General features: G+C 42.9%; 1 protein-coding gene and 3 pseudogenes across 1 annotated transcript; 2 read left to right on the top strand and 2 right to left on the bottom strand.

Moving 5' to 3' along the window:
* Window positions 1-14688: 14688 nt before the first annotated feature.
* On the bottom strand, window positions 14689-40815 carry LOC128588821 (tripartite motif-containing protein 43-like). Its single transcript, XM_053595605.1, has 8 exons — window positions 40576-40815; window positions 40230-40383; window positions 25038-25172; window positions 21799-22210; window positions 21059-21158; window positions 18327-18483; window positions 16300-16416; window positions 14689-15285 (listed from the first exon to the last, which is right to left on the bottom strand). The coding sequence occupies exons 4-8, from the start codon at window positions 22204-22206 to the stop codon at window positions 14835-14837; spliced, it is 1233 nt and encodes a 410-aa protein (XP_053451580.1). The 5' UTR covers window positions 22207-22210; window positions 25038-25172; window positions 40230-40383; window positions 40576-40815; the 3' UTR covers window positions 14689-14834.
* LOC128588820 (forkhead box protein K2-like) lies at window positions 26324-29225 on the top strand (annotated as a pseudogene).
* LOC128588819 (serine/threonine-protein kinase RIO2-like) lies at window positions 38856-39873 on the bottom strand (annotated as a pseudogene).
* A 3218-nt stretch (window positions 40816-44033) lies between the features above and the next one.
* Window positions 44034-45594, top strand: LOC128588818 (cyclin-dependent kinase 16-like; annotated as a pseudogene).
* Window positions 45595-72089: the final 26495 nt, after the last annotated feature.

Here is a 72089-nt window from a genome sequence, read left to right as displayed (position 1 = left end):
AGCTGAGCTGCAGCTTCCTTCCAGGCCCAAGCCTCTGGATGGCCCTGGGCCTGCAAAGAGGCAGCTTGATGTCTGTACCTGCCAGGCTTCTGTTTCTGGTCAACTGGGCCCCTCTTTTGGGTCCCACATCCAGAGAGACCAGTTCTGCCACACGTGAGGAGGTTTAGGCAGAAGATTCCTTTCTGCTTCAAAACCAGGAATCTTTTTCTCTTCCTCCCCACTTACAACTCTGAGTTATTGAGTCTAAACATAAAATACGATCTGAATTCAAACACTCTTCCAAACATCAGCTGGAGTGCCCTTTTAAAACCTAAGTCAGAAAATACCATCGCTTTGTGCAGAAATCTGCAATGGTTTTCCATTTCACTCAGTGTGAAATCCAAAGGCTTTTTATACAACACCTAAAACAATCTCCCCATCCTTCCCCAGCCTCCTCTCCTCCCCCACCCTGTTCCTTCTCCTTCAGCCATAATAGCTAATGAGCAATTCTCCTGGCAACCCCAGCTCATTCTGATCCTGACCCTTGAACTGATTTGAACTGTTCTTTCTTCTGTACAAGGACTTCCCGCTCCCTTCCTCCTTTGCTCAGATGTCAGGTAACTTCCATGCTCTTTCCATACAAAACAGCATCTGCCTTCCCCTCTCTCGGTCTCACTGACCTTGCTTTCCTGGTGTGTAGGCACTTACAGCGTCTCCTTCCCCTGACGTGCGATGTGCCACGGGCTCGCTGGTGTCATCCTTCATGGTCTGTCCCAACCACTAGGCGTGAATACGTGAGAGTGGGAACAATGTTCTGGGTTCTGTGTCATGGGTGATTGGCAGAGGAGGGCATGGATGCTCAGATGGGATGCCTGGTGCAGCCACCTCGTAAGGAGGTGTGCTGTGGGGCAGGTGCTGGCTCCTGGGGAGGGTCTCCCAGGAACAGCTCAGTTTTGGGCCTCTGTCCTGATTGGCCCACAGGACACAGCTATGATAGCAACATCTAGCTGTTCGATACCTCCCACACAGCAGGCTAACATGCATCTGTGACCACCATGTCACCAAGCAGGCATCCTTCTAGCTTCTGACCTCCAATTCCTGTGAAAGGAAACTGGGCTAATTTCCTTCCAGGCTTAGGAAAAGAAGACCCAGAGACTTTCAGAAAGATCTCAGTGGTCAGCTTAGGATGCAGCTTGGAAAGGGCACACTCACAGGGTCCCTTTGCACACAGCTTTGTGCCTGGCCCCCAATCTCTCTCTGACCTTCCTGTGGGCCCTGGCAGTCCCTGTTTCATCCCTGAATGGGCTGAGGAGGCAGCTTTTGAGGGAAAGCTTTGGAAAATTTCCAGCTGTTTGTCATCGTTTACCTCAAGGTATTGTTTATGCCTCTACTCTGGGCTGCCTGCCTCTGCTGGATGACACAGCACAGCCACTGTGGGGTCATCGCCTCCTCCCGCCCCTCACCCTGCCCTTACAGGCAGGCTGATTCATGCCTTGAGAAGGCTAGGAAGGCAGCAGGAAGCAGTCGGTCCCTCCTCTGCATTTTGGGGAGAGCTGACAAATGACCCTGTCCTAGATGAAGACACTCCAGGGAAGGAGCTCATTCCTGCCAGCTGGACCCGCCTTATGGTATGCAAAGCCCTCTCTGGTGCGTCGTCTGTTTGTCTAAACACCACCTGGCGGGCAGAGCCAACTGCATAGTAAGTTATGACTGCTTTGTAGATGAGGAAACTGAGGATGAAGGCCAGTTAAGTAGCTAGTCCGATGCTTTTAGACTTCAGACCCAGATCCTAGAACTAGCACCTGCGTCTCCCGAGTACCTGTCAGTGCAGTTTCTGCCTCAACTGGCACGTTGTCATGCTGTCACATTGCTCACTCTTGATATGAAAGTTTTTATCGTGTGGCCAAGTAGCATCGAACCTCCTGGTTTAATGCCTCCCTGGGTTTTACCAAACCAAGGATCCAGGGCATTTAGCTGAAAAGGAAGACTTACGTGTGCCACTGTTTCAGGTCCCTGAGGGCCTGTCGTGAGAGAAGGGGCCTACATCAGTCTAGGGGTGGGTTCAGCTCAGCTCACGGACACACCCCTGTACTCATGGCCACCCGAGAGGGGGTCTGCTGTGCTTCTGCAGCCTGTGCCTGGGTGTCCTGGATGTGCCTTAAGGAAATAAACTGAAGTATGAGGGAGAGGGTGAGGCCTGGAAGGACACCTTGTTAACTTAACACGTGTGCTGCCCTCTGTCACTCTTAACGAGGAGGGACCTGTAGCTGGCCTGTGTCTTGGGTCTGTGTCCAGAAGTGCATCTTGTTGGGTTGGCTGGGAAGGAGAACTGGAGAGTGTGTTGGGGGGGAGTGAGCTGCTGTGCCCCAGAAAGAGGTGCAGATGCCGCCAGGGGAAGTTGGGAGAGGGGGTGGGAAGCAGAGAACGCACTGGACAGGGGCAGGTAGCTCCCAAGGAGGTTTTAGACCTGGGCTAGAGCAGGTCTAGAGGGGGAGCTCTGGGGAGAGGTGGTGGGGCACAGGGAAGAAGCTGAGGTGCAGGATGACATTTTGTGACAAGAAAAGGATGCACTTAAAACAAGCTTCTAGGAAGTTCTACTGAGTGACACGTGTATACACTTTCCTGTCTACTCAGGGCAATCTTCAGTAAAGGGCCACATCACCTTGGATACCATGGGAGGCTTCTCTGGGGAAGGTCTCACCATGCCAATGAATGGGGGTCAAGAGGGTTTAGGGTTAAAGAAGAGGCCCCAGAGGCAGGATACGTCCCCTGGGCTTCTCAAAGCATGATTCACAGCAGAGAAAACCTGGTTACATCATGGGTTCAAATTCTTGCTCTGCTACTTATTTGCTGATAAGGTCTTTAGTCACCATTGCCAAGTCTCACATCCCTACAGTATGAACAATGGTGTCCACATTTCAGGGTGTTGTGAGGCTTAAACCAGGCAACACAGGTTAGGCTCAAGTACCAAGCCTGATGTGCAGCCAGTGCTCGAAGCCAGCAGCGAGCAGGTGAGCAGCTAAATTGTTGAAGGAGGACCTATAAATTGCAATGGTTACAGCCTTTGGAGCAATGCTACTGGAGATCATGGAGCCAAATGGAAAGTGTTTGGCACCAATATTGGGTGACACATGGAGAAAAAAGCTAAATCACATAAAATCATCTTCAGAGGTGGATAGAGTATGGAGGAGAAAACAACGAAAAGCAGAAGCAGTTGATTGGAGTGATGGAATTGCAGAGGGCTCATTTCCACTTCATTTCTTATATTGTTACAGTATTTTTGTACAATAAAACACGGGAGGAAATGATGGTTTCAGGAGGTGAGAGTGCTGGCCTAGTGGGGACCATGTTAGAGTTTTCCAGCGCTTGGTCACAGCCAGCTCTTCTCTCCTTCCAGGCACGTGAGATGATCACATTTGGCTGTTTCTGGTTAACGGGTTGTGAGTGGAAATGAGTGTCCCCTCCCAAGCTGCAGCACTTAATTGCCAGTGCAAAGACATCTCGGCTTCTTCTCCCACTGGGTGGATTCTGGATGGTGCAGATGTGACCTGGTGGGACCTCCACCAGCCTCCACTGGTCCCTGAAAGGCCCTGAGCAGCAGAGCACCCTGCTGACCCCTGCTGGTCATGTGAGACTTGAGCAAGAAATTAATTTTGTAGTGTCCAGATGCTGATACTTGTTGCCTAAATTTTGCACAGTATAACCAGCCCAGCCCACGTGCAAACCTCTGCTTGCTGCAGCAATGTGTGCTGTGCTTTTCTTAGATGGATGGGGACAGGCAGCTGCTGAGTCACCCATCTCTCTCTCTTTTTTTTTTTTTATTGTTGGGGATTCATTGAGGGTACAATAAGCCAGTTACACTGATTACAATTGTTAGGTAAAGTCACCCATCTCTTGATGGAGGCAGAGGCAAGGCAGCTCAGGGATGCTCGACTCCACCGCCTGGTCCTCTCTTCTCCCTGGCACTGTCTCTCAGGGCGGCTCCTCCCTAGTCTTCTGGACCAAAGAAGTCTTGAAAACTATTCTCTAGCTTTAGCCCAAATGTTAAAGAAACCACCCTGTGCAGGGCACGGGCTTTGGGTAAAATGGCATGAAAGAGCAGGGACATGGCCCAGGCTAAGGGGTCCTCGCCTTGCCCAGAGGGTCAGGCGTCACAGCAGGGAGGGGAGGAAGTTAGGGTTGCCATGTGAATACTTGCTGTTGGCCCCGGTGTGGGCCCAGCCACCTCCTGCTGGCCCACAGGGCTCACTCTCCCTCCAACCTTGTCCTCCGTCCACCTTGTGTCCTGTACCTTCAGCCCTCGCTGGGCAGCTGAGCTGGGGCATGATCCCCTTCCTAGACCTGAGATGACCTGTGTTACAGAGAGAAGTTAGGATTTGGCCTAATGAAGTGCTCTCTGAAGCCAACTACTGGTAGAGAAGATGGAGGCTGCCGTCCAAAGTCCTGGGTGCTGAAGCCAAATATGCCTTGATTGGTCTATTTCTGAATCTCTCATCTTATACACTTGAGATTCTTTTTAAAGTATAATTTACTTCAGGTTATTTAAGTTATTATTTTACTTCAAGTTCAGAGGGATAAAAGAAAAAACAGATAGCACGTTTCTAAGAACACTAGAAAGACTACTGTATTACATCAGGAATGCTTGCCATAGTTTAGAATAAATAAAAACAAGCAAAAAAAATTCTTAAAATGACTTTTAAAAAATACTGTATTTTGCTGTGTATAATACACTCCTATGTATAATAATGTGCACCCATTGTTTTCATAATGTGCACACATGTTTTTGGCCCAAATTTTCAGGAAAATTTCCCTTGAGAAAGTGTTCAGCTTTCAGCTGGGAGAGACGTATCTGAGAAGTGCTAAGGCTCCCCTGGTAAACATGTAGGTCACACTGCCCTCTACTTGGCCCTTGGGAAGGCAAGTGGGTCCCTGAAACCTACACAGGGCTCCGTAGTCCCCTCTGTATGGCCTTTCTCACCAACCCTGCCACCACCCTCGTCCCCTGATCACAGCTCTCAGAGGAGGCCACTCTGCTGCTCCCACCAGATCCCAAATCTTCCTGGACTGGGACATTGTATACCTGACAGGCCCATGTGGGAGGATGAGGCAGCTCTGGGAGGTCCACCGGGCCCCCTGCTCCAAGCTGTACTACCCGTGTATAATGTGTATCTTTATTTTTCCCTCAAAAATCTGGGCCCAAAAGGTGCACATCTGGGCAAAAGCTCACATTATACCTGGAAATGCAGTGTTTGTAGTTTTGGAGAACTCAGTGAATCTGGCACTTCGTGCAACATTATAAATTGAGGTAAATGAGATACTGTGTTATTCTGCCGAGCACACAGCATTTTCACACTTGATGAAGAAGCCGAGACACAGAGGGATGCGAACTGTCACCAGGTCACAGCACTAACAGATGTGGAGGCTTACCTAGGAGCCAGGCTCCCCAGAGTGCAGTAGCCCTGACTGGGCTGGAAGCTGCGTGCGGGCGGGGCCCTGTCTGTGCATGGCTGGGGCAGTGCCAGTTATAGTGCCTGACACAGAGTGAACAACGACAGAGAGGGTGAGTGAGCAGAGGAGAGGAGGACGTGGTCTCTGACAGAGAGGGTGAGTGAGCGGAGGAGAGGAGGACGTGGTCTCTCGTGGGCCTGTGTGAAACACAGTGACTCCACGTCGGGCGCGGGGAGTCTATGTCAGGCTGCAGTCTCTCTGCTGCTGCCGCCCAAAGGCCCATTGTCCTCCTGACTCCATAAAGACAGACAGCCTTGGTCCCCTCACTGGACTGAGCTTAGTCCCCAGGAGCAAGCCTGATGCCTACTCCTAGTTTAAAAGGTGTGGGAGCAGGAAACTTGCACTATTCCTCTTTATGACATAAGCCTGTCACATGGGATGGGATGGAGTCTTTCTCCATCCCCTAGTGTCACAGGAGCTACTGAGCTGTGGCGAATGACGGCAAGGGCTCTGCTTCTGAGCCACTTCCCCAAAGTGTTCTACTCATGTGTACACAGCCCGAAAAGTCCTGGGTTTAAGTTTAGCCATCACAGGTGGGGTATAAACAAACAGAAAATGTAAGCAAGGGCTTAATGTTTTTTATATGGGTACAATAAACATAACAAAATTCACCATTTTAAGTACTGCAAAGTGTACAATTCAGTGTTGTGCAACCATCACCACTGTTGAATTTTGGAACATTTTCATCATCCCCTAATGAAGCCCTACAACCATTACGCAGTCACACCCATCCTTCTGCGGCAACCCCAGCTGCCGGAATCATTAATCTGCACTGTGCCCCTGTGGATTTACCTCTTCTGGAAATTCCAGGGAAACAGAGTCACGTGATACAAGCCCTTCAAGAATCACACTGATTTCTTCCACACAGTGTGTTTTCAAGTTCCACCCATGTTGCAGCAAGTATCCAAAGCTCTTTCCTTTTTGTGGCTGAATGATATTTCATTGTGTGGATATATCACATTCTGTTTATTAATTTGTCAGTTGGTGGACATTTGGGTTGGTTCTACTTTTTGATTGTTATGAACAAAACTGCTATAAATATTCATGCTCAAGTTTTTGTTCAGACACTTGTTTTCTGTTCTCTTGGGTCTACACCTATGCGTGGAATTTCTGGGTCTGTATGGTGACTGTATGTTTGACTTTTTAAGGAAGTGAGAGAGCATAAAGGTGGGTGTGGTTTTGGAGCCCTGGGGGCTATTTAGGGCTCTCAGAAAAAGAAACTTGCTCTCCATCTGACCCTTTCCTATTCATTCCTGCTGTCAAACTCTTTGTCTGTCTCCTGCCTACATGTCACAGGCCAGTTTCCACAACTGCTCTCTGTTACAGGCTCTCCCAGGGCCATATCCCTCTGTAAACACCCCCACACTGATCTCCCTACGGCCTGACCATAGCCGGCCATGGGTGACCAACAGCAGTATCCACATCACCTGGGAATTTTCATTTAGTCTGCAATGCAAGTTTATGATCCTACATCTGCTCAATCAGAATCATGGGGAAGATAGGGCTGGGCCATCTTTGTTCTCATAGGACTCCTGGGGATTTGCAATTGGGTAGTCTGGAAATGTCCTGCTCTTTGGGATCTGTCCACAGAGAAAGCACAGGGTGACTCGGACTTTGGCTCTTCCTTCATCCCAGAATGGGTGACCACACTGGGGTGGGGATGTGAGGGTGTGTGTGTGGTGTGTGCATACACAGTGGGGTGGGAGAGTCTGTTGAGAGTGGTGTGAGATGCTCCCGGGAAGCAGTGATGTGAGTCGCTGTCGCCCACAGGAGCCCTGATGCTGCAGAGCCCTAGTGAACCATGGAGTCTCTTTTCCTTCCTTCTGGAGCAGCAGTTCTCAACCTGTGGGTTGCAACCCCTTTGGGGGTTGAACAACCCTTTCACAGGGTTCGCCTAAGAACATCCTGCATATCAGATATTTACAGTATGATTCATAACAGTAGCAAAATTACAATTATGAAGTAGCAATGAAAATAATTTTATGGTTGGGTGTCACCACAACATGAGGCACTGTATTAAAGGATCGCGGCATTAGGAAGGTTGAGAGCCACTGTGCTGGAGTCTGTGATTGCTCCTCCTCCTTTGGAAGCCAAGTCCTACCTCCACCTTAGCTCTTGGGTTTTCTTTTGAAGTGAGACAGACCCCATGGCTTCCTTCCTGTATCACCTCCAGAGAGAAGCGTGCTGGCTGTTTGCTTTAAGGGGATCTTCTGAGCAAGCAGAAGGCAGTGACAAATGGCAGGGGTGAAGTGACAGTTTTGCAGATCTTGCTGAGTCCTCACAGTCCCGGTCCTAGGTCTGTGTTCCCGACTGGCTTCCCTGTTGGTCAGGAAAGGTCCTTCCTGGGAGGTCTTGCCTGCTTGGCGCCCCAAGGTCCCCTGAACAGCCATAAAGGACTCCACTCCTGAAAGACCTTTGCCTATTTCCTCCTTGTCCATCCTGCCCCTCAGGCTGTGTAGTAGGTGTGGCTCCAGGTGTGCGGGTGGCTGCATCCGCTAACTCCAGGCTCCAGACCTCAGCGTTCTGGACCCACTGCTAATCCGAACAAGCTCTGCCCCTGTGAAGCTGAGGCCAGACAGAGAGAGGAAAAGCTGGCAGATAAGACTTTCTAAACTCTCTCAACCTGGGACAGGAGGGAGAGAGACTGAAATTAAATCTCAGGCCATTCAGTCTCGGTCTGTGATCTCTTCTTGTCTTATCTGTCATTGAAAACATCTGCTAGACAGCAGCCGAGTGAGCATCCCGGGCATTCCTCCCTGAGATTCTCACTACACGGCTCTCCTCAGAGTGACCTGCCAGGAGAGTCTGGCTATTCCAACGGCCAGGCGGTGCCCTGCCACCTCCAGCGAGGGAAGAGTGATGGGACTCCCATTTATTTGCTTCTGCTATTCCCATCACTGTGCCTGGTTATTTCCTATTCCCCCCAAGTATGCAGCGGGGGTGGCAAAGATTTTTCCCACTCTCCTTCTCTCTGTTGCCTTCCCTATTTGCACGCAGTTGTGCCATGCTCCACTCGGCCCACACACTTGCCCACACTCAACAAGTATCCACCAGTTCCATGGTTGTAGATTCATGGGTAAAGAAGGCGTGGTCCTTGCTCTCATGGAGTGTCCAATGTGATGGGTTAAAGTGAGGTCCAGAAATGCTTAGATGTTATCTGGTCTGATCGCAGTAAGAGCATGATGGTCCTGCTGGAAATGCGACAGGGTCTTGACCAAATCTGCTCCGTGGGGGAAGCTCCTGGAGGAAGGGACTTTCACGCTGAGGCTTGTAGTAGGAGCAAAGAGCAGGAAGAGCAGACACACATGGCAGTGTGTGCCACTGCCCTGAAGTGACAAGGATTCCTGTAAAGGAGGGACTGAGTGGGGGGCCTAGGGTGGGCATGGCACAGTGGAGAGCGGGGGGCCAAAGGCCCTCAGCATGGAGGCCTGGAGAAGGATTTCCACCTTATTCCAAGAAAAATGGGTGGCCTGAGAGCAGGTCTGAGGAGGGAGTGGCTTGGTCAGGTTTGTGTTTTAAAATAGCATGGGGAGGGCGGCGCCTGTGGCTCAGCAAGTGGGGCACTGCCCCATATACCGAGGGTGGCAGGTTCAAACCCAGCCCCAGGCAAACTGCAACAAAAAATAGCCAGGCATTGTGGTGGGCACCTGTAGTCCCAGCTACTTGGGAGGCTGAGGCAAGAGAATTTCCACTTTGCGCTCTGTCCTCCTAGGCTCAGCCGGAAGTGTGGCCTTGACTCTGGGAGCTGGCCTGGGGCCAGTGCTCAGCAGGCAGAGTGGCCTGCGACCCCCGAGTGTGCAGGGAAGCCAGGCTGATGTGGGAATTGCACCTCTCCTGTCCTGTATTTAGTATCCTGTGATGCCTTTTGCCTAATGTCTGAAAGCTATTCTTTCTTATCGTATTTCTGGTTTTTACTTGTTTAAGATGGAAGAACAAAGTTGGTCCTTGTTACTCCATCTTCGCCCACAACAAGTCTGTGGGGAGACTGTCGAACTTTGGATTCAATTTTTTACTTCACACAGCTATTCATTGTATCTGCTTTTATCTTTATCCAGCTTAGGTAGTGCTTAGAGTTCAATGAATGGATCCATTGTCCTGTCAGATGTTCATTTTATCAACATTGGCTTTTGTTAGATGCGTGTTGCTCAATCAATTGTGTAAGCCTGGTGTTTTTGGTGTGAGGGCCTCCAAGAGGGTTTCTACAGGTGAGGCTATCTAGGCCTGTAGCACTGTGAGGAGTGGCCCCCACTGAGGGTGGCCTCCTCACCACAGCCCTATGGCATGGAGGGCCAGGTAGAAAGAGAAGCCCCGGAGGACGTCACTAAATGCAAAACCAAAGCAGGAAAGGAGGCAGTTCAAGGGTATGGTCCAGTCATGATCCTCCTTGCCTGGCAACTCCCAGGAGTAGAGAGTCTTTTAATAACCCCTGACCTGGAATCCTCTTCCCCAGTTACTGATTCAATGTTTAAGGGTCCTCCAGCCAAAACTGCCAGGCACCCTCATGCCTAATAGCACTGTCCATATCTGGTGACTCCTGGTGATGACCAATATAAGAAGGAAGTTTAAGGCACTGGATTATTCCCCATGTATCCCAGTATCTGAAGCCACATGCCACCAGGCAACATCCCTTTGAAGACAACGCATGCAGCCTTCGGACTCCCACAGTGCCAGCCACCTGCCCTCCCCCATGTCACTGCCAGGTGTTTCTTTTCCCTATGGGGTAGGCACAGGAACCCTTGGCCTTGGCCCCGAGCCCAGCACAGTGCTGGGCTACAGGGGGTGGCTAGGGCTTCAGGAAACTCTGTTCACTATGAATCCTGGATAAGATACTGTAGTCAAAGCCCCTGAGTTCAGCACAGGAGGAAATTTTCAAGATAGGTAACAGGAAAGTGGGGAGGTAGAAGGTAATTCCTTCAGTCTTCCCATTGGAGTTTGCCAAATTTTTGGCTAATAAGACTATAGTTGTGAAGCCCTGTGCCCTTCAAGGACATCACAGCTACGGGGCTCACAGCACAAGTCCTTCTGGAACTAGCAGCATCACCCTGTCCCCAGACCCTGGTATGTCAGGGAATCTGCCCTTTCCCCATCCTTCTGCTCTGGGATAAGTTAAAGGAGGCACCTGCCTGGTGATCACCAACCTTGCTCCCACCCCAGCAATCCTCCACACATCCTCTGCTCAGTCAGCCAACATCTGGTTCCTGGCTGGGTGCAGCAGCTCCCACTTGTAATCCTAGCACTCCGGGAGACTGAGGCAAGAGAATGTCTGAACTCAGGACTTCAAGGCCAGCCTGAGCATGAGTAAGACCCCATTTCCAGTACAAAAAGGAAAATTAGCCAGGTATTGTAGTGGGTACATGTAATCCCAGCTACTTGGGAGGCTGAGGTAGGAAGATCACTTGAGCCCAGAGCTTGGGGTTGCTGTGAGCTGGGATGATGTAGGCTGATGCCACTGCACTCTAGTGTGGCAACAGTGTGTAACTGTCTCAAAAAAAAAAAAAGATCTTGTTTGTAGCATCAGCAGAACCAGGAGCAGAGAGGGAACACCAGTGTGCCAGGGCCATACTTTGGTTTATGTGTTTTATTGTGGTTATATTCGTTGAATGTAGGGTTGCTAATTTTTATTTCATATTTAATAAATACAAAATAATTATGAAATATGTATATTTAATTTATTAAAAAACAGGTTGTCAGACACTGTGGTTCTTATCTCTCAGGTCTAGCGTGTGACTCTTCCCTTGCCCATGGCCCTCTTGCCCAGGACCTCAGCTTTCAGGCGGCTCACCCTGTACCACACATTTGCTTACCTACATCACTCACCATCTGCACTGCTGACCCTCAATATTAGACTGTACAGTTGTGCAGTGTTGCATGTTTTAAAATTTATAGAAACATCGTACTCCATTTATTCTACTGTTTCTTTTTTTGTTGCGTCATGATTTTGTTTTTCAATTTATCCAATTTGTAGCAGGTAGCTGTAGTTTGGTAATTGTCACTACACACTGTTCTCTTTAATAGGATTGTACTATGATTTGTTCATCAATTTCAGCACTGGGGGAATTGATAGTGATCTGTGTTTTTCCTTTTTATCCTTGTTATTCCTCCCATGATTGTTAATTTTGTTGTTAGAATAAATTTGTACCTGGCGCACATAGTCTAGTTTAGAGGATTAATTGGGAGTCTAATTGCTTACACAATGAGCATTACTAGAGATTAGACCAGGCGTCCTAAAACTGTGGCCCACGGGCCACATGAAGCACTGTGAATTGTATTTGTTCCCGTTTTGTTTTTTACTTCAAAAAAAGATACTTGCAGTGTGCATAGGAATTTGTTCATAGTTTTTTTTTTTTAAATTGTACTCAGTATTCAGGACCTCCAACAGTCTGAGGGACAGTGAATTGGCCCCCTGTTTAAAAAGTTTGAGGACGCCTGGATTAGGCTCTAAGAGATTTCTACAAAACGTTAATTTCTACAAACGATTTCTACAAAATGACATATTCTGGGTTTCTCCACGTGTGGCCAAACCTTTGTATTTTTTCAATATTTATCTAAAGGAAGTAATTTTTTATTTCATAGTTTTTATTTATCTGATTGCAGGTGGGTTGGAGCATCTTTTTACATGTATTTCAGACATTTTTCCTGTGAACTCATTACTGTAGACTCTTGTACTTAGGAGAGGAGACTGTATATCTTTGTACTGTCAGTCTGCGGCTATATGTTCTGGATATTTATACTTTGTTACACATTTTTTGTGTTATAATATTTTCCCCAGCATTTCTCTTCCATTTTTGTGTCTTAAAGACTTTCTTATTTTTCCAAGTCATATTAAATTAATCATCATTTGCATTATTTATTATGTAAGTTTTGTTTCTTTATTTAGAAATGTCTTTCTAACATTAGGCTAAAAGGATAGACACCTATTCACGTTTTTAAAGTTCTAAATTTGTCCTTCACATTGAACTAACTTGATTCATGTAAAGGTGATTTTTGAGGCTATCAGGTCAGTATCTCAGCATATTTGCTGTGATCCACTTGCAGTACCTGACCGGTCAGTCATAAGCCAGCACTCATGCATCAGGTGAACCTGAGCCTTTCTCTGTGGTTTCTGGGATCTTCATTCTCCATCCCCACACCAAGGGACCATGGCTTAATTGGTACAGCACTTGGAGACTATAGCATCTGCCACTGATATTTCAGAATACATATTTGATATTTTCACTCATAAAAGAATACTGCTGTAGCATTGCTGCTACTCAAATCATGTACAACATTTATATTCATAAAGAAAGCCATTGGAGTCTTGTCATCATTCAATGGTATTTTTCAGAGAGGTAAGAAAATGCAACCAACAGGCAAAGGATGGTGGCTGACACCTGTAATCCCTCCCTGTGGGAGGCCAAGGCAGGAGAATTGCTTGAGTCCAGAAATTCTAGACAAGCCTAGGCAAACATAGTTAGACCGTCATCTCTACCGAAAGTATGATAGAAGGAAGGAAGGAGAGAAAGAAGGAAGGAAGGAAGGCAGGCACAATTCTAACTATGACAAAAATGAATATTTGATTGCAATGTCTTTTCCAACTAATATTTAAGAAAATAGACTTAACTCATGAATTCATTGTTCTGCTTATACCAGGACTGTTTTGGATACTGTGTTTTTCCTATATTTTCTAAACTAAAGAAAGGAGATTTTCCCTTTATTATATGAAGCAAATAACTCAAAATATAAAAGACCATATGGATGTTCCATGAACATGTGTTTGTTCCACGAACATAATCTTTCACTGAAAATGATGGACTTATTTTCTGATTCCCCAAAATTCTCCTTCAGAAAATTTCATCTCTCCTATTATTCATATATATGTATGTCCTCAAAATATATATATATATATATATTTTTTAGACAGACTTTACTTCGTTGCCCTCTGTAGAGTGCTTGGCATCACAGCTCACAGCAACCTCTGGCTCCTGGGCTGAGGTGATTCTCTTGCCTCAGCCTCCCAGTAACTGGGACTACTGGCACCTGCCACAATGCCTGGCTATTTTTTGTGGCAGTTTGGCTGGGCCAGGTTTGAATCCGCCACCCTCAGCTATAGGGGGCCGGTGCCCTACTCACTGAGCCACAGGCGCCACCCCTCCTGTTATATTTTTTCGCTGAGAAATACACGATCACTTGTATAGAATCAAATCGACTCAATGGATACCTAGGTCCTCAGGTGGAAGAAATGTACTGAGATTTGCCTCTGTAAATCAGCCAAATCAGTGTTTCTCAAAACATTATCATTCATTACAATCCTCTGGAAGATTTGCTAAACCATGGATGGCTGTCCTCACCCATTGAGTGTCTCATTCAGGTGGTCTTGGGAGGAGCCTCAAATTTCCATTTCCAACAAGTTCCAGGTGATACTGATGCTGCTGGAGCTGGCAGCAAACCACTAGCCACAATCATTTATTCAATCCAGGTTGTCCTTAGCATTTTCTAACCAACCAGTTACACTGTGTTTTAGCACTGCATGTGCTTTATAGAAATTTTTAATTTACTTTTGGTTTTGATTAATATTCTTGATCAGTATCTACAAACTTTGGGAACCACGTTTTGTTCAAAATAACCTTTTTCTTGTAATGATGTAATTCCCTGAGGAATTGTATTCTATGTGACCACTAGCAGAGATGATGGAGCAGCACACTGTGAACTCACACTGTTGGAGGCAGCTTGCTTACACCTTTATTCACCTACACCTATTCACTCATCAAATATTTGTAAGTACTCACTATGTCCTGCACAGTATGTTACCTGCTGAGAATGGGGTCTGAATACGAGACACATTCTGTAAGTCTTCTAATTTACACTTTTGTAAAAGAACCAGCTCTTCTGTGTTTATATACAGAAAGACTGTCCTCCCTCTGACAGTCAGTTGAAGTTTCACTGTGAAATATTTTCTCTTAAGGTGAACTGATCTATAGAATTTATTAGCTTCATAAGAAGGAGTTAATAACATGCTGATAGGAGCAGCGTGGCCAACCAGGTCTGTCCAGAATGTACTAACTGCGCTCATTAAGGTGGAATCACACACCCAAAGATTTTCAGAACCGCAGGGAGCTCACAAAGCATGTGAGCAAGCTGAGTGCAGTGCACGTTTAGGTACCAGACCACAAGAGATAATTTCAATGTAAAGAAAGTGGGACAACAGAATTTTGCATTTTATACTATTTTATTGAATAACAATAAAATGAGATTCCATGACAATACAAAACCTTCAAGACAATAAAGTGGGTTGATTTTCTTCAGCTGAGAAGGGCTCCCCAGCACATGGAGGTCCCAGACCTGCAGTCAGGTTCCTGCCTCATCCCTGCTCATTTGTGTCCAGTGATAATGAAAGGCCTGACAGGGAAACCCAAGGAGCCAGCGCGACACTTCCATATGAGGGAACTCTTGGCAACGTTCAGAAAACTCACACTTCCACCCTGCAAATCAAGGTACACATCAACCCGGCCCACAGGTTTCTCTACAAACTGCGGAATCGCTGGGGAGGTTGTCCAGAGAGTGTACTGATTATCCTGCCTCACACATGCAAGAAGAAACATGTCCCCAGATACAAGCATTGTGCCAAGTCTGCGTATCGGGTAATCTCTAGAGACCCCTAGAGCCCAGTCCCGAGAGTCGTCCATATCCAGCTCCCAGTAATACTTCCCAGAGGTGAAGGCCTGGTCTCCCCATGCGGCAAAATAGTTAGATTTCTCAGGATTCAAAGACTGATCTTGACTGTGAGATCTAAATGTGAAGTCTCTCAAATCGTCAAACAGCCTTCATTGTGGAAAGAAATCTCCACTGTGGAAAGAAGACAATAGTTCAGTCAACATCTATTTTACAAATAAATTATCTCTGAGGTATGAATGTCTACCTGGATGGTCAGAGGAATAAATAGGTCAAGACAACCAAGAAGGCAGTTCTGGCAGAACTGTATCAATTCACAAGCTGCCCATAATAATAAAGCAGAAAGGACCTAATCATAGTGGGGAGATTTCTCCAACTTCAGAGACTGTAGAGGAGGCCAGGCCTACCGCTCCCTGGTTACATTTCATGGCACATGGAAATTCTGGAGCTATAATTCCACAGCAATAAACTTCCCTACATTTCCCTTCCTGTTTTCTGGAGAGGGGAAAGAAGAATCTGAGACCTAGAGAAATGGGTCCCATGTTACTGTAGGCTAGCTCCTGAGCACTTAAGCTAAACATGCTTGTGAGAACGTGACTTCCTACTAGGAATTTTGTGTCTTTCACTCCTAGTTTCATGTTACGACTAATCTGCCACTCTGCCTTAGGTGTAGCACGCCTGCCTTAGCCTTAGATGTGCCGCTGGGCTCTAGGTCCTGCCTCCTTAACCACTGGCTTTCTTTCTGTTTATAAAATATGGCCTGCATTTACTTAATTTATTCATTTATTTATGATAATTTCAATTGAAATTCCCATTGTATGAAGTCCAATGTTTCAAAATTTTACAGGAAATATATTTTAAAATGAAACATCAGCATCACTAATTGCATTTAATAAGAACTCAGAGGTACTGAACACATTCACAGTTCTGCATGACTCCATGCATTGACAAGCTCCCTAAGAATGATTCCAATTCTAACGCAGACCTTTTGCTTGATTTTTTTTCTCATTCTAGTTTTGCACCAGCTTCCTTTTACTGTAGTGCAATAAACACATGTCTATCCTGTTCACGGCATTTCTTTCTCTCCTAAAGGAAAGACCAATGAAGAAGGAAACACTGGCTATAGGAAACATGATCAGAGTGGACTTGGGCATTCCCAGTCACACCGCAGGCTGACACTCACCCTGGTAGCAGCTGTATCTGTCCATCAGTCCAGTGATGTCTCTAACGCTGAGCTCTGGACACACAGGCTGGGGCATGTGCAGCTGCACAGACTCACTCCTGGAAGAAGAAGGATTCAGATGATAATTTGGCTGCCAAACACTTCATCATGATGCTTAAGAGAGACATAAGTATACGACAGAAAAGACTTTCTCAAAGACTGCTTCCGAATCATGCTTACCTCCACAAACTCCTTACAGGATTCTACCATTCATGGGGTACCTTTCTCACTTTTCTCTTTGCGTAAATACTTTTATCTCATGAGTCTCAGAGACACTTGCTTTTAACTACAATCCTGGGGAAATCTAGGCCACACACCTGAAGATTTCTCTGAGTTTGATGCCTTCTGGCCACTTGTGAATTCAGCCCTTCAACATACCCCTCTGAGCCACCAGGCAGAGATCAAGACTAACTTGTGGTAAAGGGAGTACCGGACATGGTATTCAGAACAGCACACGAATGCTTGGTCACATAAACAACGTAATAGCTATAATCTAATATGTAATGGCTTCAATCGCTAGAAACAGCTTGATCTCTGTCCTAACCAGGTACCCCAGTTCACATTGAAGGTCCAACTTACCTCATCAGTAGGTCTCAGATATTGGATGTTGTGCCTATCCAGGCTTAGGGTTTGGGAAAGTAAAGAAAATTACTCATCACAAACATTCCCTAAGTCTTCTTATCAACCACGTCCCTTTTTCCTCTGAAAGGATAAGCCAAGTACAACCCAGTAACAGACTGAACTCTTGATGGTTCATAACCCTGAGGGTGACATGAAGAGAGAGAAGTGCATGGATAGGAACCACAGTCAGCAACCTCCTGCCACCATCCAATGTCTGCCAAGTGTTCTCGGTAGGGGTTATCCCCCAAGGCCAATGAATTAGGACAATTCAAATCTAGGACATCCACAGAGAATGAGGAAATCAGTGTGAGCTTGTGCCAGATATTTCTGTATTTTCCCTTACAGACAAAAATGGAAGGTGGCGCCTGTGGCTGAGTGAGTAGGGCGCTGGCCCCATATACCAAGGGTGGTGGGTTCAAACCCAAACCTGGCCAAACTGCAACAACAACAACAAAAATAGCCAGGTGTTATGGTGGGTGCCTGTGGTCCCAGCTACTCAGGAGGCTGAGGCAAGAGAATCACCTAAGCCCAGCAACTGGAGGTTGCTATGTGCTGGGATGCCACAACACTCTTCCGAGGGTGACAGAGTGAGACTGTCTCTACAAAAAAAAAAAAAAGAAACGACCGAATGGTCTCTTTCTGCTTACTAGAATCAAGGTAAATAAGTTTTGAAGGAAAATTTCTGAGGAGAAACTACTCACAATTTCACAGAGGTTTGTTGTGCATGGCTCGGAGTAGTGTAGTATATCATATCCAGATAGAAAAATGACCCCCAGGCTCCTGCCCTATTGCACCGTGGTTAAGGCACCAGCCACATGCACCGAGGGTGAGAATTTCGAACCCGGTCTGGTCCAGCTGAACAATGACAACTGCAACAACAGGAAAAAAAAAAAAATAGAGCCGGGGATTGTGGCGGGAACCTGTAGTTCCAGCTACTTGGGAGGCTGAGGCAAGAGAATCACTTAAGCCCAGGAACTTGAGGTTGCTGTGAGGTGTGACGCCACGGCCCTCTACCAAAGGCGACATAGTGAAACTTTGTCTAAAAAAAATAAACAAAGAAAATGACTCCCCGCAAAGATGTGGAAATAAGGAGAAATATTTTGGGGACCAAAGTAATAATGGAGATTAACATTGTAGCAAGGTGGCGCCTGTGGCTCAAGAAGTAGGGCGCTGGCCCCGGATACCAGAGGTGGTGAGTTCAAACCTGTCCCAGGCCAAAAACTGCAACAATAACGAAAAAAACATGTAGCCAATGAGCTGAGGGCAAGTCCTGACCTGAAGTAGCTCCTCATCTGGTTTATAGCACATGCCCATCAGTTCCTCATACATTTCCTTTCATTGTTTCCACTTTTGATTTATTTGGGCCACACTTCTCTTGAGTTGCTGAAGGATATTCCAGCCCTCCCTTTCCAGTTCCTCCAAATGTTGTTCTTCTTCCTTATAGAGAACTGGTGAAGCTCTGCATATTCGGTCCTGGTCATTTTTCTCACTAGAAGCACATATTCCTGTAAGGAGATGGAAATGGGTTACCCATGTCACATTCCAGGCCACCTTAACTTGCACGCACACCTCGCCTGTTTCTCTTTGGCTCTTGCCCTCCACCCATGAGCAGTGCACAGCTTAAATTCATATTGTCCAGTTGTCACAATCCACAATTCATCTCTTATTTTTTCCTTCCTTCCTTCCTTTTTTTAAATTTGTTAATCATGACCAGTTTATTAGCCCACAGCCTAAATAAATAAATCATTTTTAAATCCACTATGTGCTCCTTGGTCACAAGCACTCAAGAAGCATTATTTCTCATACAGTAATCTTAGTTATGCTTTCTTTAAAGATGGAGGCTATTTGGAGCACATTGATTTTCATTGCTCTGTGACCTTTTTGACAGGAGTCATCTTTGCTGACCTCTGATATTGGTAAAGATATGGGCATTATTTTTATTTTTCTCTCCTATCTATAAAGGTGTTTTTATTTCTGCTCCCATTACATCAATTACCGTTCAAGATTTATATGTCCTCTATCATATCAAATATTATTCAAGGCTTTTATTTCATTTTACTATAAGATATGTCAGTATTATTTACACTGTCCTGTTTTTTGCTATCTAAGAAACAATTGGTGAAGTAATATATTTTAAAAATTTAGAATGTTTTTCTCTTCAATACACAAGATAAGTGCCCTGATTACACAACGTGTGCCTAGATGTAGCATTGTCTTATGATTCAAACCACTACCCTCGACAAAGTATTTCTTTAGATTTTCTTAGAGGAGTTTACATTTAGTACTAAAAATTCTTGGAAAAAATTGATACTAATCATATTTACAATCATACTAAATAGCCTCTCATAGGCTTGAGGCAGATCACATATTTTTCAAGTAAACATTACGAATAAAAGTATAGCATCCAGTAATTTGAGAATTGAATTACATCAATATTCACTTTTGAATAAATTAAAATACTTTCAATAGAAAGCATCCATGAATATATTAACAATTATACCTTTTAACATAAATGTCTAGTTAATTATTTAGCATAAAATTCTGGGAAAAAGATACAAAAATTTTATTGGATACGCAATCTTTTTCCAATTATTTATTCCTTGGTATTTGATTAAGCAATGATAATTAGATAAACATTTTACCATACTTATATCGGTTGTAGATTTTGGCATGTAAAAGTAATATTGGTTGGAGGAAGAATAACAAAGTTTTAATGAAAGATTCATAAAATTGATGGCATTCATAGATATGCTCTTTGATTTTATATCTCTGGTCGTCAGAAACACTGAGGCTGGGTGTGGTGGCTCACACCTGTAATGCCAGCACTCTGAGTGGGTGGATTTCTGGAGGTCTCCAGTTCAAGACCTGCCGGAGGCAGAGTAAGACCTCATCTCTAAAAATAGGCAGGCAGTGGAGAGTCACCTTCCCCAGTTACTTTCTTTACTACATATCCTCTCAAATCTGAAATCCGACATTCAAACAGTTGAAATTTAAGGTGTCTTATTAAAACTTTGTATGAGCTATTGTGATCTGTTTAACTCATTAGTCTCCCCACTCTGCAACCTGATTGTTTAAATTAGAAGAAATATTGTATATTACATATAGGATTAGAAGCCATCAGACAAGAACAACATATCTAAAATTTCTGAACCTAACCCCTTAAAAAGATTTCTATTCTCCTAATTTCCATGGTGCTCCTAAATATGACCTTGGGCCTCATATGGGCCAGACATTTTAAAAACAGGAATTCTAATTTCATTGCGTCTCCTCCCAATAATCACGTATTTGTTTTCTAAGTCTGCTGAGTATTTTTGCTTTTGTTCTGTCCATCTTTGTCAATCTCTTCACATGTTCTATGTTCTCCTACCAGTATCACTGTCTAGCTTCTGTGCAAACCGTTTTAACCATGGCAGGCACACTTCTAAAATTGCTGTTCATGCTTTTCCATCCCCAATGAAAGGCTTACAATATGCAATTACATACTCTGTATTTTCTAGAATTCATCTCCCACATAAATCTTTGCCTGAGGCACCCATGGAATTTTTATCACCTATTTTCCTCTCTGAAATCAGATTGATTTTAAATCCATATTGAGGAATTTGGCAAAGCCCGGTGGTTACTGAATTTCCTCAAACCCTGTGTGTGTGCCTTATCCACCTTACTTTGGGTAATTTTTGTGGTTGTTCTTACCTTAGGGTCTAGAAATCCTCAGAAAAATGTGACCCTCCATTGAAAAGCCCAACAGCAGGGTGTCCCAAAGGTCACAATATAAGCAAAATTCATATATTCATATTATATTTTATATTTTTACATTTTATATGACTTATATTTATACATATATGTATCTACACATAGAGAAATGTATTATAAAATTTTGTAACAAATTTTTTGCATGTGAAGCTACATTTGGCTAAAATTTCTCATCTTCCCTATGTATGTATCTTTAAGACAACCTGCATTTTTCCCATAAACCTATCAATTCATTGAATGTAAGAACTCATGATTTCAGGTCAGGCGTTTAATGGCTAATGTTGTAGCATGTCTGTCCCAAGCTGAATCTGATGGAAACATTTCCTGTACTTAGCATCCAATGGTTAATCATTATTTGTTCCTCTCTGAGGTTTCTCTGATTTTCCTGGATCTTGTCCCATAAAGATCTCATTTGCTTTTCGAGTTTAGCCTGCAAGAAAGATACAAATGTGAGCAGTAGAAAAACAAACAGTATAGAATTCTGACCCCGACTGATGCAGAGAGTCAAGGGATGTTCAATAAAAGTATGTTGGGAAGAGTGGCAGGATTATCTTGTACTTTTACTCTGTATAACTTTCTATATTAGAAGATTTCAGACTGTAGCCCACATGTGATGTAATCACTGTCAAGGTAAAACAAATAAATATTTGATATATTTGGGGAGGTTTCAGGTAAGCATCCTGCCTCATGATGTCCATCTACAACTGCTTCTCTAATGCCCATTTCAATGTACTTAAAGCTAACATATCTGTCAAGTTTTGGTAAATGTGTTTCCAATACAAAATTTTCTTTACGTAGTTTTCATAGTCAATGATCTCTGAACATGAGAGCTTTCGGTTGATGTTTGCATAATCCTCTTAATGAAAACAATAATCAATTCACATTACCATCCTTTTATTGGAATGCTAACCTCATGGAGGCAGCTATATATATAGCTATTAGGCATATACCAGTACATGTTAGGCATGGTAAAGAATGGAAAACTCTTCCTCATGATCTTCATCTTCCTTCTACCCTCTTTAATACTACCACCCTCCAGCTCTCAATGTGATCTTAGAAGCATCCCTTACCCGCTGGTCCGCAGCTGCCCCTGCAATGGGACAGTGTCTGTGAGCACCGTGCTTCTGGGAGTTAGAGCAGAGCAAACACAGCAGGCTCCTGTCCACTTCACAGAACATCTTCTTCTCCTTGTGGGTTCCACACATTTGTTCCTCAGAGCTCAGGAATTGCCAGAGACTGGCTTTTCTGGCAACGGACACCAGATTCTTCAGAACAATATTGGTTTTGAACTTTCTCTGCTGTGATGGTTCTCTGCACTCTGGGCAGTGGGCAGGATTTGGGGCTCCTTCCCAGGAGAGAGAGAGGCAGGGCCTGCAAAAGCTGTGTCCACAGCCTATGGTGACTGGGTCTATAAGGTAGTTCAGGCAGATGGCACAGGTGATTTCCCTCTGGAAGGCTTGCAGTATATCTAGGTCCATGTTACTAAAGAAAGAAAATTAGAATTTATTCTTCTGCCCTAATGAAGCAAAAGTCTAACCAAAAATACACTCATATGTTGACTGAATAATGAACTCCTATGTAGAGCAGAATAGGCTTTCCTTTGCATGACACAAATGGGAAACTGAGGCACAAACAGATTTCTCAAGCTTTGTAGATAACTGGTTGGGTACTTATCTAACATGTATCTACCTTACCAAACTGTTTCTCCTCTAGAAATGTACCAGTTTTCAGCTGGGCGCCGATAACTCAGTCACATGCACCAGGGCTGGTGAATAGAATCCAGCCTGGGTCTGTTAAAATTGAATCTGGCCCATGCCTGGTAAAAGAAAAAAAAAATAGCTGGGTTTTGTAGCAGGCACGTGTAGCCCCAGAAACTCAGGAGGGTGAGGCAAGAGAATCACTTCAGCCCAAGAGTTGGAGGTTGCTGTAAGCTATGATGCCCATAGTTTTATCACCTATTTTCCTCTCTGACATCAGATTGATTTTGAATCAATATTGAGAAATTTGGCTAAGCCCAGTGGTTACTGAATTTCCAAAGTGAGACTCTGTCTCAATTAAAAAAAAAAAAGAAAGAAAGAAAGAAAAGAAATGTGCATGTTTTGTGCTGTATTACTTTCCTTCAAGTTGCTCAAACTACAGGAGCTTAACCCAATCTGTACCTCCAGGAGTTTGGTCTGGAGGGATCTGAAAATCAGTCAATTCTCACTGCCAGTCATTGACTTGACAATGGAAGTAGGGGCTGAAATTTGATCTCAATTAATTGTTAGAATCCCCCTACCATGACACGTCTCCAACATCACTCTAAAGTAAGTGTTAATGTTTCAGATCTAAATTAAAATCAGCTAACCAAGCACCTGTTATTCTCTAAACAACAATTTAATTCAATCAGCAATTATTTTCTGGTACATTTCCTCTTCCAAGCCCTATGTCTCAATCAACTCAAAGATACACTGCTGACTACAAGGTCCTTATCAATAGATAAGAAATGTTTCACAAAAAGAAAAAAATTAATAAAATGCAGTAATGTAGAAAATGCCACTGTGTCTTGTGTGTCTCACTCATGAGGTAGAAAATACCTTCCAGCTAACCAATTGATAAAAATGAATAAGAAAAATGTATATACAACATGTTTATAAAACAAATTTTCTCCATTGATGTCTTTTGTTGTCTCTGACAGATTCCCTCCCAAAATCAACTTTTGAATACAGGAGACAAACTTAACTTTGTAAAATTGGATCATATTTCGACCAGTCTCTTTTTATATAAATACCCTAAGTTGTTGAATCTGTTCTATCTTTATTATCTATATCTTGCATACAAATCGAATATCTAGAGCCTGCTTGATGGAGAAAAACCAAAGTGATAATGGTGGGCAACTAAGAATAACAAGAGAAACATAAATATAGGATTGGGAGGAGTGGTGCAGCCATGCTCATCACCAGCCTCAAGCAAAGAAATCAGCTTTAGTATATAGGGAAAGTTAAAGTTGTTTGTGCAGAGACAGCGTAACCAAGGAAAAATATCTTCAACTTCATGGGCTGTGTATGTGCTAGGGAAAAGGTTATAAACAAGGTAATGAAAAACAATCTAGTCCATTACAATTGTTTTATCACAAGACTTCCGTAGAGTGAAGTAAAAGGTAAAAGCTTCCTGGGAGAGGATGAAAAACAAGTTGAAGAAAAACGTGTTGTTCTTGAAGGAAGAGGGCAGTTGGGGGTCATTCTTAGAACGTTTCCAAGTCATGGCTCCCCTCACCACCTCATGACTGTTCTCCACCACAGACCAGTAAATACACAATTGAAATTGGATCTTCCAGGTCTTTGAAAAACACCAGGCATACTTTCACATTGAGAAGAAATAATAAATATCATGTAATAAAATTCATTGTACAATAAAACTGGGGTTCTCATTTCTATAGTAGATAAAGACAGATAGCATTCTCATTACTGAGGTTCCTTCATGATCACTAATATCATCTTTTTCAATGCCTAAACATTTACTCATTGTTTAGTATTTAAGTTTATAAATGGAAGCTTCTAAAGTGACAATATTGCCACTGTCAAGAGCAATATCTTCCTAATAAAGTTATCAGTTATTTGCATATCTCTTCTATGTGTACATGAAGCACCACTTATAAAGTAGTATGTAATGTATGTATGCATGTATAACATATTTATAGAATAAAATGTTCCTGGCCAGTCTCTGCAAACATAGCTCAGAGTTTAGGGTACTGGCCACATGCACCTGGGCAAGTGGGTTTAAACATGGCCCGAGCCTACTAAAACAAAAATGACAACAGCAGAAAAAAAAAAAAAAAGGAAGGTGCCTGTAGTCCCAGCTATTTGGGAGGCTGAAGCAAGAGAATCGCTTAAGCCCAAGAGTTTGAGGTTACTGTGAGCTGCAACACCACAGGACTCTACCAAGGGCGACATAGTGAGGGTCTATCTCAAAAAAAAAAAAAGAAAGAAAAGAAAAAAGGACAAAATATTCCTAGCCAATTTGTAGAATCTACAAAAAGTACAAAATTATAAGTCATCTGGCAACCTATCTTTGAATATTACCAGGTAAACAATGAAGACATACATAAAATAATACAGAAAAATCATCTGAATTAAAAATTAAATGAATTAAAAATTAGTTAAGATGACTTTATAAAATAGTTTATCTTTCAACTAGAGTATAGGAGTCATTTTCACTAACTGAGCAAAATCACTCCATAAAAACAATTTCAATTGACTGATCTGCAAATTAAAATTACACTATTTCAGTGATAGAAAGTGGTAGGGATTCGTGCAGATTGGGTACTCACCTAATGACTACATCTGTGACGTCACCAGTGCTTGCTGGAGCAGTATGAAGTCAGGTTAGGATCAGGACCTCACAGGGTAGGGGTAGTAGCTTTCAGAAGTGTGCGAGGCCAAGTGAGCTCCCAACTCAACTCTGCCTGTTACAGAGAAGAATGAGCTTGACTCCTTGACAGTCTCTAATTTATAGGACCTCTGAGAACCACACCCATAATGTCAAAGTGATTATCAAAGTGATTACTACTCATCAGATGGGTGGGTGTTAGTATGGGCGATTAGGTTTCCCGGAGAGAAAAGGAAAGATTGATTTATCACCTTGGATATCTCCGGAAACAAATTTCTACCAACATCATCTCATCAAGAATCACATATTTTTGCAACAAATAAACTCCCTACTGGTGATTTAGTATCTAAAAAACTATTTCTCGATTGGTAGCTTTAATTATTAACTTATAACAAAAAACTGTAAAAAAAAAAATTTCAACAGTGAATAATTTTGACAAATGTCTAAGAAACATTGGTGATGATGTGCCTGAGGGTGACTTCACATGTATTTGTTACTGTAGGAAGTGTTTTATTTTTTATATTTATTTATTTTTGTATTGTAATGTAAAAATGTAATGTGAGAACAATTTTGTCCTTACTTCAGAACACAGATTTCTCCTGCTCCTGAAACTCCAGATAATGTTGCCTAAGGGTTTCTCCCCAGAGCATAATACAGAATTCTTTGCCAGGCGCCCCCCCAACCCCATGTCAGAGGGAATGCCAGGAAATTGCTGGGAAGCCAGAAGCAGGGTGCCCCTGGGTCTAAGCAGGGGAGAGAAGTTATGTGGAGGTTAATCAGAATTTATTTCTACCCCAGAATATAATATGATGGGAGCCTTTTCCCCAACTCATTTAGTTCACTGCTTATGGGGTGGGAAGAGATGACACATTGGAGCCTTAAGGAAAACCTTTCTCCTGACAATTCCTTCCAAACATCTTCCATGTTATCTGAGATAGCCAAACTGGATTCTGAAGCAGCATCTCAGATCTGTGCACAAGAGTTTTTAGGCAACTGCCTTGGCTTCACAGAGAAAACTGGGACACCAAGGCTCTGAGGACCTAGAGGAAGGCAGACCTGGCTCCGCCTCGCTGAGGAGGCCTCGCTGTGGAGCTAGGCGCCTGACCTCCAGCCTGGGCCTCCACCCCCCACCCGCACCCGCGCCGGCGGGCCCTCATTAAGGCTGATTGATGGCTGCGGCTGCGGTGGCGCTCTGGGTGTGGGTCCCCCACTGGCGGGCGGCGCGCCTGGGTGGCGGGTCCCCACCGGCGGCTTGGCCACGAGTTCGAGTATCTGATGAAGGAGCGCTCCCTAACCCTCTGGTGCAACTCGTGGCAAGGCTTGGTGGACAAGAGTATGGGGCGCTCCAGCTTCATCTCCCAGTGCCACCTTGAGATCTTCACGCCTGAGTTGCTGGCCGCGCAGCCCAGGCCGACACTGGTGGCTACGCTGCCTCTGCAAGAACTACGTGTGCGTGGACTGCTGTTCCAGAGGCACAGGGTGCCGGGGGGCAGCTGCCTCGCGTGTGCAGGTTCAGGTTTCCGAGCACAAAGGTCAAGATCACATTCACCGCCCTGTGCAGCGACAAGAGGGAGAAGCAGGAAGGTCCAAGTCCCCAGTGAAGGCTGTACGGCCGCCCATCTTGCCCCTGACCATCAACATTCCAGACACCGTGGCCCGTCCCCTCCCCCACAGGGCCATCATTGCTGCCAACTCCTGCCCATCCAGCCACCCCCCCCACCCCCCACCCGGAGCAGGGTGTTCAGGGTACAAAGTGGGCCTAGTGATGCCACCTGACCTCAATTTAATGGCGAAAACTCTCAGCCAGAACATGAGAAGGAAGCTTCCGGAGGAGACAGCCCAAAGGATGGCTCAAAGCCACCTTATTCCTGTGCACAGTTAATAGTACAAGCAATTAGGATGGCTCCTGATAAACAACTTACCCTAAATGGAATTTACACACACATCACAAAAAAAATTACCCCCAGTACAGGACTGCGGACAAGGGCTGCCAGAATTCAATTCACCACAATCTCTCTCTGAATCGTTACTTCATCAAAGTAGCACGTTCCCAGGAAGAACCAGGCAAAAGCTCATTCTGGGGGATAGATCCTGCCTCTGAAAGCAAATCAATAGAGCAGACTTTTAGGAAAAGACGGCCTAGGGGCCGTGCCTTGCTTTAGAACCCCCCTGGCACAGCTCTCTTCTAGGAGCGCCTGGCCTCTCCCAGTTACACTGGGCGCTGTCTGCTCACTCCAGCGGCACCCAGACCTCCAGAGCCTGTCCAGGGAAGGGTCGCCCACACCCCTGGAACCTGAGCCTGGCGCCTCACAGCTCAAACTAGCTGTCATTCAGGAAGCTCGGTGTGCCCAGAGCCACCAGGGTCACCTCTGCCCAGCCAGCCAGTCCTCATTGCTGTTCAGCGACAGCTGCCACAGACCATTTAAGGCCATCCCTTACATGGTTGCAGCCCCAGTGACCACTCCGACCTCCCAGCCGCCCGTTGTGCGGACAGTTCACGTCATCCACCAGTTACCAGCAGTGTTGGTCACCAGTGTGGCTGGACTAGCCCCAGCAAACACTTACACTGTTGCGGGACAAGCTGTGGTCACTCAGGTGGCTGTGCTGCCCCGCACGAAGTCCGAGCCAGGGGAGAACGGTCATGACAGGGACGTGAAAGTAGAAACTATTCCCGCAACTAGCCATGCCACACTAGGCGCTGCCAGCCAGATCATTCAGCCCTCACAGACCACCCGTGTCCAGCCAGATCATTCAGCCGTCACAGACCACCCGTGTCCATGTGGTCACCATAGTACAACAGGCACCTCTAGGTCAACACCAGCAACCAATAAAATCTGTAACACAAAATGGTACTCACGTGGTACCAATCCCCAGCGCAGTCCATGGCCAGGTGGACCCCGCAGCAGCGAGCCCTCCGCATGCTGGCAGCCCACGTGTCAGCATCAGCCTCCCCGCCCAGCGCCAGAATGGCCACCAGCCAGAGCAGCCAGAGCAGCAGCAGCTGAAAATGGAGGACAGCGAGAGTATGGTCATGGCCCTGAGCATGGCCATGCCACCGGCAGCTGCGAGGGAGAAGGGCATCTGGGAGAGTTTTCTGACTTCAAAGATACCAACTTTGTGGTGCCAAAAGGAGACATTGCCTCTCACCTATGCTCGGAGTGCATCCCCTAGCCTAGCCCAGCCCATGGAACGATTTACTTTTGTCTGTCTTGTTAAAGTTCAGAGGGAGCTACTCTGTGACAGCTGCAGATGTCCCCTGGTGGAGCAGTTGCCTGAAGGATTTCAGCACCTCTGTCTCAGTGGGTGCGACAGACAAGTGGTGCTGCAGCCACATGTGCAGGCCCAGGTGTGTGAGGCACATGTGAGGGCCCAGGGATGAGCCTGTCGTGCAAAAGAGCTGCCGGGACTTGTCGAGCTGCACTTAACTGTTCTCTTTTTTGGTATTTTTTTATTGTTTGTTTCTTTGTGTTAACTTTGTCCCTGGCAAAATATTTTCACTCTAAGCAAAACCAGTCTCCTAAAAAAAGAAAATAATAATGATAGCAAGAAAGGAAAATGAAGTTGAGGAAGCCCCTGTCTTCTAGCATGCCTCATTTTGAGCATGGGCAACGATGGATGATTTCTTGGTCTCCTCTGAGATCTGGGTTTTCTTCTGGATGAGGCCATCCAGGGATGTGACAAGAGGTTTGATTCTGGGGGCCTAAAGCAGGGACTTAGGATGGAGAATCCCTAAGGGAAGGGGACCCTGCTGAGCAGATTCCTGGATGCTTGGGGCACAGTGGAGGTAGAGTAGGGATAACTTTGCAGAATCTGAAAGTTCCAGAACTCCCCTGTCCCCATCACCAGTGGATGGATCTTGTGATAGTGGAAGCCTAGGGAAACATGGGAGAAGGTGTGATAAAGAGCAGCTCCCTAAAAGACCCAGGTTTGTCTCAGCCTGTTTCAGCCTTAGTCCCACACATGTTCCCCTGTTTAATCTCAAAGGCAGATTTCAGAATAAAACAGGGAATTTCTCCCAGTTCCCCCAACCCCCTAGCAATGGCTAAACAATGGTGGAAAAATTACCTACACGAAGTTCCCAAGCTACTGTATCTCCCACGCCGTCTCCGTGCCAACCATCACGATGTAGGCCATGCATCACCAGGCTATAGCCCCCTGACTGTAACTCTGCCTCTAGCTAACTGCCACGTTCTGCTTTTGTTTCTGCTTGCTTCTATGGCGCAAATGGTATAAAAGTCCACCTGCCCCTCACTTCGGCTGTTTGCTATCCCAGCAACAGCCCCCTGCACAGGTGTAATAAATCACCATCTGATTTATACCTGAAGTGGGGTCCAAGTCTTTCTTACAGGTGGCTGTGGGTCCTACATTGCTTACAACAAAAAGAAGTGAAATACTATTGTAGCTTTTACTGTTCACTGGACTGAGCATCCTCTTAGTTTCAGAAACAGGGACTGCAGGTGCTCTGGGGCCTACAGAGCAGAGCACTTTTCTCGGGTTCCTCCAAAAGTACCCAGCGTCGCCCAACTGACAGAGACGTCTGTGAGGACTTCTGGCTCCTAGAGTTTTTCTAGGATTTCTAAATCCAAAACTGACTGTGTGAACCAGGAGCTGCTCTGATTGTTCTCCTGGTTTGTTTTTCCAGAGCGGACAGCACAACATTGGCTCCATACATAGGTCTGACCATTCTAAATTCCAATCCAGCCTTCTATGTTACGAAGGTATAAACTATTTCTCAGATCAGAAGGATAAAAGATGTGTATTGACAGATAGCTATAGTTACACATTTTGAACATTTGGGCATTTGGTATGTGTGCCTCAATTTGTTTTCCTGCTCCGGTTTCACAAATTTGAGAAGATATCTGTGAAAAAGTCTCACTGAGAGGTTCTTTTATCACCACCTCTTCCCAGCCTGGGGCTTGTTCCTAAGCCAGTTTCCTTGAAAATTGCTTTCTATGTCTTCTTTTACTACTTAGTTCATAAATCATTGTAACAGAAAGTCTACTATAGTGGAAAAGTCATAGAGCTCTTTTTTTATTAATATTAAATCATAGCTGTGTACATCAATGCGATCATGGGGCACCATACACTATTTTTTTAGACCATTTGACACATTTTCATCACACTGGTTAACATAGCCTTCCTGGCATTTTCTTAGTTATTGTGTTAAGACAATTATATTCTACATTTACTAAGTTTCACATGTACCCTTGTAAGATGCACCACAGGTGTAATCCCACCAATCACCCTCCCTCTGCCCATCCTCCCTCCTTCCTCCCCTCCCTCTCCCTCTTTCCCATATTCTTAGGTTATAACTGGGTTATAGCATTCATATGAAAGCCATAAATTAGTTTCATAGTAGGGCTGAGTACATTGGATACCTTTTCTTCCATTCTTGAGATACTTTACTAAGAACAATGATAGACCTTATTTTTGTTTTTTTTTTAATTAAGTTTATTTATTTTTGTATTTTTTTTGTTGTTGTTGTTGCAGTTTGGCCAGGGCTGGGTCTGAACTCACCACCCTCAGTATATGGGGCCGGCACCCTACTCTCTGAGCCACAGGCACCAGCCTGATAGACCTTATTTTTAATGAATTATTTCTATCGAAACTCCAGTAAAAGTTAATAATTAAATCTGGATGTCTCCCTTTCCTGAAGCATTCCCCACCTAAGGATTCAGGTGACCATAAACAGTTGATGATAGGTTTGGGATGTTTTGATTATAGAAAAAAATTGTCTTTAAAGAAACAAGAATTATTACCTGGTCTTAGACCTCCCATAGCACACTCATACAGGTAGGCTGAAACTTTTGAGAGACACAAAAATCACAACACATACAATCCATGCAGACAAAAACAGATGAAGCCCTCCCCGCAACACCAATGAACCTAGCAAGTTGAAACTGGAGGGGTGAATGTGAAAAGACACTGTTGATCGTGTTACGTAGACATGAAATAATGGACCATAACACGGTCTGTCTCAAAACCTCTATAGTGATCCATGTATAGTTTATGTTCAGAAGGTGATTAAGCTTCAGCCATCATGTTCTGAAAAATGATCTTGAATTTCAAAAGCATGACTATTCTCTCCTGAGATCCATGATTTTACAAAGACTCCCAAAGCCTTTTGTTCATTCCTTGGTTTACAATAATTTTAGGAGGATCTCTTCCTAAATGAGGTACAGAAATATATACTTGTTAATAAAACAATATGTATGATTTAGAACTAATCAGAAGTATCCTCCAGGAGGATGGGTAGAATACACAGAAAAGATTTGCATCAGCAGTGGGGAATAATTATCTTCAGATCGAATCTTTCTCCAGTTCAGGCTATTCTATCTTAAAAGGAAGATCTTAAAACATTCAACTATTTCCAAACTATTTAACAGTGATTCCAAATAACACTGAAAAATATTACTAAGGGGTGGCGCCTGTGGCTCAAGGAGTAGGGCGCCGGTCCCATATGCCGGAGGTGGCAGGTTCAAACCCAGCCCCGGCCAAAAACCACACACACAAAAAAAAAAAAAAAGAAAGAAAAATATGACTAAGAATATAAAACTATGCAACACCCCCCACAAGGTTCACAATATCTGGAATACAATAAAAAGTATCAATAATGCAAGGGGGCAGAAAAAGAAGGCCAGTCAAAAGGAGGAAAAGTAGTCATTCAAAACCAGAACTGACACAGATATTAGAGCCAACAGATAAGGACATTAGAGCATTTAAAATAACCATACTTCATCTGTTCAGATAAAGTAAGTAGGGATATGGAAAGCATAAAAAACAAATTTAAATTACAGAGATAAAATCTACAACTTCTGAAAGGAAAAATGCATTGACTGGGATTAATGAGAGATTAGACACTCCAGAAGATTAGATCAGTAAATGTTAACACTACAAAATGAAACAGAACGAAGAATTTTGTTAATAATAATCCTATTCTTATACTCTTATTGTCTGTCTGCTCTGCTGTGATGTTAAATTTTATGTATTAATTTGGCTAGATCACATGTTTTAGTCTGTTTTAATGATGCCATAACAGAACACTAGAGTCTTAACAATTTATAAGGAAATTAATTTGTTCCCAACTCTAATGGCTGGAAAGTCCAGGATTGGGCAGCGGCATCTAGTGAGGCCACCAGGCTGCTTCTACTCACACAGGCAGTGAGCATGTCCTAAGAGATCACGTGGCCACAGAGGAAGCAAGAGAAGGAAACCTAGGGAACTAGCCTCTTCTTAACAACCCACTTTCTCTGGAGGGAGTCCATTCTCAAAAGAGCTACACCTCACTCACCCCTGATGGAGGTACTAATCTATTGATGTGGGTTTCACTCGAGGATCAGAGGACCCAGCACTAGCTTCGCCTTCCAACTTTGCCTCCTATTTTGACATAGTGTTGCCAGGGATGTGCCACACCAGAGCTCCACGGCACCCAGGTTTTCATCGAAAGCCAGTCTAAATGTCCCTGTGCAGACAGTTTTTAAGATGTGATTAACATTTCAATAGACTTGAGTTAATCAGATTCTTTTCCATGAGGTGGTTGGGCTTTGTCCAATCAACTAAATGTTTTACAGTGAAGACTACCCTACCTTGAGGAGGAATTATTTCTGCCTCCAGTCAGCCTTCACACAGGAGACTGCAACATCAGCTCTTCCCTGAGTCAACAGCCTACTAGTCTACCTTTCAGATTTTAGAATTGTCAGTCTCTAAAATCATGTAAGTCAATTCTTAATACTCCAGTTAGATAGATCAAGATATATATGTGTTTGGATGTAGATTTATGCCTATAGGGTCATGCCTTGCTCAATGATGAAACTACATTCTGAGAAAAGCATTCCTAAGTAATTGTATCATTGTGAGACTGTTACTGAGTATGCTTACACATACCTAGTATAAAAGCCTGTTAGCTCCCAAAACCTCAGTGCATTCCCCCAACCCCCGTAGAGTTCGAGAAAGGGCTTCAGAACAAGAAAACACAAAGTCCCCAAGTTCCCGAAACCTTCCCTAGTTCCCACTGAACAAACAATAGTGAAAACTTACTCAAGCTGTGTTTCTCAAGCTATAGGTTCCTGTGAACAAACAATAGCGAAAACTTACTCAAGCTGTGTTTCTCAAGCTATAGGTTCCCGTAAACAAACAATAGTAGAAACTTACTCAAGCTGTGTTTCTCAAGCTGTAACCCCACCCTGAGCTAGCTGCAATATTCTGCTTCTGTACTAACTTGCTTGCCACGTGGCACAAAAAAGGTATAAAAGTCAACCTGCCTTCCACTTCAGGGCCGCCTGCCTTTGAGAGCAGCGGTCCCCTGCACAGGTGTAATAAAATCACCATCTGATTTTACCAAAGTGGGGTCCGAGTCTATCTTTACAGGCTGTGACGGATACAACGCTAGATGGATTATATACCTAGGCTATGTGGTATAGTCTACTGCTTCTAGGCTACAAATTTGTACAGTATTTACTGTACTGAACACTCTAGGAAATCATAGCACAGAGGTAAGTATTTGTATATCTAGATATAGAAAAAGTGCCATGAAATTACAGTAGACAAGATTTTAAAAATTGGCTGGACATACCTATAATCCCAGCATTTTGGGAGTCCAAGACAGGAGAATTGCTTTGAGGCCAAGAGTTTGAGAACAGCCTGGGAAACATAGGGAGGACCTGTCTCTACAAAAACAAAAACAAACAAAAAATTATCTACACATGGTGGTGGGTATCTGTAGTCCCAGTTTCTTGGGAAGCTAACCAGGATGATCACTTGAACTCAGGAGTTCAAGGTTACAATGATCTGTGATCATGCCACCGAACTCCTGCCTGTACAACATAATGAGAACTTGCCTTAAAAAAAAAAAAAAAAAGAATAAAAAAATTGCATCGCTATATTGGGCAGCTCCAGTACAGTCTTTTGAGACCATCCTTGTATATTTGGTCTGTTGTTAACTGAAACACCATTATTCAGCACATAGACAGCCCCAAAGATTACAGTGGAACTATATATATAGACACACTGTTTTTCTCACCTCTAGAGAACCTGACTAGTACACCCATTTCACAGTCAGAGTATTCAGGAAAAGTTGGCCAGTTTTTCCTGTTCATTTGTTCATTATTGATTTCCTTTGATTCACTAATGCACAAAACAGTTCCTGAGACATAGAGTGCTACCTTTCCTGAAAAATTTAAACCATATAATTTCCCAGGTGTCTCTGGAAGGAAAATATCAATGTAATGAAAGTCATTTTCTCTTGTATTTTGCTTTCTTTTGACATGTTTTTCCAAATATCAATAGTACTATTTGGCAGACCACAACGTGGCCTGCCCCTCATCTCTGCATCATTCATAATAAACCTCTGAACTGTTTTTTGGGGTTTTTTTTGTTGTTGTTTGTTTGTTTTTTGCAGTTTTGGGCTGGGGCTGGGTTTGAACCCTCCACCTCTGGCTATGGGGCTGGTGCCTACCCCTTCGAGACCCAGGCACCACCCTCTGAACTGTTATTTTTAAACCAGATTCTACTCAAGTACATTTGTGTCTTGAAAATTGTTGAAGATATCTGTTCCTGCATTATGTTCGCAAGAGTGCTCAAAGTAAGTAACTCTTGGTAGCAAAGAAAATCTTCCCTTTTGATCACAATGAAGGGTAAGCCTATGCTGAGTTGGCAGTATCAGTTAATTCATCCAAATAGTTGATTAACATATATATTTGCTTTTGCCTTATAGGTTTGATTTCTGCAATACAACTTTTCATGTCTCTCCCTCTAATTTAAGATACTTGTGGTCCTTATGAGAGTTATGATGCTGACAAACAATGAATTTCTTTGAAAGTTGCCATCATCACGTAAACCAGTAACTGTGAACAGTTTGCAACATCCGTAGATTCATCAAGCTGGATACTAAATATTGGAAGTGGAGCAGATTTAATTTCCTGGATTACCTGATCAAGAACATCAGCAGACCTGTCATCTATTCTTCTGCCGACAGTGTCGTTAGACAAGGAAGTTGCACTTGATTTCATAACAAATTCTCCTCTGATCATAACTTGAACAATGTCTTTGGCCACTGGCGACAATAAATCCTCAGCAGTGGTGTGAGGTTTCATAGCTCTGGTGATTCTGAGTGCCACCCAATGTGAAGCTTCAATGGCTGCTATGTTTTGTTTGTGGTACTTGCCACCAGTGTCAAGCCTGGCTTGAATCCATCAGGTTTGCTTCTAAAATACTTGGTATCCTTGCTGGCAAAGCTAGGATGCTTGCTATCAAAATGGCATTTTAGTTTGTTCGGTTTCATAGATTCGGCTGATACAACTTCACAACAAATAACACATTGTGGTTTCTCAATTCCTGCTATAATTATTGAGGTAAAACCATATTGTAAAAAATCCTCACTATATTTCTTCTCTTAATGTTCTTCTCTACACAATCCATTGTCATGGGATGGTTTGCTAATGAAAGTAATATATGACAATAGCTTTAATAATATAAAAGATGATACATGGCATAGTTCAGTCAATACAGTTCATTAAAGTTTCCTATGATTTACATTCTCTGTGTTGTTGGGTTTTTTTTAACATATATGTTATTATCACAAAGGGGCAGTCTTCACATCAACCACAGCGGAATATAAAAAGACAGATCAGCATCTAGATTTAAGTTCCCATGGTACATATATATATATATATTTTGCAGTAGTTGATGATTTTACAGTACATGATTTTACATTTACCCAATGATCATAATTCATGAAGTGTCATTTTACCTCCAATACTGCTGCTTTCTTTCTTTCTTTCTTTTTTTTAGAGACAGAATCTTACTTTATTGCCCTCGGTAGAGTGCTGTGGTGTCACAGCTCACAGCAACCTCCAACTCCTGGGCTTAGGCGATTCTCTTGCCTCAGCCTCCCAAGTAGCTGGGACTATAGGTGCCCGCAACAACGCCTGGCTATTTTTTTGTTGCATTAAGTATTTGATAGTGTTTCTCAGTGAATTAGCTTGTATATGGAAAAGTTTCAAATGAATTTAATATTTTAATTTTTGCCTGAGTTTATTATATTAATTTGTAGAGATTGTATAGGGATTTATTTCTAATTTATCATATTGCACATTTCTAGATTTTAAGGCAGTTGAGATCAAAATTTTAAAAACTAATATGCAAAAATAAAGGTTTTTAGCAAAGTTTCCTCAATGTCTCAGGGTCTCCTGTGGGCAGAAGGAGGCCATTATTGTACTTCTTGTATTTAATTCCTATATTTACTACATGGGATAAATGGCGGCATATAATCTATAGAAATTTGAAGAATGTTCTAATTGTACTCAAAATAAAAATCCGAGCCATGGGCAGTGCCTGTGTCTCAAGGGAGTGTGGCACCAGCCCCATATAGCGAAGGTGGTGGGTTTAAACCCGACTGTGGCCAAAAAAAAAAAAAAAAAAAAAAAAAAATATATATATATATATATATATATCCGAGCCTATCTCTCCTCATCAATATTTAGGTGGACAAATATAAATTTGAATAAAAATAGAAAATGACACAGTAAATAAAGAACGGTACAAAGAGATAATGACAAAGCAGATTTGTTAAAACCTAGATTATACCTGTTTTTTGACACAACTCCTATGTGTTTATGTATATATATTTAATGATAATAAGTTTGGAATATAGCTCAGAGTGAGGACATATTTATAATCATTTGGGTGATTTAAAAGCATCATAGAAATCAACTGTTCTGGTACAAAACAAATTAATGAACACAAAAAGTGTTAAGTAATTTTGTTAAAAAGTTTGATTTGGTAATTAGGTACACACATAAATATCATTTTTGATACTAAACAGAAGATAAAATAATTTTTAAACCCTATGGGAAAGATTTTTATAAGTACTGTGAAATGACAGTAGAAACCATCAATTACAGCATAACCCATAAGTAATATGTAAATAACCACATGCACATTTCCTCTAAGATAATTTTAAATAACTACTGGAGAAAATTTAAACCAACATTACTTTAGGAGACTTCAAGTATTATTTTTTCTTATTTTGAGATAGCCTCACTTTGTCACTCTTGGTAGAGTGCCGTGGCATGACAGCAACCTCAAACTCTTGGGCTCAAACGATTCTGTTGCCTCAGCTGCCCTAGTAGCTGGGACGATAGGTGCCCACCACAGTGCTCGGCTATATTATTTTGGTTTAGCAGGCCTGGGTGGCTTCCAAACCACCCGCCCGGGAGCATGTGGCTGGTGCCCTAACCACTGAGCTACAGGCACCCCCAGAGTTCAAGTATTGATAAGAAGAAAGCATTTTCACTGGAGCCAAAGGACCTACATTTACATAATTAATTCTATCAATACTGAATTTATGGGACTGAAAAACAGTAAGTCTGGCTGTAATCAGGTCTCATACATTAAAGTGGAAGATTGCCACTTTATAGTTCATGTTTTGGGCAAAAGGATATTCATAAATACTATTTGGTGAAGACATCTAAAAATACTCAAATGTTATCATTATTCATAAATTACTTAACAAATTGAATCGAAAAATATGGGCACTTTCGAAGAGCACAAGTAAATTAAAAGAAGAATTCATAGGAGTAATCAAACCAACAAGTCAGTTTTCCTTCAGAAACTTTATAACCATGTGGACCTCAAGGCTTTGGGGACTGCTCAACTTATCCTTTTTGACTGAACCAGGAAAATTGCTAGATGAACTTATGCCAAATGTAAATTTTTTCAAATGTGCAAATCAAATTATTTTCAAATTGTAATTTCTTATGGAGTATGAAGCAAGGTGAGAAGGTCATCTCTAGAGCCTGCATAGTACAGAAAACAGGGAAATAAAGAGTGCTGAGAGAAATAGTGTCCATGCTATAATTGGATACCTAACTAAAATGTCTTTACAAAATAAGGGTAACATGTTATTTTTTTTGGAAATAAAAAATAAATGAATAATGTAAAACATTGATAAATTTTATTACCAATAGGAGCTTCTTTAGATAGAGAAGTTTTCTGATATGAAGTTCAGGAAAGCAAATTAAAAGATAACAAATTTCTTGGGTTTTTTTTTTATGATGAAACGTTATATATTTAGAATGAGCCACCTCGACTTGGTTTAAATGATCCCAATTTTGTTGGCAACATACAGAGCATCATAATCAGAAGCCAGTGAACATATGCTTTCTACTCACCATCATTTCATTTTTTTATAAATGAAATCGGATTTATTCATCTTTTTATATATTGGCCTTGATGCAAAAGAAGACTAAAAGTGACTTAAAAGGGGAGTAGAGTAACTTTAAAGAAATATCAAAAATATATATTATTCTCCCCCAAAGCTAGCTGCTTCCAACTTGATTTAATACTTCGCATGTTTTCCCTTTATTGCTCGGTAAACACATTTGCTTCTGTTTTCTGTAATCACTGTCTGACTGCTGATTTTTGCTGTTTTGTCAACTGACGTTTCACCTTCTGTTTCACGAGTTCGGGACGAATTGTTGAACAGCTCACAACACTGCCCGTAGAAGAAGTAATACTCAGAGTTCTTGTTCTACACCAATTAATGTCTCCCATATGCTTTTCATCTCTGAGAGGCCTGGATTCTTTACTCAGTGACACAAGGCAGTTAGATGAGAGCATTCGTCCACACACTCCTCAGAGCCAGCAGAGGCTTCTCCTTGATGTGTCTGACCACCTTGTCTCAGGTAATTTTCATTTCTGTTTTTCTCCTCAGAAAATTCAGCTATGGAATTTTTGCCAACAACCTGACCTTTCATTTTTTCTAAACCTGGCTGAAGTCAGTCATTTCAAAGTGGTGTGCGCCAGCACTCTGCTCTGATGAACTGTCCTCCCTGATCTGTTCCAGGTCTTCGAATGATCTGTAGCCACCCGACTGGTCCACACAGTTCTGTTCTCTTTCATCTTTGGAACTACAAACCTCTGATTTTTCTGACACTTCATCAGAAAATGAAAACTGAGGTCCCTCTTCTGTCTCAGTGGCCCTCTCATCTGGGCCCACTGGCTGCAGCAGGTGGTCACCAGCCTGTAGCTCCTTTGTGTAGCTGCTGGAAGAAACCTCCACATCAAGAGAGCCTTCTATTCTGACATCACTAAAGGTTGGATAAAGCTCACTTTCATAGCCAAAAAACTTCATGAAGAAATCTCTGATGCACTTGACATCTCTGTTGAAATACCCTTCAGCACTGGGATGAGAAGTTGAGATCATTGTGGGAAATCGATCCATCGATCCATCCATGACCACTGCATGGTGATTATAATCAACTAGCTTTGGAACTGGAAATTTCCTCCCATATAACACCTTCATATAAGCAAATTCCTTCACCGCAGAGAGAGGAGATAAATAAAGCTAAGACACATCATGCCTGTGTTTATGGTAATCATGCTTGTTTTTCAGATTTCAAAAGGAGGTTCTTCCTAGTCTGTGAACCTTTAATGCAAATTGCCATCCTTCTTCATTTGCAACAATGTAAATATCTGATTCTTTGCCAACACCCATCTGGTTTCCAACAGACTCAACTACTTGTCTGGAACAAAGTGTTTTCAAAGCCATATTCATAGCCTGCATTTGTCAATCAATAGCCCCGGACAGTCTTGGTACGCTCCCAAGCTATGAGTTTATGTTTCACTAATTCTCTTAAAACTTTATTACAGCCAGCTATAGAGGTGATCAAACTGCAGGGAACTATCTCAAGGTTCTTCATGGCCATTTCAACCCTGGTCAAAACCCTGAAGCCATCCCGGCTCAGGTAGCGCAACTTGGCCACATTCACCTTCCCCATGGCGGCAGTGGATGGAAGTCCAATCATGAAGCTTTTAAGCAGCATCAGTTCTTAAGTAACTGATATATAATAAGAGTATAATTTTTATACATGGCAATTAAATCAAACAAATTATCTTCTACCTGAAAAGGTAACTGAGGACAGAAAAACCTACTCTTCAGAGAATTAATTTTATTTTATACCACTTATTTTGTATATTTTGGAGAACATTATTCTTTTGTTTGAACTGAGTAGCACCAAAGGATCAAATGTGGCATCTTCTGGACATTCTGGATGACTGAGCCATATGCCCAAAACAAGGTTGAGGAGAATGAAATAATAAAATCCACCCACTACATGACCACAAAGCAACTCACTAGCAGCAGGATGGTCTGGGTGGCCCTATTCTCTGGGGAGGCTTTAGAGGAGAGTCTGGTGCTGTGAAGGTGCTGGGATCATCTCTGCTCCCTGAGCAGGAGGATCACCACGTAAGCACTTGAGAGCAGCATGATTCCTACAGAGGAGACACGCCTGGATAATGACAGAGCAAAAAGAAGTCCCCTGATGATGGGATTCATGGGGGAAAGTGAGAAGTGTTTATCTTCAGTAAATGTCTGGTCAAATTATAAGTAGCTACGGTGTAGAAGATCATGCTATGATTAAAAGACAAGGTGCAGGACCACAAAAAGAATAAAACATGGATGACATAATCTGTGGACTTACGTTTAAATCTGGCCAACCAGGAGGTGCTGGGGCTGACAGTGATGGCCTGGAGCATGCTCAGGAGGCTGGTGGTGCATATGGAGAGATCCTTGATCCCTCTGCTCGAGTAGAAAAATGCCTCGCATTTAAGGTCATTCTGAAAGTTCAATGACCCAAAAAGTTCTGGAGACCCCAATAACAGCATGGTGAAGAACTTCACACATGAACGAAGGCCAAGTGTCAGATGGTCAGGTCTGTGGGTTTCACCCTGTGATCAGATGCAGAAGAGGAGGAGAAAGGTGTTGGCTGAGATTCCAATACCAGTTTGTAAAAATATGCAGTTTTAGATGGTAGCATAAATGAAAAATAAGTTCATTGTTGTACTAAAGGTGAAAATAGTTGTATATCTGAAAACATCAACAGACGTTATCAGTGTTCTTTTATAGTCAAAATTGTCACTACCATAAGGCTTTTTTCTCCCCATGATTAACTCTTCCCATGTGATAGAAATGATTAAAAATACAGCTGCACAGGGAAGGCTGGATGTGGTATGTACATTTTTATCCCACTTGCACAATGTATTTGATTTCATTAATGGAATTTTCAGTTCCAAAAAAAGAATTTTATATTTCTATAAATATCCAGTGTGTGATTGCATGAAATAGAAAATTTATTTTTTAAGTATTATTTGGGGTTAGGGACTTATGAAATTTAAAACCAGCTATTTTTAATTATGAAATAAAAAAGAATATAAAAAATATGGCTTTTAATTAAGGGATTCAAGTTTGAATTCTTTTCCATACATTACGATGGAAATTAAGACCATAAATGGTATGTATATTTTGACACAAAATGTGTCATTTTAAAATTATTACCCACACGTGAAAATAGTCATCAAATAGAATTTTCCTAATGTATTAATTTTTATTTTTCTATTTCAAATTTAAAGTCTTTTTTATCATAGATGTTTATTTCACTTGTTTAAATAAATATTCAATAACATTGTTTTAAAAATATACAGTTTTAGCATTATGTAGGTATTTATTCATATGATGCCTCAGTATACAGGGTGTCTATAAATTTTGTGTGCAATTACAGCCAAACTTTATGGACACCCGATATAATGTGTCAGTGTACATACTCAGTGTATGCAGGCATGCGCACACACACACATGTACACTGCATCAGCATTATTTAAGCCAAATAACAAATATAATGTGTATGCATATATATTAAATTCTTCTACGCATATATACACACATGTAGTAAGTCCTCATTTAATGTCATTGATACGTTCAAAGCAACTGTGACTTCAAGCAAAATGATGTACTTATTGAGGAAAGCAATTTTACCATAGGTGAATTGAAAAAAAGTGCTAAATTTCTATGGAATAGAGAATGTCATTTCGCTTAAAGTTGCAGTTTCCAAGGACCTATCAATGGTAAGTGAGAACTGATGTGCACAAAACACCAGCACCTCCACTGTCACGTTGGTAAGACGCTCCCACCGCGTCTGCTCCTAGAGTTCCTGTCCTTACTCTTCCAACAGCGCTGCTTTACTGCTCTGCGTTCCCTCTTCCATATGCAGCGCAGAAAATGCTAATGAGAATGGAAATGACTCCATAGCATTTGTAGGGCTGAGCAAAAGTCAATTTCACACTAATGGTGAGAGAAACACCAAAACAAATTCCTGGAGAACAAATAATGTGAAGGTGAGTCTTTCTACCATTACATCTCCTATAGTCACACTGTTTCTGTCCCCTCAAAATTTGTATTATAACCTTATCAATGGCTGGCCAGGCCATTGACAAGGCCATTGACAAGGTTATAACATAAACAACGTAGTGATGCTAGCCTGCAGTCCACCTTCCAAGGAGAAAAAATACCTCAGAGGAGGAGGCACAAGTTCATGGGGAAGTCCACCTTGTCTAGGGACAGGCCTCTTGTCACAGCAGCATCAGAGGCCACAGAAACCCATGATGTTGGGTCCCAGGGAAAAAGACCCATTTTGTTGAGGGGTATCTTTCACTTCAACTGAGAAAAAGGCATGCTGCAGAGTAAAGTGCTTGCCTGTGCTTCCAGTCCATGGCCAGTCCACTCCAGGCAATGACTGGTGGCCCCACATCCTGGTTCTTCCTGGACTTGTAACGGGGCTACCGCCACCAACGCAGCCTGCGAAGTGGGCAGTGTGCAGGTGGCGAGGGTTGCCTGGCTGGTCGCTCTGGGGCAATTCTGTTGGATCTCCAGCAGAAGAGGGACCGAAGACAATTGCAGGTGGGCAGGGGCTCGGGACTTGGAGAGGGCTGTGGTGGGGCATGGCCTGCTAAGAACAGGGGGCTGGGTGGAGGCTGTGGAGTGGGGTGACCAGGCAGGAACAGGGGGCTGGGAGGGGGCTGTGGAGGGGGATGACCAGGCAGGAACAGGGGGCTGGGAGGGGGCTGTGGAGGGAGGGCACCAGGCAGGAACAAGGGGCTGGGAGGGGGCTGTGGAGGGGGGTGACCAGGCAGGAACAGGGGGCTGGGAGGGGGCTGTGGAGGGAGGTGACCAGGCAGGAACAGGGGGCTGGGAGGGGGCTGTGGAGGGGGGTGACCAGGCAGGAACAGGGGGCTGGGAGGGGGCTGTGGAGGGGGATGACCAGGCAGGAACAGGGGGCTGGGAGGGGGCTGTGGAGGGAGGGCACCAGGCAGGAACAAGGGGCTGGGAGGGGGCTGTGGAGGGAGGTGACCAGGCAGGAACAGGGGGCTGGGAGGGGGCTGTGGAGGGAGGGCACCAGGCAGGAACAAGGGGCTGGGAGGGGGCTGTGGAGGGGCGTGACCAGGCAGGAACAGGGGGCTGGGAGGGGGCTGTGGAGGGAGGGCACCAGGCAGGAACAGGGGGCTGGGAGTGGACTGTGGACGGAGGTGACCAGGCAGGAATAGGGGGCTGGGGTGGGACCTTGCAACAGTGAGGGTGGGCAGGGACCGGGGGCGAGAAAGGGCACATGAAGTGGCAGGGGCAGGCAGGGACCGTGTTCGAGAAAGAGTTGATGACCTAAATAGGTCCAGGGGGCACCAGAGGCGAGGAGGTGGCATGAGTGGGGTCAGGGGAACAGGCTGGGGATAGAGAGGGATGGGTGGGAGACGTGGGACGACTGAAGGGCAGCAGGAGCGGGAGAAACATTGCTTTGCTGAAACAAAGGAGATAAAAAGCCAGATGAAATGTTAGATCTACACAAGCCATGACAGAGAGATGAAGGAGCATTCAATATATATGGATGAGTGAAATGTTAGTCTAAAACAACTCCATTCTCAAGTCCTCGTGCACAATCTCTGGTGAGAGCTGAGTGGGCCGCATATAGATCGAGGTTTCCCAAGGGCACTACCACCACCACAGCCACTCTCATCCAGGCCTATCTGCTCAGAGGCACCTGTGGTCTTATCTATGCCTTGGCCACTTCCGAGTGTCATGGACACCTGCAGTTTGCTCTTCTTCATTGGATCCATGGCCACCGGCAGGGGCGTGAGTAGCCTCAGAGCCACCGGGCAGGAGCGGCGGCGCCTTGGGCGGCAGCCCAGGCTCAGGCCGCGCGACCTCCTTCTCCTCCTGTTCGCGGCAGGCGCGGGTCCCAGCAGTCCTTGAAGATTGGTCTGATGGGGAGAGTGACCAGGCTTCGGCCACATCCTAGGATGAGGTGCAGTCTCCAGTGAGGGTGCGCATGCGCAACTATCCCCCACTCCAGATCTCCGCTGAGGATATTAACAAGCGCCTGTCACTACCAGCTGACATCCGCTGCCTGAGGGTTACCTTGAGAAGCTGACTCTAAATAGTCCCATTTTTGACAAGCCCCTCAGCCGCCGCCTCCCTCGTGTCAGCCTGTCGGAGATTGGCTTTGGAAAACTAGAGACCTACATCAAGCTGGACAAACTGGGCGACGATACCTATGCCACGGTATACAAAGGCAAAAGCAAGCTTACAGACAACCCTGTAGCACTCAAGGAGGTCAGACTTGAACACGAAGAGGGGGCGCCCTGCACCGCCATCCCAGAAGTGTCTCTGCTCAAGGACCTCAAACATGCCAACATTGTTAGGCTACATGACATTATCCACACGGAGAAATCCCTCACCCTTGTCTTTGAGTACCTGGACAAGGACCTGAAGCAGTACCTGGATGACTGTGGGAATGTAATCAACATGCACAAAGTGAAACTGTTCCTGTTCCAGCTGCTCCGTGGCCTGGTCTACTGCTACCGGCAGAAGGTGCTACACGAGACCTCAAGCCCCAGAACCTGCTTATCAACAAGAGGGGAGAGCTCAAGCTAGCTGACTTTGGCTTGGCCCGGGCCAAGTCAATCCCAACAAAGACATACTCTAATGAGGTGGTGACACTGTGGTACCGGCCACCTGACATCCTGCTTGGGTCCACAGACTACTCCACTCAGATTGACATGTGGGGTGTGGGCTGCATCTTCTATGAGATGGCCGACCCCTCTTCACGGGCTCGCAGTGGAAGAACAGCTGCACTTCATCTTCGCATCTTAGGAACCCCAAATGAGGACACGTGGCCAGGCATGCCATCCAATGAGGAGTTTAAGACATACAACTATCCCAAGTACCAAACTGAGGCCCTTTTGAGCCCTGCACCCCAACTTGATAGCAATGGGGCTAACCTCCTCTCTAAGCTGCTACAGTTTGAGGGTTGAAATCGGATCTCTGCAGAGGATGCCATGAAACATCTATTCTTCTTCAGTCTGGGGGAGCGGATCCACAAACTTCCTGACACTGCTTCCATATTTGCACTAAAGGAAATTCAGCTACAAAAGGAGGCCAGCCTTCGGTCTTCATCAATGCCTGACTCAGGCAGGCCAGCTTTCCACGTGGTGGACACTGAGTTCTGAGTTCTAAGCCACAGACCAAGGCCCCAGCAGGCAGCAGCTAGAGGGATGCCACACCCCTCACAGGGCAGCCCCCAACTGCATCCTCCCTGCTTGCTACCTGCCTACCTGCCTGAGCCATGTTCACCTGCCCACTTGTCCCCTGCTGCCCACCTGAACACCCGACCATTGGCCTGTCAACCCACCCACCGGCCTGTCTGCTGGGTGCTAACAAAGCTCTCATCAGTCCTTCAAAAAAAATAAAATAAATAGAACAACTCCATTATTTATCATTCCAACTACATGACATTCTGGAAACGTGAAAATTTAAAAACAGTGCAAATCTCAATAGTTGCCAGGGTTTGTGGACCAACAAATGTGATAAAGTGGTAAGGTAAGGGGCCTTTGAGGGCAGGGAGGGGGCACCGCGTGAGGACACAATGGGCAACACAGCTTTGAAGGTGTCACAACTGACAGAAATGCCCAGTGGAAAGAGTGAACCTGAATGGAAATGATTAACTTTGGAGAATCAGATGTCAAGTTTTAGATTAATTGTAACAAATGTATCCCAGTAAGTGAAGATGTTATTGATCGTTGCAAGTAGGACATGGGGAAGAGAGGAAAGATTGATAGGGGAACATGGATCCATTTTTATGTCAACCCCAAACTCTTCTAGATGAGATGATGCCTTTATTAAAAATCATCATTTAGCACCATTCTTTCAGGCAGATATTTTCAGGGGTCAGGGCAGGACAGGGTCTCACTCTGCCTCCCTGGATTGAAAGCTAGAGTGTGGGTGGTGTCATCATAGCTCACTGCAACCTCAAAGTCCTGGGCTCCAGTGATCCTCCTGCCTCCGCCTCCCAAAGGGCAAGGATGACAGGCCTCACCCACCAAGCATGGTCCAGTGAGATGTTTTTATGCCAATGGTCAATAACCATGTAGTATCTAGACACGAGCTTCAATTATTGTCTGCCATCGAATGTGAACCAATCTTGACTTGAAAATGTATATTGAATTCTGTGGTTGCAGCAGCACTTATGACTAGGAAAATTAAACTATTGCTGCATGAAAAAGACAGCTTACACTCTTCATAGGTTTGTCTTACATGTGGGACACCAAGTAATACCCAATCACTATTGTAAATAACCTTCATGGTCACGTTAAGTTTTTCAGGTGACCAAAACTGATGCAGTACAATGCTCTGCTCTCGGGGGTGGCGTGGGGGTCAGTGCTGTCAGCAAAGAACATGGTTAGTGCCTTCCCAATAGGGACGACTGTAAGCATCTTCCTGACAGAAGTCCAGAGAGAACTAGTAAAATTGGATTCTGAGTTTGAACATCTGATTGCATTGTTTACTGAGTTCCAAGCAGAGCCATCTGATGAAAGCTGGGTTTCAGGGAGATCGTGGGGTTCAGGGAGCCTGTGTGGGCCAAGCCTTCATGGAGATGAGACCACACAGAAAGGCAGCAGAGCAGAGAGACAGAGAGCAGGGCGCTGGTGGTGCAGAGTTAGGGACGGGGTCCAAGCCCATTGACAGGCACCCACACCTGAGAAGGTCATGAGGTCCCTCTGTCCTCAGTTCTCTGCACTGTCATATGACAATGGTAATAGGCCTGTTTGTTGTTATGACATGAGGAGACTGAAATGACTCAATCCAGGTGAATCATGAGGAAGAGGACTGGTCCCTTAGTCATCTTCCGTGTTTCCTAAATGGCAGGGGGAACAAACCAGACACCAGGTACTGTGCTTGCACCACTGCAGGGCAGGAGGGTGATTTCTCATCCCTTCTGTGGGTATGATGCTCTGCAGCTGTCAGGGAACGTCTGGCATTATGACCTGTGATCCCCACATCAGACCGTGGGCGGGCAGAGGAGGTGCTGTACCTCCTGTTCTCTACTGAGTGATTGTGACATTGAGGGAAGCTAAGTGGCTTTTAGCATCACATCATGAATGAGTGATGGATCTGGCATGGGAAGGGTACATGGTTCCATGGGAGGCATAGACCTCTGATGACTGGGACCTCTCCACCATATCCTGGACTCCTGATTCAAGAGCTCCCTTGACTCTTTCTCCAACATTCCTACCCATTGTTCAAGGGGAATCCAAGTTGATGCCCCGGAGGACATGCCTGGATAAGGAGGTTGCCCTGATCACGACACATCCTCTCTCCTCTACCTTACACATCTTCCGTCCCTAATGTGGCCCTGTTTCCTCTGAAGGAAATCCTCTGAGGGTCTTGGCATCACATCTGTGGCCTTTCTCCCCCAGTACTGTCACTCTGTGAGCTGCCCCTCATGTGACCACACTGAATGACCAGTGTCTGCTTGTCCCCCAAGTGTGCTCAGACTGTAGGACATTGTGAAAAGCTGCCTCATAATGTTTTCACAAACAATAACCTTTCCTACCACTCATTAAACCTGAGTAAGCAGGTAGGGAGAATTCACTGGAAGAGTAGCCATCTGGGCTGGTGCTTTGGTAGTTTATTGAGATAAACTAGTAGCCTCCTTGTCTACTTATCTGACCAGCCTCTATAGAATTAAAGTCAATACATGTTTTGTTTTATAGTGACACCAGGGAGCACACACTGAGATTTGTTGTTCTTTTAAATTTACATATGAACAGAAATGACATGGCAAAAGTTGACTGAACTCAGCACACATTTCAGGAAAAAGAAAAGACGTGTGAAACACAGAGTTTAACATGTGAAAACCCACAAAGTCATCTCCTGCCTTCTGGATTTCCTCCAAATTTTTAAAATGAATGGTTTTAGCAGGTACTCAATTAAGTTAAAATGACATGGAAATAGATGTTCCCATATTTTCCAGTTTAGGGGACATCTAATTGAGCAATGTTTGAGGATCACAGGATATAAGAAAAAAGAATCTATTTTTGAAAGGAGGAGATAAACTTTAGGGCAACCTGCTTGACAGGAGTATCAACTATAAATTGGGGAATCAAACAAAACCAGAAACACACTATAACCACCCATGGGAAAATGCTGAGGATAATTTTGTAAGTAAAATATTGTGAGAAATGCTCTAGTCACTGTGAAGGAGCAGAGCATCCCACAGGTCAGTATGAACATACCTTTGAATCGGCTTTTCAGGTTTCCCATGTTGAATGGCAAGTGGCAGCAGGAGGGGCCAAGATATATACTCTCATGTCACCACGGTGATGGGCATCACAGAACCTTCCCAGTGAAGGCACAATCCACACTGTGAGGTCCAACTGCTGCTCTGCAGGCAAGTGGGTTTCAGTGTGCAAAAGTGTCATTGAAGTTGAAATACATTATCTGAAAAACTAAACCCCAATCCCCCACATTCTATTCTCTGTTTCTTAAAATAAGTCATAGGAGAGACATGGTGTACCCCCAAATAGAGTCCACAGTGAGGATTTGAAATAAAAAAGATACAAAACTGACCTGTTGACAACAAGCAGAGGTTCCATTCTTGATTTGAAACACATCCCTGGACATTTCTACTGTTCCTGCATCATCAAAAATTTCTAGAATCAAGAAGGCCATATTGTTCAGGATTAGATAAAATACAGTAGTTACAGATATTTAATTATAAAATGTCATAGTTAAGAATATACTTACCAAACCACACTTTCATCATATTTACATGTATTACTGTGTCCTTAGTTCTAGCTCAAGCTCTGTGAATTCAAGGAGGAATTCCTTTTTCCAAGTGTATGTAAATAGCTGAGTGTTCACTGAGTAATTTAGTGGGGGTGAGAGGGGCCATATGTTCACCAGAGCATCTTCTGGAGAGTGAAAAGTCTCCATGGATACATGCCTGTAGTCCCAGCTACTTTGTGGTTTTTCTTTTTCCTTTTTCTTTCTTTTTTTTTTTTTTTGAGACAGTCTCCCTTTGTCACTCACAGTAGAGTGCAGTAGTGTCATAACTCACAGCAACGTAAAACTCTTGGGCTCAAGTGATTCTCTTGCCTCAGCCTCCCAAGTAGCTGGGACTACAGGTGCCCTCCACAATGCCTGGCCATTTGTCGAGAGGGGGTCTCATTCTGTCTCTGGCTGATCTTGAACTCCTGAGGTCAATCTGTCCACTCATCTCATCCTCCCAGAGTGCTGAGATTACAGGTATGAGCCACAGCGTCCAGGCAAAACCTATTATTTTTAAAGCCTTTTAAGTGCTATGAATTAAAATATTCTTACCTGAGGGTGGTGCCTGTGGCTCAAAAGGGTAGGGCACCAGCCCCATATGCCAGAGGTGGTGGGTTCAAACCCAGCCCTGGCCAAAAACTGCAAAAAAAAAAAAAAAAATTCTTACCTGAGGTTTATTATTATTATTATTATTATTATTTTTATTCTTCCTTTTTTTTATTAAATCATAGCTGTGTACATTAGTATGATCATGGGGCACCATACACTTGGTTCATATACCGTTTGACACATTTTCATCACACTAGTTAACATAGCTTTCATGGCATTTTCTTAGTTATTTTGCTAAGACCTTTACATTCCACATTTACTAGGATTCACATATACCCTTGTAAGATGCACCGCAGGTGTAATCCCATTAATCCCTCTCCCTCCACCTACCTCCCCCCTCCCTTCCCTCCCTTTCCCCCTTTTCCCTATTCTTAGCTTGTAACTGGGTTATAGCTTTCATGTGAAAACCCTAAATTAGTTTCACAGTGGGGCTGAGTACATTGGGTACTGTTTCTTCCATTCTTGAGACACTTTACTAAGAAGAATATGTTCCAGCTCCACCCATGTAAACATGAAAGAGGTAAAGTCTCCATCTTTTTTTAAGGCTGCATAATATTCCATGGTGTACATATACCACAATTTATTAATCCATTCATGGATCAATGGGCACTTGGGCTTTTTCCATGACTTAGCAATTATGAATAGGGCTGCAATAAACATTCTGGTACAAATATCTTTGTTATGATGTGATTTTTGGTCTTCTGGGTATATGCCCAGTAGAGGGATTACAGGATTGAATGGCACATCTATTTTTAGATCTCTAAGTGTTCTCCATATCTCTTTCCAAAAGGAATGTATTAATTTGCATTCCCACCAGCAGGGCAAAAGTGTTCCCTTTTCTTCACATCCACGCCAACATCTCTGGTCTTGGGATTTTGTGATGTAGGCTAGTCTCACTGGAGTTAGATGATATCTCAAAGTAGTTTTGATTGGCATTTTTCTGATGATTAAAGATAATGAGCATTTTTTCATATGTCTGAAGGCTGTGCACCTGTCTTCTTCAGAGAAGTTTCTCTTCAAATCCCTTGCCCAGCCTGCAATGGGATCCCTTGTTCTTTTCTTGCTAATGCGTTTGAATTCTCTGTGGATTCTGGTTATTAAACCTTTGTCGGAGACATAACCTGCAAATATCTTTTCCCATTCTGAGGGCTGTTTGCTTGCTTTACTTACCGTGTTCCCAATAGTGTATTTTTGAAGCAGCTTCAATTGCCTGGGGGGTCCTTCTCATAAAAAACTCGCCCAACCCAATTTCTTCAAGGGTTTTCCCTGCACTCTCTTCTACTATTTTTATAGTTTCATGTCTTTGGTTTAGAACTTTAATCCAGTGAGAGTCTATCTTGGTTAATGGTGAGAGGTGTGGGTCCAGTTTCAGTCTTCTACAGGTTGCCAGCCAGTTCACCCAGCACCATTTGTTAAATAGGGAATCTTTTCCCCATTGAATGTTTTTAATTGGCTTGTCAAAGATTAAATAATGGTGATTAGCTGGGTTCATCTCTTGGTTCTCTATTCTGTTCCAGACATCTACTTCTCTGTTTTTGTGCCAATACCATGCTGTTTTGATCACTATCGATTTGTAGTAAAGTCTGAGATCTGGTAGCGTGATTCCTCCTGCTTTGTTTTTATTTTTGAGTAATGTCTTGGCTATTTGAGTTTTTTTCTGATTCCATATAAAATGAAATGTTGTTTTTTCAAGATCTTTAAAGTATGACAGTGGAGCTTTAATGGGGATTGTGTGGAAATTATATATTGCTTTGGGTAGTATGGACATTTTAACAATGTTGATTCTTCCCAACCATGAGCATGGTATATTTTTCCATTTGTTAACATTCTCAGCTATCTCTTTTCTTAGAGTTTCATAGTTCTCCTTATATAGATCTTTCACGTCCTTTGTTAGATAAACTCCCAAGTATTTCATCTTCTTTGGCACTACTGTGAATGGGATAGAGTCCTTAAATGTTTTTTCAACTTGACTATTGTTGGTATATATAAAGGCTACCGATTTATGAATGTTGATTTTGTAACCTGATACGCTGCTGTATTCCTTGATCACTTCTAAGAGTTTTGTAGTAGAGTCCCTAGTATTTTCCAGATATAGAATCATATCATCTGCGAAGAGCAAAAGTTTGATCTCTTCTGACCCTATGTGGATACCCTTGATCTCCTTTTCTTCCCTAATTGCGGTGGCTAAAACTTCCATTACAATGTTAAAGAGCAATGGAGACAATGGGCAGCCTTGTCTGTTTCCAGATCTGAGTGGAAATGATTCCAATTTAACTCCATTCAATATGATATTGGCTGTGGGTTTGCTGTAGATGGCCTCTATCAGTTTAAGGAACGTCCCTTCTAGACCAATTTTCTTGAGCGTTCTGATCATGAAGGCATTTTGGATGTTATCAAAAGCTTTTTCTGCATCGATTGAGAGAATCATATGGTCTTTGTTTTTTAATTTGTTTATGTGCTGAATTACGTTTATAGATTTACGGATATTGAACCAGCCTTGAGACCTTGGGATAAAACCGACTTGGTCATGATGTATGATTTGTTTGATATGTTGCTGGATTCTGTTTGTTAGAATCTTGTTGAATAGTTTTGCATCTATATTCATAAGTGATATTGGTCTATAATTTTCTTTTCTTGTTGGGTCTTTTCCTGGTTTGGGGATCAGGGTGATGTTTGCTTCATAGAACGTGTTGGGTAGTCTTCCTTCTTTTTCTACATTTTGGAGCAGGTTGAGTAATATAGGTACTAATTCCTCTTTAAAGTTTGGTAGAATTCTGACGTAAAACCATCTGGTCCCAGGCTTTTCTTTTTGGGGAGATTTTGTATGGTTGATGCTATTTCCGACTTGATATGGGCCTGTTCAACATTTCCACTTGATTTTGGTTAAGTCTTGGAAGGTGACGTGCTTCCAAGTAACGGTCAATATCCTTCAGATTTTTGTATTTCTGAGAGTAAAGTTTCTTATAATATTCATTAAGGATTTTTTTGATTTCTGAGGAGTCTGTTGTTATTTCGTCTTTGTTATTTCTGATCGATGAGATTAGAGATTTTACTCTTTTTTTTCCTGATTAGGGAAAGGTTTATCTATTTTGTTGACTTTTTCAAAAAACCAGCTTTTTGATTTATTGATCTGTTGTATTATTCTTTTGTTTTCAATTTCATTTAGTTCTGCTCTGATTTTGGTTATTTCTTTTCTTCTACTGGATTTGGGGTTGGAGTGTTCTTCCATTTCCAGTCTCTTGAGATGTCCCATTAAGTTGCTTACTTCCTCTCTTTCCGTTCTCCTGAGGAAGGCTTGCAGCGCTATAAATTTCCCTCTTAGAACTGCCTTTGCGGTGTCCCAGAGGTTTTGGTAGTTCGTGTCTTCATTGTCGTTTTGTTCCAAAAATTTGGCAATTTCCTTCTTGATCTCATCTCTGACCCAGCTATCATTCAGCATAAAGTTATTTAACTTCCATGTTTTTGTATGAGTATGCAGATTCCTGTTGTTACTCATCTCAAGTTTTATTCCATGATGGTCCGAAAAGATGCATGGAATAATTTCTATTCCTTTAAATTTACTGCGGTTAGACTTGTGACATAAGATGTGATCGATTTTGGAGTAAGTTCCATGGGCTGATGAGAAATATGTATATTCAGTTTTGTTAGGATGAAATGTTCTGCAGATGTCTGCTAAATCCAAATGTTGGATGGTTAGGTTTAAATCTAAGATTTCTTTGCTCAGCTTCTTGTTGGAGGATCGATCCAACACTGCCAAAGGCGTGTTGAAATCTCTGACTATCATGGAGCTGGAGGAAATCAAGTTGCTCATGTCTGTTAGAGTTTCCCTTATAAATTGAGGTGCATTCTGGTTGGGTGCATAGATATTAATAATTGAAATCTCATCATATGGAGTATTACCCTTAACAAATATGAAGTGACCATATTTGTCCTTCCTTACTTTTGTTGGTTTAAAGCCTATTGTATCCACAAATAAAATTGCAACACCTGCTTTTTTTCTGGTTACCATTTGCCTGAAATATGGATGACCATCCTTTCACCCTGAGTCTGTATTTGTCTTTTAAGTTAAGATGTGGCTCTTGTGTGCAACAAATGTTTGGCCTGAGTTTTTGTATCCAGTCAGCTAACCTATGTATATTTAGAGGGCAGTTTAAGCCATTCACATTAATGGAGAGTATTGATAAGTCTGGTGAAATTTTGGGTATTGAGTTTTTCGAAAGTCTAGTGGGCATTTTTAATCCTTTTGCCATTGTGGAAGTTGGAGTTTGATCAGAAGTTTCTGAGTGAGTTTAATTTTGTATTAGCGGATTGGGTTGTTTATTATGGAGGATAGGTCTGAGAATATCCTGAAGAGCTGGTTTGGTTATGGCAAGTTTCTTTAGCATATGAATGTCATTAAAGTATTTAATTTCTCCATCATAAATGAAACTCAGTTTAGCTGGGTACAAGAGCCAGGGTTGAAAGTTATTTTGCTTGAGGAGATTAAACGTTGATGACCACCCTCTTCTGGCTTGAAAAGTTTCAGCAGAGAGATCTGCAGTCATTCTAATTTTCTTCCCTTTGAAGGTAATAGTTTTCTTTTGCCTGGCCGCTTTGAGAATTTTCTCCTTCATATTAACTTTAGTGAAGTTAATTATGATATGCCTGGGGGATGTCTTTTTGGGGTTTAGTCATGCTGGGGTTCTGAAGCTATGTGCTATCTGAATTTCAGTTTCTCTAGGCATGTCTGGAAAATTCTCTTTCATAATTTCATGCAGAAGGGCCTCTGCGCCCAGTGAGGCCACTTCATCTGTTGCAGGAATTCCTATGAGTTGGATATTTGCCTTCTTCGAGTTATCCCAGAGCTCTCTGAGAGAGTGATCCATTTTTGCTCTCCATTTCTCTTCCTCTTTGAGAGTTTGGGAGCATTCAAAGGCTTTATCTTCAGTGTCAGAGATCCTTTCTTCTGCTTGGCCCATTCTGTTGCTAAGGGATTCTACTGTATTTTTCATGTCTTTGAGGGCTGCAAATTCTTGCTTCAGTGTGTCTAAGTCTTTGGTGGTTTTGTCTTTAAATTCGTTAAATTCTTGAGACAGCTTTTGAATTTCTCCACGAATTCCTAGTTCCATTTTGTTAATCTTGTTCGCCATCCAAATTCTGAATTCGATTTCTGACATCTCAGCCAGTTGTTTGTGAATGGGATCTTCAGTTACATCTGCCGTATCTTTCCTTGGGTGGGTTGATCTATTCTGGTTATTCATGTTACCAGAGTTTGTCCGCTGATTCTGCCCCACGATTGTTTTACTCCCTTTGATTTCTCCCCTGGTGTTTTGTCGAGGACCCGTATAGTGCTGTGGCCTGAGAAACTGGGGCCCTGCTTGGTGTAGAGGGGCTAAGTGGTTCTGTCTTGTTTTCAGCTGGTTTCTATTTGACCCTAGTGAAACAGTTACTCTGGGTTGAAGTCTCAGCTGTGGAGAAATACCAGCAATTACGTCACCCCACCCACCACAGGCAACACATGGAAAAGGAAAATCAAACCTTCCTACAACCACACACCCAGGGCCCCAGCTGGATAGTCCCCAGGTGAGTGGCTCAATTCAACAGGTCCAAATCAAGTGTCTCAGTCAGCAGCTGCCTCGGGTGGGAGAGTTCAAGAGGTCCCTGGGAACTGGATCACAGGGGTCTGGTGACTGCTCTAATATGGTTTGCTCCGGTGCTGCATGGAGTCAGGAAGAGCCACCCAGTAAATAGATTAGTCTGGGAAGATAATGCCTCCTTTCCCACCTTGCAGCTCTGTCACACCCAGTCGCTGCTAGCCCCACAGAGCTGTGACCCAGTCAGTTTTCTTCAGTAAGCAGATACTCCAGGGGTTTGCACCTGCCTAAGTCACAGCGTAGTCTGTGTCTGCTTGTCTAGGCCGCTATTCTCTGTTTTTATCCAGCAGGGGGTGGTGTGGCCTGTCAACCTCAGGCACTTGATGGAGGCTGGAGGTGTTCACTCAGTTCCAGCCCCACCCTTAGTTTATGTTACTGGGTGAATGGAACAACCCTGTGGGAGTTTGTTTCTCACCCTGCTAGATTCTTCTGCAGAGGAGAGGCTGATTTGGGTTCCCAGAACCTGTGCCTCAGGCCCTGTCTTTAGTCCTGTGGGTTTGTATTCTGAGCAGAATCACTTGTCAGCTGTAGCCTCTTGGCCTCCTTTGTCTATAGGCTGGTGATCCCCTGAGGGCCAGGTGCGTCTTAGGCTCAGTAAAGTGGTCCTCTGGATCAGCCCCACCCTGGGAGTTTCCTGGCTCTGTGGGTGTGTTTTCTAGTCCCCGTGTTCCACCCAGGTCAGTGCCGCCTCAGGCAAACCCTTTACTCACGGGGCCTGTGTTTCAGTCCCAGGTCTGTTCCATGGTGGTTGCATCTGAGAAGATGTTCGGCCTCATCTGGTTGCCCAGGAAGACAGGAGGAGTGGCTATGGGATATCTGGGGGTGGGCCTTGTTATTGCTGAAGATGGCTGTTGCTCTGCACCTTGGGGCACCACCGCTGCAGTGTAATTCCCTCTTAGCCGACCGTCGTCTTCTCGCTCCTTTGCTACAGAGTCCGCACTGGCCAGCTGCAGTCCAGGTCCTGTCTGCACCTCTCAAGAGTTCACCCAAGAATCTGGACTCCTGGTGGGGGCAGGTCTCCAGATCACGGAGTGAGAGTGGAGGGGAGTGTTAGGAGCTCAGAGTTGCAGGTCGTAACACCAAGCTCATTGAGACCAAATGAACAAACAAACAGATACAAAGGTTACCAGGCACTCGGGCCCATAGATACAGAGATAGACGGAAACACATAGACATACAGGTAACAGCCACGACAACAGTAATATAAGAACAACTGAAGTGATCTGCCAGAATCTCCTGGAATCAAAGCAGAGAATCTCTGGGGTGATTTTCCATTAGCTGGCATGTTCACCCTAGGCCTCAGCCCACCTTCCAAAGCTGGAGAGGTATCTGTATGCAAAGGATCCTACAGCCCAGTAAGGGGTAAGGTTCACTAGCTCCACAGAAACACCAATAAATTACTGAACCAGGCGCTGTTACCTGTTGGGAGAGACTTTGTCCGAGGTTCTTTATTATTGATTATAGTGTATTTTCTGTGAAATTGTATTTTCATACACCATGTGCCAGTGATTGAAAATATCTGCTCTCTCTCCCGGGTGGCGCCTGTGGCTCAGTTGGTAAGGCGCCGGCCCCATATACCGAGGGTGGCGGGTTCAAATCCGGCCCCGACTGAACTGCAACCAAAAAATAGCTGGGCATTGTGGCGGGCGCCTGTAGTTCCAGCTACTCGGGAGGCTGAGGCAAGAGAATCGCCTAAGCCCAGGAGTTGGAGGTTACTGTGAGCTGTGTGAGGCCACAGCACTCTGCCAAGGGCCATAAAGTGACACTCTGTCTCTACAAAAAAAAAGAAAATATCTGCTCTCTATAGATACATAGGGATCATAGGTCATAGTTGAACCTTCTAGTTATCTAGAAAAACATTCTTTTTTAATGTTATATTAATTTCCATACAGAATTTCATAAGCTAAAGTTTCTAATATTCTTGTTTTATAACACCCTATGACTGTGTTTCTTGTTAGGTCAGTTTCCTTAACATCAGTGTATTGTGTGTTTGGTTTATCTGTGTCTTATATTCTTAGATAAGAGTGTGTAACTCTATATATACACTTTAAATCAATGTAAGGTTCAATCAAAATATTAGGCATATGTATATCACAAATAATATATGTATGTGTTTTTCTTAACAGACTTTCTTTATGATTATCTTATATATTTATTTTCTTGTTTAGTTTTTTTTTTTTTTTCTTTTCTGAGGCAGAGTCTCACATCGTCGCCTTTGGTAGAATGTCATGTACTTATAGCTCACAGCAACTTCAAAGTCTTGGGCTCAGGCTATTGTCTTGTCTCAGCCACTCTAGTTGCTGGGACTACAGGCACCCGTTACAATGTCCAGCTATGTTTTAGAGACGGGGTCCTGCACTTGCTCAGGCTTGTCTTGAACCTGTGAGCTCAGGCAATCCACCTGCCTAGGCCTCCCAGACTACTGGGATTACAGGGGTGAGCCAATGAGCCCCAGCTCTTCCTTAGTTTTTAATGTTTGTTTTATCTTATCTAGTTGAATGGTCATAAAAACAGTCTTAATTTCACCATGTGCTCAATGATGGATCTATATTTTTATGTGTGTGAGAGAAACACTTGTTATTTGAAGGTAATTTTTGGAAAGATTTATAAACTGTCTCTTTTTGTTACCTGTTTAAAATTGTATTATTAAAAGAACACATAACAAAAGGTATTATCATGCTGGATGATTCACACCTGGAATCCTACCTAGCACTCTGGGAGGCTGAGGTGCATGGATTGCTTGAGCTCAGGACTTCAAGACCAGCCTAAGCAAGAGGGAGAGGGAGACCCTAGCCAGCTGTGGTGGTTCACACCTAGAGTCCCAGCTACTCAGAAGACAGGCAACAGGATTTCTTTCTTTTTTTTTTTTTTATTTCAGAACAATGTGAGGTACAATAAGGTTACAATGTTTGCATTTGTTAGATAGAGTCCTTATTGTGATTGTGTCGCACACTGAGGAGTCATGCCTTCTACCATTACATTGTGCCCATTTAGTGGGAGCACACCAATCCCCGCGTCCGAAGAGGATCTCTTGACCCCAAGAGTTTGAGGCTGCTGTGAGCAATTATGATACCGTGGCACTCTACCCAACAGAGTGAGACTCTGTCTCAAAACAAAACACAGGAAAAAGTATTCCTAAAAATACTTTTTTTTAATGTTGAATTTTTTCTTTATTAAAATGAAATTTAATCTTATAAAAAAATACCCCCCCCCCTTTTTTTTTTGAGACAGAGTCTCACTTTGTCCACCTTGGCTCAGTAGAGTGTTGTGGTATCATACTTCACAGCAACCTCAAACTCTTGGGCTCAAACAGTTTTCTTGCCTCATCCTCCCAAGTAGGAGGGACTACAGGCAACCACCACAATGACTGGGTATCTTTAGAGATGAGGTCTCGCTCTGACTCAGACTGGTCTCAAACTTGTGAGCTCAGGCTATCCACCCACCTCGGCCTCCCAGAGTGCTAGTATTACAGGAGTGAGTCACCTCATTTCACCTTAAAAATTTTCTAAGTTGACAAAAGGAGGCGGAGCAAGATAGCAGCTGAGTAACAGCTTCCTTGCATCTGGGCACCGTGAGTCTGGGGAGATAGGACTCCAGGCATCTCTGGCTGGTGGGATCTGCCTATCATCACCCCTGAGAGGATACAGGGAGTCAGCGAGAGACTTCTGGACCCCAAGAGGAGGACTAACACAGTGGAAAACCGGCAAGTGGTCGCGTGTGTTCAATCCATCTAAACCCACCCGCAACTTCCACAGGCATGAGAACTTAAAGAGCAAGAGGAAGTGACAGGAAAATTAGGGCAAGGAAACAGATAAAATAAATCACTCATGAGGAAGAATCAGCAGAAAACTCCAGGCAACATGAAGAACCAGTCCAGAACAACCCCGCCAAGGGACCATGAGGTAGCTACTGCAGAGGATTCCACCAATAAAGAAATGTTAGGAATGACAGAAAGGGAATTTAGAATGCACATGTTGAAAACAATGAAAGAAATGATGGAAACAATGAAGGAAACTGCTAATAAAGTGGAAAATAACCAAAAGGAAATTCAAAAACAGAATCAAATAAGAGATGAACGATATGAAGAATATAAAAAGGATATAGCAGAGCTGAAGGAACTGAAACAGACAAATAGAGAACTTAAAAATGCAATGAAAAGTATGAGCAACAGGTTAGACCATGCAGAAGAAAGAATTTCAGAGGTAGAAGACAAAGTTTTTGAGATAACTCAGATAGTAAAAGAGGCAGAAAAGAAGAGAGAGAAAGCAGAACGTTCACTGTCAGAATTATGGGACTTTATGAAGCGTTCCAACATACGAGTTATAGGAATTCCAGAAGGGGAAGAAGAATGCCCCAGAGGAATGGAAGCCATACTAGAGAATATTATAAAAGAAAATTTCGCAAATATCACCAAAGATTCTGACACACTGCTTTCAGAGGGCTATCGGACCCCAGGTCGCCTCAACTCTAACCGAGCTTCTCCAAGACACATTGTGATGAATCTGTCCAAAGTCAAGACAAAAGAAAAGATTCTGCAAGCTTCCAGGAGTAAGCGCCAGTTGACCTACAGGGGTAAATCCATCAGAGTGACGGCAGACTTCTCTAATGAAACTTTCGAAGCAAGAAGACAATGGTCATCTACCTTTAATCTACTTAAACAGAACAATTTCCAGCCCAGAATTCTGTACCCTGCTAAGCTAAGCTTCAGAATTGACGGAGAAATCAAATCATTTACGGATATACAAACATTGAGGAAATTGGCCACAACAAGACCAGCTCTACAGGAAATACTTCAACCTGTTCTGCACACTGACCACCACAATGGATCAGCAGCAAAGTAAGAACTCAGAAATTAAAGGACAGAACCTAACCTCCACACTGATGCAAAAGATAAAACTAAGCAATGGACTATCATAAAATAAGACGAATAGAATACTACCACACTTATCAATTATCTCAATAAATGTTAATGGCTTGAATTCCCCACTGAAGAGACATAGATTGGTTGACTGGATTCAAAAACACAAGCCATCCATTTGCTGTCTGCAAGAAACACACCTGGCTTCAAAAGACAAATTAAGGCTCCGAGTCAAGGGTTGGAAGACAATTTTTCAGGCAAATGGAATTCAGAAGAAAAGAGGAGTTGCAATCTTATTTTCAGATACATGTGGATTTAAAGCAACTAAAGTCAAAAAAGACAAAGATGGTCACTTTATATTGGGCAAGGGAAAAATACAACAAGAAGACATTTCAATTCTAAATATTTATGCACCCAATTTAAATGCTCCCAGATTCTTGAAACAGACCTTACTCAGTCTGAGCAATATGATATCTGATAATACCATCATAACAGGGGACCTTAACACTCCTCTTACAGAGCTGGACAGATCCTCTAAACAGAAATTAAACAAGAATATAAGAGATTTAAATGAGACCCTAGAACAACTGTGCTTGATAGACGCATATAGAACACTCCATCCCAAAGATAAAGAATATACATTCTTCTCATCACCCCATGGAACATTCTCCAAAATTGATCATATCCTGGGACACAAAACAAATATCAACAGAATCAAAAGAATTGAAATTTTACCTTGTATCTTCTCAGACCATAAGGCAGTAAAGGTGGAACTCAACTCTAACAAAAATGCTCGACCCCACCCAAAGGCATGGAAATTAAACAATCTTCTGTTGAATAACAGATGGGTGAAGGAAGAAATAAAACAGGAAATCATTAACTGCCTTGATCATAACAACAATGAAGACACAAGCTACCAAAACCTGTGGGATACTGCAAAAGCAGTTTTGAGAGGAAAATTCATCGCTTTAGATGCCTACATTCGAAAAACAGAAAGAGAGCACATCAACAATCTCACAAGAGATCTTATGGAATTGGAAAAAGAAGAACAATCTAAGCCTAAACTCAGTAGAAGAAAAGAAATATCCAAAATCAAATCAGAGATCAATGAAATTGAAAACAAAAGAATCATTCAGAAAATTAATGAAACAAGGAGTTGGTTTTTTGAAAAAATAAATAAAATAGATAAACCATTGGCCAGACTAACGAGGAATAGAAAAGTAAAATCTCTAGTAACCTCAATCAGAAATGATAAAGGGGAAATAACAACTGATCCCACAGAAATACAAGAGATCATCTCTGAATACTACCAGAAACTCTATGCCCAGAAATTTGACAATGTGAAAGAAATGGATCAATATTTGGAATCACACCCTCTCCCTAGACTCAGCCAGGAAGAAATAGAGCTCCTGAACAGACCAATTTCAAGCACTGAGATCAAAGAAACAATAAAAAAGCTTCCAACCAAAAAATACCCTGGTCCAGATGGCTTCACTCCAGAATTCTATCAAACCTTCAAGGAAGAGCTTATTCCTGTACTGCAGAAATTATTCCAAAAAATTGAGGAAGAAGGAATCTTCCCCAACACCTTCTATGAAGCAAACATCACCCTGATACCAAAACCAGGAAAAGACCCAAACAAAAAGGAGAATTTCAGACCAATCTCACTCATGAATATAGATGGAAAAATTCTCAACAAAATCCTAGCCAATAGATTACAGCTTATCATCAAAAAAGTCATTCATCATGATCAAGTAGGCTTCATCCCAGGGATGCAAGGCTGGTTTAACATACGCAAGTCTATAAACGTTATCCACCATATTAACAGAGGCAAAAATAAAGATCACATGATCCTCTCAATAGATGCAGCAAAAGCATTTGATAAAATCCAGCATCCTTTTCTAATTAGAACACTGAAGAGTATAGGCATAGGTGGCACATTTCTAAAACTGATTGAAGCTATCTATGACAAACCCACAGCCAATATTTTACTGAATGGAGTAAAACTCAAAGCTTTACCAGACAAGTTTGTCCTCTGTCACCTTTACCATTCAACATAGTGCTGGAAGTTCGAGCCAATACAATTAGGCAAGACAAGGAAATAAAGGGAATCCAAATGGGAGCAGAGGAGGTCAAACTCTCCCTCTTTGCTGACGACATGATCTTATACTTAGAGAACCCCAAAGACTCAACCACAAGACTCCTGGAAGTCATCAAAAAATACAGTAATGTTTCAGGATATAAAATCAATGTCCACAAGTCAGTAGCCTTTGTGTACACCAATAACAGTGAAGATGAGAAGCTAATTAAGGACACAACTCCCTTCCCCATAGTTTCAAAGAAAATGAAATACCTAGGAATATACCTAAGGAGGTGAAGGACCTCTATAAAGAAAACTATGAAATCCTCAGAAAGGAAATAGCAGAGGATATTAACAAATGGAAGAACATACCATGCTCATGGATGGGAAGAATCAACATTGTTAAAATGTCTATACTTCCCAAAGCAATCTACCTATTCAATGCCATTCCTATCAAAATACCAACATCGTTCTTTCAAGATTTGGAAAAAATGATTCTGCGTTTTGTATGGAACTAGAAAAAAACTCATATAGCTAAGGCAGTTCTCTGTAACAAAAATAAAGCTGGGGGCATCAGCATACCAGATTTTAGTTTGTACTACAAAGCCATAGTGCTCAAGACAGCATGGTACTGGCACAAAAACAAACATAGACACTTGGAATCGAATCGAAAACCAAGAAATGAAACTAACATTTTACAACCACCTAATCTTTGATAAACCAAACAAGAACATACCTTGGGGGAAAGACTCCCTATTCAATAAATGGTGTTGGGAGAACTGGATGTCTACATGTAAAAGACTGAAACTGGACCCACACCTTTCCCCACTCACAAAAATTGATTCAAGATGGATAAAGGACTTAAATTTAAGGCATGAAACAATAAAAATCCTCCAAGAAAGCGTAGGAAAAACACTGGAATATATTGGCCTGGGGAAAGACTTCATGAAGAAGACTGCCATGGCAATTGCAACAACAAAAATAAACAAATGGGACTTCATTACACTGACAAGCTTCTGTACAGCTAAGGAGACAACAACCAAAGCAAAGAGACAACCTACACAATGGGAAAGGATATATGCATATTTTCAATCAGACAAAAGCTTGATAACTAGGATCTATAGAGAACTCAAATTAATCCATGTGAAAAAAGCCAACAATCCCATATATCAATGGGTAAGAGACGTGAATAGAACTTTTTCTAAAGACGACAGATGAATGGCTAACAAACACATGAAAAAATGTTCATCATCTCTATATATTAGAGAAATGCAAATCAAAACAACCCTGAGATATCATCTAACCTTAGTGAGAATGGCCCACATCACAAAATCTCAAAACTGCAGATGCTGGCGTGGATGTGGAGAGAAGGGCACACTTTTACACTGCTGGTGGGACTGCAAACTATTACAACCTTTCTGGAAGGAAGTATGGAGAAACCTCAAAGCACTCAAGCTAGACCTCCCATTTGATCCTGCAATCCCATTACTGGGCATCTACCCTGAAGGAAAAAAATCCTTTTATCATAAGGACACTTGTACTGGACTGTTTATTGCAGCTCAATTTACAATCGCCAGAATGTGGAAACAGCCTAAATGCCCACCAACCCAAGAATAGATTAACAAGCTGTGGTGTATGTATACCATGGAATACTATTCAGCCAGTAAAAAGAATGGAGACTTTACATCCTCGTATTAACCTGAATGGACGTGGAAGACATTATTATTAGTAAAGCATCACAAGAATGGAGAAGCATGAATCCTATGTACTCAATTTTGATATGAGGACAATTAATGACAATTATGGTTATGGGGGGACAGAAAGAGTGAAGGAGGGAGGGGGTGGGGCCTTGGTGTGTGTCACACTTTATGGGGGCAAGACATGATTGCAAGAGGGACTTTACCTAACAATTTCAATCAGTGTAACCTGGCTTTTTGTACCCTCAATGAATGCCCAATAATAATAATAAAAAAAATCTTTCTAAGTTTATATTTCAGTAGTGTTTAGTGTATTTGTTACTTACTGTTATACAGATCTCTAGAACGTTTAAATCATTCAGATCTACCATGCAGTACCCTCTAAGGAAAAATTCATTTTACCCTCTCTTCAATCCTTGAGTAACACCCTTAACAAACACCATTCTATTTTCTCTTTCTATGAGTTTGACTACTTAATGTAGCTTCTGTAAGTGAATTAATGCAATATGCATCATATTGTTGCCAGCATATTTCAGTTAACATAATATTCTGAAGGTTTGTTCTTATCATACATTGTGATGAGGTTTGCTTTTATAGTTAATGGAAGACAGAGCCTCAAATAAGAAAACAAAATTTTTTAAGGTGGTAAACCCAGGGAGGGGCAGGACTGGTTGGAATACAGACATGTCTGACTCCAGTGTCAATAAGGTCATCCTAACATTGAGAACATTCTCCCACCCCTATTCTGCTCAGTGAAGTTCTGGGTGACTACCCTCCCAGGGGCCACTGCACTGTGCCTAAAGTGCATTTTTTGCATTGTATGTTTTTACACCATTTTGCTAGGTGGGTTTTCCATGTCCTTTTAGAAAGTATTTTTTTTTCTTTTCCTTTACAATTCCAGAGGGCAATACTAATTTCTGCCTTTCCCCCTCAATACTAGCATCCAAATAAGGGAGGGAATGTGGTGAACAGGGAAGAACATCTTAACAAGCAAAGAAGTTAGTTTTTTTAGGTGAAGGGGTACCAGAGGACTACTCTTGGCCCCAGGGCACATAGCTACTCTCAAGAGAGACTTCACCCGTACAATCTCAGGCTGTTCTCTAGCAGATGACTCACGGACATGTCTGCTAGATGGCTGCTGTAGGCATCTTGGTTAATTCTAGACAGTTATGAAATACAGAGCCATGAAAATACAGGAAGGTGGCTGAGAACACATCACACTGCAAAGTTTCCAAAAGGGAATTATAGACAAAAATCCTATAAGTAAACCTTTCAATGGTTCCTTTTTGTGAAGGTAAGTCTGAAGCCTTTTGTGAGTTGGAAGGGAAAGAACCTGTATAGAACTATACATGTTGCTCGGGGCCTAATCACGTAGAAGTGATTTAGGGCCGAGCTTCATCGGGGCAGGCCTGTAGGCAGATACCTGTATAGCTCAGCTGTTTCAAGAATACTCCCTAAAGGTGATTGACTGCCTCCAGATGGTCCGTTAAAGGTCCAGAATGCAAACATCTTATTTCCCCAGAACCTTGCTTTGTGGTTTTGTTTTTGATTATTTAGCACAAAAATAACTTTAGATAATGTTAGTGAAGTGGTTACCAGTTAATCTGGTTAAACCTTAGCACATAAGAATAGTTTGAGGTAATATTAGTGAAGTGGGTATCAGTTAATCCAGTTAATCTGCTGGATTATTACTGTTATACAGTAATCTGTAGGCCCCTGGGTGCCAGGCAGTAAGAGGCCTGGGGCCAATTTTTAAGCCACATGTTTATTGATTAAGTTATGTGCTTATATAAGCCTTGGTGGAAGAAATAAAATTGCTATTTGCCTGAGTGAGCTTTCAGCCTTCCTTATTCTCCCACATTGAATCCCAGGCTTAATCTCTGTGGCATCGCCCATGCAGGAATCATTCACACAACAGAATTTAAATTCAAACACACTCTCTACCTGGGAAAAATAAAAGGGGAAGCAGTACAAAAATATTTTTATTACAGAGTGTCTGGGGATCATTCTCTTGTTTCCTCTCAAGGGAAATGTTCACAGTAGGAAAATATCATTTGAACACACTCACTGCCACACCAGGAAAAAAAATTCCTTGGGGCCATGATGTGTTATTAGATCAAGAAATGTGTGAGTTATATATCTTCACAAGGCCCCAGGATCATAACTAACATATGCTAAATGCTAGTCACATAGTAGTTAATGTGTTACAAATGCCTTTCATGGGTGGCTGTGCATGATGGCGGGTGGGAAGGACCTTTAGTGGAGCCGTCCTAGAGCAAAGGGGCAAAGGGAGAGGGCTGGATCAGTCCCAGTGTGGCATATGGAGTACAGTGGTGGCTGGGAGTGAGCAGCATGGAAGCAGACAGCAGGATTTGGCCAGAGGTGTGGAGAACTATCACATCTGGGCAAGTTTTGGCAGGTTCCCCCATGCTGCAGTGCCTCTGGGAGGGAAGACACCCAGGGCTACAGTGGCCAGATTGGATTGCTGGCTGGAGCCACTCTGACGAGGGTGGCAACCCATGGGTCATACACAGGGAAGGGGTTCCTAGATATAGGAGAACCACAGAAGCGAGTGTGAGCTGACATGTTGCTGGGCCCCCATCGGGAAGTGAACATGTGCCCTTATCAGGCTCAGGAATTCTGAAAGGAATGAAGAAGTAGATACTCCCGAGCTGAATTTGGGGACCAGTTTGGGGTCCTGTCTGGTGCAGCCTCGCTGTGGTTTGGCAGTGGGGGAGACATCCCTGGGGGAAGACAATTTCCTATCAGGGTCATACCATTGTTGAAAACACTGTGCCATGGTGCTGGCGGGCTTCTTGCTGGGGACATAGGGCAAGGTGGACAGCATCCTGCCTACGGGAGTGATCCTTCACTCGGGACAGGCACAGGGACCCCTGCTCCCCATATAGAGGATTGCAGAGGCCTGTTGCTGAGGAACTGTTGAGAACTGTGGAATCCCAGGTCTGTGGGAGCTAAGTGCTGAGGTGGACAGGCAACCACCAGGAGCGAGTAGGCTGGCATACTGCTCTAAGCCCGGAACCAGACAGAGGTTAATACCTGTGTTGTTTGTCCCCCAAATTCACAGCACCACTTGTTGTCCAGGAAGTATATTAAGCATAAATATACTACAGATATCTAATCCCTATGTCTTGTATATAATTTTTTTTTTCTTTTGGTTGCTATTGCTTTTTTCTTTTCTCTTTTTTTTTCCTTCTCTTTTGTCTGTAATTTAGCATCCTCAATTGGTTGCTGAGAGTGCTTATATCAGGTTATCTTAGCTTTTAAAAAATTTTACTTTGTTTTTCTTTTCTAAATTTTCTTTCAATGCGTGTTGCTTTTTAAGTTTGGATTTTTCTCCTAGATCCCATTTTTTACATTCAACAAGAGCAAGGACATCTATATTCTTTTAATTTTTTCCTTTTTTTCTGGCTTTGGTTGCAGAATTTTAGCTCGAACTACTCCCTCACCCTGGTACTCCCCATGGCATTCTCTCAGTTGATGGAGTCCCTTCTACTCACTCCATCTCTCCCACATAAAGTACTTCAGCATCAGCCAAGACATGAACCCCCACCCTGTTTCTAGTATTGCATTTTTCTTTTTCTTGGTTTGTTGCCTTTCTGTTTCCTTTCCTTATACCTCCTCCCTCCCTCCCCTTAATTTGATCCAACAGCACATTTAATTTTCCTTGATCTATGCATAGATCAAGGAAAATTAAATGTGCTGTTGGATGTATATGTATATATATGTATGTATATGTATATGTATATGTATATATATGTATGTATATGTATATGTATATGTATATATATATGTATATATATATGTATATGTATATGTACATATGTACTCCTCTTTTTTCTTTCTTCTTTCTTTTTTCACCCTTTCGTTGCTGAGGACAAGTGGGACACAGTGGTGGCCTAGGAGGTTGACCACAGCAGTAGCCTGGCTCAAAGAAGCCAGAAGAACTTTCTAATCTTGGCCCTAGGAAGAGAGTAGTAGGAAGATCACAATACAGATCTTTTCTACTTTTTTCTTTTTCTTTTCCCTTATCTTCTTCCTTATCCAACTATTACTTCTTGGGTTTTGTGTTTGCTTTTCTTCTTGTCTTCTTATTTATTTATTTATTTGGCAAAGGAAGAGTCTGGCTGTGGTCAGAAAAGTAAGGTGGGCCTATCTTTGAGAAACCCACCTAGCTCAGCTTGTCACAACCCTCGAGCTATAGGAGTGGCCATAGGACAGAGCTGAACAACATCTCTTCCATCACTCTCATCCTCCCTTCCTGTCCTCCATCTCACCTGCTCCTCAATTTTCTTCTATTAGCCTCCCTTCTCCCCTTGTTTTTTACCTTTCTTTGTCTTCTTTTTCTTCCTTTTGCTTTTCCCCTACACTTACCCCTTTTATTTTTTATTTCCTTTTTCTCTTCTTCTCTTTCTCCTGTACCCTCACTTCTCTTTGCTTGCTGTACCCTTCTTTGCCTTCTGACCCTATACCAAGAGGCCTCTTCCTCACCTAAACTCTGAGACAAGGTAACTTGAAGCAAAGGAAGAATTGTGAAGGAGAAAAGTGCACAAAGAACGGAACCAGAAGAAAGCACACATGAGGAAGAACCAACAGAAAAACCCAGGCACCACAAATAACCAAATTAGAGCAACTCCTCTAAGGGACCATGAGGCAATTTATAAAGAAGTCTCTTCCTATAAAGAATTCATGGAATCAACAAAAAGAGAATTTAAATAAGATTGATTAAGATAATAAAGGGATTGGAAGAGAAAATGAAAGTACAGAACCAAAAGTCAGTAGAGAGATATGTAGAATACAGAAAAGGGAAGGATGGGGAAAGGAAGACCAGAGATAGGGAAGGAGGGTGGGGAGTGGGGTCTTGGTGTGTGACATATCATTTGGGGGCAAGACATGATTGTAAGAGGGACTTTACATAACAAATGCAATCAATGTAACCTGGTTTCCTGTACCATCAATGAATCCCCAACATTTAAAAAAAAAAACAAAAACTTCGGAAAAAAAAAGAATATAGAAAATATATGGATGAGCTTAAAGAAATGAACGAATCTAAACTCACTGAGAAATTTTTGATGAAATTCCAACTTCTGCAGTGGCGAAAGGATTCAAAATGTTCACTGGACTTTTGAAAAACTCAGTACCCAAATTCTGCAAGGCTTATCAATATTCTAAAATAATGTGAATGGTTTAAATTGTCCTCTAAAGAAGCACAGGTTGACTGACTGGATACAAAAACTCAGGCCAGATATCTGCTGCATAGAAGAATCTCATCTTACCTTAAAAGATAAATATACACTCAGGGTGAAGGGATGGTCATCTATAATTTGGGCAAATTGAAATCAGAAAAAAGCGGGGTTGCAATTTTAGTCACAGATACCATAGGCTTTAAACCAACAAAAGTAAGGAAAGATAAGAATGGTCACTTCAGGGTGGTGCCTGTGGCTCAGTGAGTAGGGCGCTGGCCCCATATGCCGAGGGTGGCGGGTTCAAACCCAGCCACGGCCAAACTGCAACAACAACAAAAAAAATAGCTGGGCGTTGTGGCAGGTGCCTGTAGTCCCAGCTGCTTGGGAGGCTGAGGCAAGCGAATGATGTAAGCCCAAGAGTTAGAGGTGGCTGTGAGCTGTGTGACACCATGGTACTCTAAGGAGGGTGGTACAGTGAGACTCTGTCTCTACAAAAAAAAGAATGGTCACTTCATATTTGTTAAGGGTAACACTCAACATGGTAAGATTTCAATTATTAACATTATGCACCCAACCAGAATGTGCCTCAATTTATAAAAGAGACTCTAACAGACGTGGGCAGCTTGATTTCCTCCAGCACCATAATAGTTGGAGATTTTAACTATTTAACACTTTGGCTGTGTTGAATTGATCCTCCAATAAGAAACTCAGAACAGAAATGTTAGACTTAAACATAACCATTCAACAACTGGATTTAACAGATATCTACAGAACATTTCATTCTAACAAAATTGAATGCACATTCTTTTCATCAGCCCATGGAACATCCTCCAAAATTGATCACATCTTAGGTCACAAGTCTAACCTCAGCAAATTTAAAAGAATTTTAATTTTATCTTCTCGGACTATCATAGAATAAAAGTTGAACTCAGTAACAACAGCAATCTACATACTCATACAAAAACATGGAAACTAAATAACCTTATGCTGAACAATAGCTGGGTTATAGACAAGATTAAGAAGGAAATTAAAATTTTTGGAACAAAAATGATGATGAAGACACAAATTACCAGAACCTCTGTGATACTGCAAAGGCAGTCCTAAGAGCTAAATTTATAGCACTGCAATTCTTCCTCAAGAGAATGGAAAGAGGGAAAGGAACGAGATGGCGGCCGAGTAACAGCTTCTTTGCAACTGGGCATGGTGAGACTGAGGCGAGAAGACTCCAGACATTTCTGGTTGGCAGGATCTGCCCAGAAACACCCACTTTGAAGACACAGGGAGTCAGTGAGAGACTTCTGGACCCCATGAGGAGAACAAAAGCAGTGGAAAACTGGCAAGTGGTTGCATGTGTTCATTTGGTCTAATCCACCCAGCAACTGTAAGTAAAGCAGCACTGAGATTGCAAACTGGAAAGGCCTTACCTGTGAGCTGGTTTTGTTTTTTGTTGTTGTTTTTTTCTTTTTTTTAGGACTTGGCACTCAGTTGTACCATCTTGGGAGAACTTGGGCAAGATTGCAGAGGACTTTAGCATTGTTTTAGGGCCCCAGACTGAGCGATGAGCCAGACGGAGCTAATACTGTTCAGCTATGGGCTGCACAGAGCCATTGTGGGAGAACTGCAGCACTGACAAGCTCTTCCCTCAGGGTCACAGAGCAAGGATCGGGCAGGAAACCTTAGGTGAGTAATCTAGTGACTGAGCAGCCTAACGGAGGGGACTAAAATGCCTTACAGCCCTGGCCCTCAGGGGCATAGAGTGAGACCCATTTGACACGCTGGGTAAGTGGACAGCCACTTCAGGAGTGATCCCAGCGACAAGTGCTTTCCTGGGAAAGCTTCTGCTTAGCCAAGGTTAAGTAGTTTAAAGTGGGCTGAGGAGAGATTTATGCTCTCCACCCTGTGGGTTTGAGAAATCAGCAGAGCCCTCCAGTCTCCGTCATATAGCTGTGTCAGCTTTGTGATTGACATCTCATACCCCAGAAGATCACCTGTTGCCCAGAAATATTCAGCAAGATATATATACTGCTGTGTGTTTTTTTTAATTTCAACATTTTCCCTCTAGATTTTTCCTATTCATTTTTCTTTCTTTTCTTTCTTCATTTTTCTAGTTTAAATATAATTTTCCATTGTTGCCTTCTTTACCAATTAGAACTTCATTTGTGCTGGTGTTTCTACCCATATTGTTTGGTTTTCCCCCCAATTTTATCCCATAAAATTTTCTGTTTGCTTGTTATGGTTTCATTTGTAGCATTTTTCTCTTTTCTGTCTACTTGGTGAGGTGGGTTTCTGTGTCCAGTCTAGCAAAGAGCTGCTGACCTCAAGGAACTACCAAACCCACGATCCCCTGAGGTTGGGGGGGGGTTAAAGGTTGGGTCAAAGTACCCTACTGTACACCTATAGTGCTCCTGTCTCCCTCTTTTTGTGCCTCTCTTCTTTTTGTCAATATTCCCTTTTACTCAACTCTTTCTTTTTCTCCTTTTTTTTTTCTTTTCTTTTTTCCCTTCTTGCTCTTCAGTCTTCTCATCCTTCTGGTGCTGAGGGCCACAGGGAAAATCCCCCAGGCCTCGGTTTTCCCATCTGAAGAAATTGGCATGGACATTCAAATAGCCTTTTAGGCCTGCTTAGTGGATATACTGATCAAATTTCTGTCAGGGGGACTGAGAAAGACCAAAAGGCTAAACCCAGGGTAGAAGGCCATGGGCTTGGGCTGAGTTCTTGCACTGGGCCCAGAAGATCACACCACAGTGGAGTTTCTTTCTTTCTTTCTTTTTTTTTTATTGTTGGGGATTCATTGAGGGTCACAGTGGAGTTTCTAAACTAAAGTCCTTCACCCCCAGCCTAAACTGACTTGTTTTTCTGCCCTTCCGAGAAATCAGGACATTACCAAATGTTCAGCCCTTGTCCTCCAGGCCACTGCATCACAATTGAGAAGTCAAATGGTTTGAGGAGAAGGAAAGAGGACCTTAGAAATTAATTTCTT

The sequence above is a fragment of the Nycticebus coucang genome, chromosome 6 (assembly GCF_027406575.1).
Source record: "Nycticebus coucang isolate mNycCou1 chromosome 6, mNycCou1.pri, whole genome shotgun sequence".
Taxonomy (NCBI): Eukaryota; Metazoa; Chordata; class Mammalia; order Primates; family Lorisidae; genus Nycticebus; species Nycticebus coucang.
Note: the sequence above shows the minus strand (reverse complement) of the source record. Positions and strands in the feature narration are given on the sequence as shown.

Bases quoted from the DNA above. Each gene is read 5' to 3' on its own strand.
- LOC128588821 (XM_053595605.1), bottom strand. From the start codon at position 22,206: ATGGACCTAGATATACTGCAAGCCTTCCAGAGGGAAATCACCTGTGCC. The intron at 21,159-21,798 runs GTAAGGGATGCT...TCTTTCTTGCAG, and splicing joins GGGCAGCTGCGGACCAGCGG to GCTAAACTCGAAAAGCAAAT. The intron at 16,417-18,326 runs GTGGAAACAATG...TTCTTCTTCCAG, and splicing joins GTGGCCCAAATAAATCAAAA to GAGTGAGTCTGTGCAGCTGC.